Source organism: Onychostoma macrolepis, chromosome 18, assembly GCF_012432095.1.
Source record: "Onychostoma macrolepis isolate SWU-2019 chromosome 18, ASM1243209v1, whole genome shotgun sequence".
Lineage (NCBI taxonomy): Eukaryota > Metazoa > Chordata > Actinopteri > Cypriniformes > Cyprinidae > Onychostoma > Onychostoma macrolepis.
This window is the reverse complement of record NC_081172.1, coordinates 19,939,861-20,011,949: the sequence shown is the minus strand read 5'-3', so window position 1 is coordinate 20,011,949 and position 72,089 is coordinate 19,939,861. Positions and strand designations below refer to the sequence as shown.

The window sequence follows — 72,089 nt, the reverse complement described above, 5'->3', positions numbered from 1 at the left end:
CCAGCCAGTTCCTCAGCTCCATCTCCGCTGGTACCTATCAGTCCCTCAGCTCACTCTCAGTCAGCGCCAACTGGGCGCTCTGATCCGCTTCCGGTCGCCGTATTTGGGCTGGACTCTGGAGATGGTGCGGGCTCCATTTCGCCCACTTGGCATGAGGATCCTGCAATCCATAATGCAAAAGTCCAGTATTGTGCAAACTCCTCCTCATAGACCTCCAGACACCTGCCACCCTGAAAGATAAAAAGTACCTCCTCCAGAGAATTCATCCTCCATCCTGGGGCCCACATTAATGGAGGCTAACTTCATCCTTGATTTCCGGTCCAGTCTTCTGTCATGACACAGACGAAGAACACAGGTAAGTGATCAAACAGGGGTATTTATTGACTGATGAGCCAGGAAGCAGCATGCGCAGTCGAGAGGAGAGTATGACACTGTGAGACAGTTTCTGAATGGCTCATCTTGCGGTAACTTGATCCTTGTCTCGCCGTAGGAGGATCGTGGAGGAACAGGATCGGTGGAGCACAGGATCGGTGGAGCACAGGATCGGTGGAGCACAGGATCGGTGGAGCACAGGATCGGTGGAGCACAGGATCGGTGGAGCACAGGATCGGTGGAGCACAGGATCGGTGGAGCATCTGAGGTGAGTAAAAACAGGTAAGTACACGTAGAGCGTCTGGTTAGAGTTCAGGGATGTGAACGATAGACCGGACAGTGAGTGACTGAAAGGAACGTGCTCAAATAGGTGACTTGATTAAAGACAGCAGGTGCGGGTGATTAGAACTCCAGGTGATGGTGATCGTGACTGAGAACAGGTGTGAGCCGGGGACGATTCTGGGACATGCAGTCCAGAGCTGGGGACTGGTGACAGAGACTCCCTGACAATTATGGTTTTCTACTATTGTTATGTTTGTTGTACTTTTCTACATGTTCTTTTGTTTATATACTTCCACCCCCACACAATTCAATTCAATTCAATATTGCTTTATTTGCATGACTGTAAAAAATACAATATTGCCAAAGCTTGAAATACATGTGGAGAAATATAATAACAATGATATCAAAATAATAGAATAAAAATATTATAACAATATAAACTTAAATAAACAGTGTAACAAATAAGAACTTATTGTGTGAACATTTCATACCACAGTGTTTAACATATAAACACACAAGGCTGAGGGTCACTGTGGTAGACAGTAGGGAAACACACTGAGGTCAGACATAATACACAAATTACACACATTATGTACATTCACCTGCTGTCTCTCAGGCTGTGGCACGTCCACACGTATCTCACAGCCAGTGCTGCTGTCTGTCCCTCTCCTAGTATTATCTTTATTTTTTCTGTTTCACTAATGGCTGTAAAGTTCTTTATTACACTGAACAAAATTATAAACGCAACACTTTTGTTTTGTCCCCCATTTTTCATGAGCTGAACTCAAAAGATCTAAGACTTTTTCTATGCTGGTGCGCGCGGTAAATCACTTCCGCGAGAGGAAAACAGATCTACATGCGAGGAAACGGGAGCCCGCAAGCTAATTTCAAACACTCGCGCACGTCACTTGTTCTCTGCGCGCAATACAAGCCCTCGCGCGCACGTGATCATCCCCCACATCCTCGCGCTCGATCTTCTCTCACCTGCTCGCGTGAACACTTCTATTTTTGTCAGTCGTGGGGCGGGGCTTGCTGTTTTAATTGTTATCTCTAACGCCATTGGTTACTTCCCTTTTTCCGGAAGTCAGCTGTGATTGGACGCCTGTGAAAAGGCTATCCATAATTCACATGTGACCTGAGACATTATATTTTTTATAAATATAAGTAGGGTAAAGTGCATAACCCTCTTACAATGAAAGAATATATTACCATCAACGCCTAAAATTTGACATAGTAATACAAAATATATTAAAAAGTTTTTACAGCAACTCATATTATTTATATGAACAAATAATTTATTCATCCAAAGGTCCTTTGAACCAATTTGGGATTTACAGTCATGTACATGTACATTTAGTTATTAATGGCATAGATTTGACGCCATAGTGAAAGAGGAAGTGCGTCTCTGTCTCGATCTCTCCTGTCTCACAGTGAGTACACAGCCTTTGCTCTCTGGGTAACCATCTCTTTCTGTGTCTACCGGTCTCGATGGCTAGTCTCTGCTCACTGAGCCTGTACTTGGTCAGGATCTGTCTCTGCTTTGTGTCTCTGACACTCTGGAGATAATCTTCCAATTCATAATTTGATTTTATGGTCCGGTATAGTTACCGGACCATAAAAAAAGTAGTAATTTACTTTGTGTTTTAGTCTCTTGATCCCAATGTTTCAGATATGTATTTATAGATTGTTTGATAATTTGATTTATTTTGATGTTTTGGTGAGAAGCAGTGCTGGTCTGAGACTGGTTAGTGTTAGTAGAGTTAGTCAGGTTAGTAAGTCTCAGAACCAGCTGACTGAGTGGACTCTTTTCGGGGTTCAGTTCTTGGGTTTGTATTGCTTTAAAATGTAGCGATTCTGTGGGACTTGATTTTAGATGCATCCAGAATTTGAGGGATGTTTTTTGTATATTTATAATCGATGGGAATCGGCCTAATTCTGCCCTACATGCATTATTGGGTGTTCTCCTTTGTAATTTTAGAATAATTTTGCAGAATTCTGTGTGTAGGGCTTCTGTTGGATGCCTGTCCCATCTAGTGTAGCTCTGATCACTGAGTGGACCCCAAACCTCACTTCCATACAGCGCTATGGGCTGAATCACACTACCAAAGATTTTACACCAAATTTGAAGTGGTATTTCAATATTTTGGAATTTTTTTCTTGATTGCGTATAGAGCTCTTCGAGCTTTATCTTTGAGAGCATTCACTGCCATACTGAAACTCCCCGACGCAGTGATGATCAGGCCGAGGTAAGTGTACTGCATCGTGTGTTCTAGGGCGGTGCTGCCTAGACTGAACTGGTATCTGTGTTCCTGACATCTGGGCTTGTTCTGAAAGACCATAATGTTGGTCTTTTTGAGGTTTACTGCCAGGGCCCAGTTCTGGCAGTAGTTTTCCAGCAGGTCTAGGTGCTGCTGTAGTCCCTGTGGGGTGGATGACAGCAGCACCAGATCATCTGCGTACAGCAAAAGCTTGATGGTTTTGTCTTGTAGAGTGAGTCCAGGGGCTGTAGACTGTTCCAACTGCACGGCTAATTCATTAACACTTCATAATATCAAAATTGTCTTTTTGCTAGGTGGTTGAGGCTCTTAAAAATGTGCATTTCACTACAAAGATGGGAGATTACAGGGTTTTTTGTTTTATTTGATTGCTAACAAGCGTTTACCAATACTTAAAGTACTTTTTGTAACCTCTTAACACAGAAACACACCCATATCACACAATTAGCCAATTAGTAAATTTTCTGGCCAAAACCACATTTTGTTAAATAAATAAATAAACTCTACATTTCAAAATGCTGAATACCTTTTTCTACATATACTAACTCTATCAAAACACAGCAAACCCGATTCAAAATCAAGTCATTCGGTCAAAACATTGGCACTGGTTTTCTATCCAATAGGAACATATAGTCAATCATATACATAGACTGTCAAAATGATAACAATACAAAAACTGCATTACTTGTGATGTCTCAGTTCTACCTGCATATAGCAGACAATATAAAAATCCATCATTTTTTGTAATTTGTTTACCTTCATCTGAAAACCATTTTACATTTTGAACATTGTGTTTTTACATTTTTACATTGTTTTCATTCTTGGCAACATACTATAGAATCAGAAATTCTGAGCTACTGCATGAACATTCATCAAACATATAAGGTGCGAATTCTGGGTCTGGTCCCAATGATTGTAAAAAACTGTAATGCTTAAGATTTAGTAATTACCTTACAATATATATTTATACATATATTTCAAGGCTGCAATTTGGAAAAACTTTCAAGCTAATGCTGCTGAAATGGAGGTGAAGGGGACTGAAGAGGTGGCTCCAGCTGATCAAAAGGGATGACTTCAGGAGGCAGACACACTCTGTGAGTTTAAAGACCCATCTCTTTAACCTTCCATACACATGACACACTATCACATCTCTATAATTCAAATCTCTTAAAGCATCTTTATGCTGCACCAATTAGTGTAAGCAGCAACACTTCCCATAATATCTAATGTACTTGTTAATTTGTAAGAAGAATGACATCAATGCTTATTTTAGTCGCTTATATACTTCTCACCCTTATCCCTAGGTTACAGTAATCAGCTGATCCAGTCGGTATCCAGACCAGACGGTGGACCTGCACCCAGGAACGACCACAACACATCCCTGACTGTCAGCGGAGACCATGTCAACTAGATGACCTGATCCCCTGTGAAGACCTCACTGATGGCCCCAGCACAGATCCTCAGCAAAGACTACGAGAACCAGACAAGCCCTCTGCGCAGACCCTTTTTACCAGCTTCACCTGCTGGCGTGATATTACTTCATGCAGAAGAAGTTGGATGAAATATACTGAATGATATCAATCCTCAATCTGACTTGTGATGCAGCCTGGAATGGTTCATTCGTTTGGCCAGAGGAGAACTGGTTTCCTGACTGAGCCTGGTCTTGTTTGGGTTCCTTGTCACTGTTGCCTTTTGTCTTGCAAATTTATTAATTGTTTTGAATGAAAAGGTAAAACATGTCCCAGGCTGAGAACATAGAGATGGCACACCTGCTTGTCAAGATTCTAACGTCCCACTTCCAGGAACATGAAGATGGACTGGTTTTGCATGCAGACGTAAGTATTTAATTTTCTTCTTTCCACTTCACTAAATTATATTATGTATTCTTATTTGTGTATTGTGTGTTCTCTACAGGTTGCTGCATCTGATGCTGAGAAGACACTCAATCTACATGCCAGTCCTCGTTTGATGGGTTAGTGTGTCATTACATGTGATGAAGTAGAAACATTTAGGCCTACTAATGGTTGAGATATAAAATTGTTAACATTGCTATGGTATACGATTGTTAAAATGGAACTTTCTTGAAGGTAGTTCTTTGAAATGAGTTGTGAAAAAATGTGTTCATTGTTATTGTTTTTATTTTTATTTATTTTTTTATTTTAGGTATGGCAGAGCCGGCAAATGCTGTACGGTGGATGATAAGCCTAGAGGGCTGTGTTATTTGTGAGTGTGTCCAGTCAACATTTTTGATTGCAGTTGCAACAGTGTTTGCTGTGTACTACATCTTCAACCTGCAGTATCAAGAGGAGGCTTGTTGCACGTTAGAATTTCTTCAACGGTAAGTGTTTTCCTTTTTGCTTATGTTTTTTTCACTCTCTTAGAATCTATGGTAACCCTTTATACTACTGTACGTATACAGTAAAAAAAAAAAAAAGTAGTAAATAATTTGCAAACTAGTTAACTCCTAGCCTTTCTCCTGTGTTCTCCTTGAGTTCATCGTCTGAAACACTGTGGTGTTATTCACATACCAGACACTGGGAGAAAATAGGAGAAAGGCGTGTAGATCCACAATAAACCCAAACAAGGAGACAGTATCTGTATAGATAGTTTGCAAATGATTTATAAGTGCTTTGTTACTGTATACTTATTATAAAGTGTTACCAAAATTAATCTAAATTCTAAACCAAATTAATTCATCAGAATTTTGAAAAATGTTTATTGTATACTTTGGTAATTTTTAATGCAACTGTCCTTAGACGCTTCATTGGAATAAACCCAGAAAAAGGCTCAAAGACCTACAGAAGCAAGGTAGTCTCCAAGAAGATGGGGAAGGTGGTGAATAAGAAATCTGCTACAGTCAATCCAAAGTTTGCCTCTCTACTAAAAAATCTCATGGATTTCGAATGGGATTTCATCTAGGCAAGTGAAGTTGCACATACATTTTCATTAAATACAGTTCTTAATACAACATATTTTAAACACGTATACAATATTTCTTACATTTAAACTTGTTTAACAAGCATTTTAGAAGTAAAAAAATGTAACATTTAAAAGTAATCAGTCGAAAAAGACTGATGCAACTCGTTTAGGTGACTGACATCGTGTCCCTGTAGTTTGCTTTGCATAAAATAAAATAATTTACAGCAAAGAAACGGTTTTATAGATAAAATATACACAAACCTACAGTATATTTGACTAAATAAATGCAAGTCGTCGGCGGCACTGAGAACTACTCTGAAGAGGATGCAGTCCACGCTCATTACAACCCCTCTGTTGTTGGGACTGTCTGGTCCCAGGAGCTGGGTTACACAAAAACTACTCAAACACACACACACAAAAGAGATTTTATAATGATAATGATTTTATTAAAACCATGCACACTATAAAAGCAACTGATGCAAGCTGTTAATCAGTTAAGTTGGTCCACTAATGTTGCTCGAATGCTCCGTTACTTCTCCCTCCTCTAATCACTTGCCGGAAACCGGTCATCCCTCTTTGTTCTGGGACATCGCAATTTACAAATTAAGCACTGCTCATACTAGTGGTGTGAAAGAAACGGTTGTTATTTTAGTCGAAGCGTAAAAGCTAAATTTAAAAGGTAAAATAATACAAAATCATCAGTCGATTAAAAATATTGATATCGACTAATTATCAGCGTAGACGCAGTCGATTATATCAACCAATCGTGACAGGCCTATTTACAATAAATCTTGAACTGATAAGAAATTATACAATTAGCAATTAAAAAGAGAAAAGAAGCATTTTCCACTTCTATGAATGAATTTAAAAATTTATGTGAGTGCTCTGCACTGAAAAAAAAAAAGAAGTAAAATTTACTTGATAAAATCCTCATAACAATTTGCACAAGTAGATTACGTAAATTTTACTGCTCTAATATAAAGTACAACTCACCTGTCATGTTCTTTTGACATTCTTTTGATGTTATTTTAACTAACAAAGGAATGTTTTCAATGTTTATGTTTCAGACTACACCCGTCCCTGGCTACACTTGCATCAGAGTTGGTGACAGTTTTATGTTTCTGAAACGTTCTTGGACTGTTCTGCAAATCCTTGCCAGGTTTTGACTTTTATTACACCAAAATAAGATTGTTGTTCAGAAGTTGTTTGCCATTTCTGAAAGGCTGTTTTTAAGGGAACGTACACCCCATGCCCATGCCCATGCTATGTCATACTCGTAGCACACAAATACACCTTAAAAGGCAGCTTGTTTTGTGGTTATATAGTCAACTCAAATCAGTTTAAATATGTCTACAGACTTCTGCAGGGTTCTTTTTGCACATTGTCTGTTTTGTAATGCTATGGTTCATTTTTCTTCTATTCATCTTTCTCTAACATACACAAAGACTGATTCTTCCATTGGACTGCAAATTGATTCTTCCATTTTGATTGCTTTTTTGAGAAAGCATTTGAATTATTGCTTGGGCATGTAAATAAATACTGTGCTATAAGAAATATCCTCTTGGTCTTCTCTTTTCTGTGTATTTGCTGCCACTTTTTATATAAATGAAATTACAATGCCAGTTTGTAAATTTGTTCAAGTACAGATATTTATAATAAAGTTAATGATTGACAAAATTGCCAGTTCTACTGTTTTATTAAAGAAAAAAAAAACTATCTAGAATACAGTAATGAAACTGTAAAATTACAGAACACTGCTGGAAACCCTGCTGCCAGCATTTTACCGTTAAATTACAAAAAAGCTGTAATTCAGAATACGGTAAAGAAACTGTAAAATTACGGTACACTGCTGGAAACCCTGCTGCCAGTATTTTACCGTTAATTCACAAGGACATTTTTTACAGTGTATATTTAAGGTTTGGAAAATTAGGTCTTCAATTCTGAAATATTTGTAAATATAACTAAAAAGATCCATGATTTTGGTTTTGGTAGCTTGTATGAAAAGAAAATGTATGCATTTTAGAAACATGGCAATTGAATGCATATTGCGTGAAAACAACAAAAATTGTGCAAATGGTATGATAGAAACTAATAAAAACGTCCCATTGTCCCATTTAACACAGAGTTTTTCACACACATATCAAGAAAAAACATCTGAAAAACAAGTCAAGACGAGATAGCATTGTTAAAACAATTTAAAAACTAGTTAGAGTTTGACTAAGTTAAATAAAAAGAAGCAGAGGTGAACGTGTTCGTTCATCTAAAACAAACAAAGCATCTGACACGTTAGTTAAAACAATAGCATAACATTACAAGTTAAATAATATAGAGTTGACTTATCTTACCATCTTATAAAACAAAAAAAGCATCAGAAGCAAACCTTAAGTAAGATACTTTACAACATTCTAACATTACAAATTAAAGAAAATAGAGCTGACTTATCTTACCGTGGTGTAAAATAAAAAATATCAGGGGGCGTATCACAGAAAGATCCTAACTTTAAAATCTTATCTTATCTGTTTGGTAACCAAGGTAATTTCAGTTAGGACCACATTTAGGACAAAAGCTATTACAGAACAGCATTTCCTAAGTGCGTTATGCTATCTTAACTAAAGATAGGAAGGGGGTATTACAGAAACCTCCTAACTTGACAAAAAACCCTAAAAAGTGTCTTAACTTTAGGACAACCCCACAGTTGATATTTAAGGCTTAATGTTTTAAAATTTAAGATATTTTAAGAGTTTAAACTGCATTAATATTTTGCCAATCATTACATATTCGGGTCTTCAGCGACCCAGACTTATATCCAGCACAGATGGATCTCTAATTGCTGCAACAGCAGACTCTCCTGATATTTTAAGAACATAAAATAATAATAATAAAAAGGATAAAATAAGCATACTTCCTTACCTTTTGAAACTTAGAAGGGTTCGATTTGAGCAGATTTTACCATCACTGCCATCGTCAGAGCGCATTTCCCCAGTATACATTCAGCATCTGGCTCATATTCACGATCTCAATATATTCTCAAAACTATCGTTTTCAGCATCATAATGAGTGAAAAATCACATCATTATGTTTTAAACAGTGCCACTTTGTGGAATAAAGGTGAATTGCACTTATTGATTATGCAGACATGTAATTATTGTTGTTTAATGTTTAATCTTTCCTGCTGTTACGGAGTCCGGCGACATGCCAAAGAACGCTGATCCTGATTGGTCCTCTTGCTAGTATTCGAAGTGCTGATTGGCTGATTCGCAGATAGAACCTTATAGAACCAAGCTAGAGTTCGACTTTGTAGATAGAACCTTTTTGTTTTCTAAATAAAAAGTCCTAAAATGTACAAAACTTTAAAAAAAAAATCATCACATAATGTAAATAAGTTGTCACAGAATAAGAATATGTGAATAACTCAATTTTGACAAAACTGTCAGATAGAACCTTATAATTCCAAGGTGACGAAATATTTAACAGGAATGAAAGCAAATGTTTTTTTTCATATACCGCGTAATAAAATCAACACAGTATTCCTCTTTGATTTCTCTTCGTAACACTTGTGGTGTGTTATCTATCAGTTGAAATAGACGCACAACATCTAAACTTTTACAACATACTACGAAATGCAAATATCTCATCTCGTCTTCTGGTCCTGGTGAACTTTTTGCCTAAAGTTCAGTGATCAAAGGACATCCATGTTAACCATTTTATGGCATGCACCTGCAAAGTTCAGTGAGTGGTCAAACGATGTGTGGCCTTTTGAACCGGTTTACGACACATACTGTATCTGGTGATGTTAAAACAAGATGACGAAAAGCATGAAGTTAAGTTTTGTAGATTTTAGATCTTTCAAACTTAAAACCATGATGCTCTAAAGAAAGGATTAGAAGTCAAATGATCCTCTGATGAATGCAAAGCGTGTACAGGAAGTTTTCTTTATGAAGTAGACCTAAATTAGACTAAAAATTAGACGTCATAAGGTTAGTTGCAACAAAAGTACATCCTAAACAAGGTGCTACAAATGTCTCACAGAATCTTTACAGCAGATTAGACTTTCTTTCTCACTTTAAAAACAGTATTATTAACTGTGGGGGGTTTAAATGCAACTTTTTTTCACAGTATAATGTTTTATTTTATTAAAATAAAAACAGTTGTGTCTTTATAGGTTTATTTTACTAAGATTTGATCAAATAGTTGACAGAGGAAATAATTCAAATAGTTGCCTGATGTGTCTGACGGTTTGTGACAAATACTGTATCTTACCGATACAGACGTGTTAAGAGTTTAAGCATGTGTAAAACACGTGTAAAGTTCAATATTACTGTTAAATATAGTATAATAAAACAAACATACACACTAAAACAACGTCTATACAGTTAAACATTTAGACTTTTATGACGTCTCATACAAACCTTTTACAAATAAAAAACTGTTTAGAATCACACTGGATATCTACAAGATGATGAAAAGCAGTATGATTAAACAATGATATAACTTAAAGTTTTTAGATCTTTCAAACCTAAAACCGTGATGCTCTAAAGTGATGGCTAGAAGCAGTCAAACAATCCTCTGATGAATGCAAGACACTTACAGAGATTTTTCTTTATGAATTAGTTGTCACAAGGTTGTTTGCAACAAAAGTACTTGTTCAAGGCGCTACAAATGTCTCTCAGAATCTTTCGAACAGATTAGACTCTCACTTTTAAAAATGGTAAAAGTAAAAATGGTAAAAGTAAAACCATGCGGTTTACTTTTTTTTTTTTTAAATGTTTACACACAATTTTGAAAACCGGGTTCTTTTTTTCAAAATATAAATCACAATTATCCAAACACCACACTCAATTTGCATAATTCCTAGATTGTTTGCAAAATGACACATTTCAGTCAAAACATATACACATTTGTGAAAATGCTATTAGTTTTCATTTAACCAACACAGTCCTCAATGATCAGACACTATTGCAGCCAGTTTCACACTGCTGTGATAAAAAACACATTTGTAAAAAAACTAATTTTACGAAATAGCATGTGCTAGATTTTTGGCCAGACATTGTTATGTAAGGGATAATTTAGAAGAAAAAAAAAAAAAAAAAGTGGCAAACCCACAACATTCTTCATGATTAGTTTGAGATATAGGGGGAATGTACACAAATAGGCCTACTATAAACTTACCAAGCACTGCACAACACTGATGCTGCAGACTGAATATTTCAAGTATTTATTTCAATACTTACAGTATTTCTTACCATAATCAGTTACAATAATCAACCAACAATGAAACAAAATCTGTAGACAAATAAAAATTACTGCATGAAGTATACACTTTGACTCTGAAGAAAAACTACTGTAAAAGCAACAAGAATACTGTAACTATTCATCATCTCTCCGTCTGGCTGGATCAGGCCATAATATTTTATCCACATCACAGGCTATGTCTTCATTGGCAAGGCACCGTTGGAAGAATCGCCTCGTGTGACGAATCCACCCCTGCACAGAAGCTGCTTCGATATGATCACAGGCCTGCTCCATGGCCTGAATGAGGGGCAAACGGTCATAGGGCCGCAGGTCGTATACCTTCCACCGCCATGCTGAAAAAAAACTCTTCTATTGGATTCAGGAAGGGGGAGTATGGGGGAAGGTGTAAGACTTCAAATTCAGGGTGCTCATGGAACCAATTCTGGACCAGAGCAGCCCGATGGAATGAGACATTGTCCCAAATGACAAAATGTACCGCATCTGGTCCACTTGGTTTAATGCTGTGACAATCTCGTGCAATCTGTGAAGAAATGCAAGTATTAGATTTGCATTATAGGGTCCCAGATTTGCATGGTGGTGGAGGACCCCATTTTGTGTAATAGTAGCGCAAAGGGTGATGTTACCCCCTCGCTGCCCTGGCACATTGGTGATTGCCCTGTGTCCAATTACATTTCTCCCTCTTCTTGTTTTCGCAAGGTTAAATCCAGCCTCATCCACATATATAAATTCATGTTGAATTTCTGCAGCATCCATTTACAAGACTCTGAAACGACAATAGGATGCTATTCAATATCTATTGCACAGTATTTTTTGTGCCAGAACATTATGAGCAGTGCACAATACCACACCATAGTAAGATGAACAATACATACCTCCACATACTCATTGCGCAGATGTTTCACTCTCTCTGAATTTCTGTCAAATGGTACCCGATACAGTTGCTTCATGTATATTTGATTTTTCTTGAGGATTCGACCTAATGTTGACAGAGAGACTCGTTGGATGTTATTGAAAATATGGTCATTATTGATGATATTGGCTTGGATTTCTCGCAGCCTGATACAATTATTGGTCAAAATCATGTTCACAATGGCCGCCTCTTGTGAACATAGGACCCCTTCCACCTTGGTGTCCTCGACCCTCAATCCTATGTAAAAAAAAAGATACGGTAACACTATTTTGATGGTCCCTTTTGAACATTCTAAGTAATGTTGCAACTACATGTCAACAAACTCTCATAAGAGTATTAGTAGACTGTCTGCTTCATATCTACTAACTCCTTATTGTGTTGGTCTCCCAACAGATATTCTACTGACTAGAAGTAACTTTGCTAGAACGTGTCAACTTAATCTAACCCTAACCCTACCAGTCTACTAATACACTACTAACACTCTAATGAGAGTCAGTAGAAATGTAGGTGCAACATTACTTATAGTCAATAGAATGTGTTAAAGGGACCATCAAAATAAAGTGAAACCAAAAATACACATGCAGCCTACTGTCAAATGTCACAGTAAACAATACTGATGATAAGTACAGCAAGCTTCAGTTTCAATGTACTGTGTGGTTAGCTTACCTGTTTTCCCGATGAAATGTCCGAATTACTGAACAGTATTTCTGCTGAGATTTGGTTGAACTCTTTGTCCAGCTTCCATCAGTGTCAGTCCATGGTTGATAACATGGTCAATAAGTGTTGCACGGATTTCTTGAGTCAAATTTGGTCCTCGTCTTCTTTGTTCAGGTTCTATGTTCTATCAACTCTTCAAGTCCTTCTCTACCTCTTCCTCTACCTAGGCCTCTTCCTCTATCTCCTTCTCCTCTTCCTCTACCTGGGCCTCCTCCTCTACCTCCTTTATCTCCTCTTTGAGCTCCCCCTCTCATTCTCACTCTTCTTCTTCTTCTTCTTCTTCTAGCTCCTTCCATTTTTGTTGAAGACAGGTGAACTCACCTGCTGCCTTTTATAGCACACCTGAGTGCTGCGTTTTCAAATTAGCACATGTGTGCTTCCACACCTGGTGGATTTGATTATCCAGTTCGTTCATTAGTGTGGTCATTGGCAATCCGGGGCTTTGTAATGACAAGGAAGTAACCTCACAATCCTTATCTGTCTCTAAGGTGTGAAAATGTGTGTAGAGTTTTACAATGTTTCAGGTCAACGAACTACAATACCCAGCATACACCTCAGACTACAAACATGGCTGTCGGGGATACATATTCCAAAATGGTCATACGTGACCGATCTCTAAATCGTCGGACTACTGATTATATGCACGCTCAGATAACCTATATAAAAAGACTCGCATTTCCACACTTTTTGCGAAGTATACACTTCTTCCGCATTGTGATGTTACAAACCCTTTTTGTGTTCTCTGTTAGTGATGCGAAGCCCGATTCATTTCTGAGAATCAATTCTTTCCCACAGTCCAGTTCAACAAACCGGTTCAAAGAACCAATTCATCATCTCCTTAAGTCATCTCGCAGTTATGTCAGTATACACTTCTTTTCTAACAACTCGGCTCGTTTATATCAGTGAAACTTTCAAATAAAGTTAACAGTGTGACAAATGAAAATAGAATGCGTGAAAGACTTTTCTCTTTAAGATATTTGTAACGACAGACTAAAAGTTTTAGATTGATTAAAACTACTGAGTGTATGCATTTCTCTTGAATATGTATACAATAACCAGTGAGTACATGAACCAGTATAAATACATAACTTCATAAATTCAGTGTGATTCTATCATATTAATCAATAATAAAATAAAATAATAACAATTATTTATATACCATATCTGACTTTCTCTTCAAAACACAATAAACTTTCTTATGACTTTTAAATATATTGAACAATCGGTTTTGGAGGGAAAACCATATAGTGTTGTGTTTCTAAGTTAGGATGCTTATCACATCTTTAACCTAAAACATTTTTCATTCAAACTCTCTCGCGCATGCACTCTGCTTCCTCAGACACCCCAGAAATTGACAACAACATTCTTAAGTTTGTTTTATCATTCAGCTGTCGCTGAAACCCTATAATGGAGTTGTTATGTTTTGCATTATTACAACTATAGATGCTGAAAGCGGTCATTAACCTGTTTAACTCTAAAAATGTGAACAATATCACTTAAGACTAGTTTGACAAACAAGGGTACGATCATAAAACAAGCCTGGACCCGATTTGAAGCATTCTAACAACAAGTACAACCGTTGCAGAAAATGTATTCAATCGATCAATCAATCAATCAATCAATCAATCAAACTTTATTACAGACTCAAGGTCCAGATTTACACAATACACAACAAGATTAGACAATACACAACATATACAACCCATAGCATCTATCACAGACATAAAGAGTCACAAAATACAGCAATACAGGTGTCTCCACAACTTTGACTGATACCATGTAGTATTAACCCCTATATTTGATAAACCCACAATAATCTCATTTTTAGAAGCATTAAACCGACAGATAAAACTATACATAAGATACGTAACAGTGTTTTAAAAGTGATTACTCTTGCACACAAACATTTCACTTGCACTATGACATCTAGGCCTCCGTAGTAAGATTCTCATTGCATCATTATAAGCTACTTGCAGCTTCTGTAAACTAGATGCTCTGTAGTTACACCACAAATGAGTATAAAGTGTTGTACAGTATGGTTTGAAAAGTGACACCTTACCTAATCTGAACAGAAACTCTGGATGTGTGATTGACCAACTTATCAGATGTTCAACATATTATTACAAGTCCCTGCTTACCTAGTTTATGATCAAACTAGAAAATATAGGCGTGAGATAACGGGTGTTAAAAATACCAGTCACTTTCAATTAGATGAAGACATGCAGATGAAGCGAACACAACAAACTTGGGGGTCGTGAAGCAAACCGTCTAACACAACACACGTTCTCCAGAATAGTGCTGATGATGGGGTTCATAATTTCACGATGAAGACAGACTGAATATTCAGATAGCAGATGGGACTGACTGACTTTTTCTTAAAATTTGATTTCAAGTACACAAAACCGAATCCTAATTCTATTTCACAAAATAACGCAACGGGTGCTCCATTTCAACATTTACGCATCAAGTCTGTTTTACCATAAGTATATCGTATTCTTCTTATATATATATATATATATATATATATATATATATATATTTGTTTAGGCTAAATACGTTTTAACAATTCTTTTTGTTTTTGTTTTACAAAGATGTTAAATTGAACACGCGTAACTAATACCTCATTCAAATGTTGCGGCCTTTCAGGTCAACGAACTACAATACCCAGCATACACCTCAGACTACAAACATGGCTGTCGGGGATACATATTCCAAAATGGTCATACGTGACCGATCTCTAAATCGTCGGACTACTGATTATATGCACGCTCAGATAACCTATATAAAAAGACTCGCATTTCCACACTTTTTGCGAAGTATACACTTCTTCCGCATTGTGATGTTACAAACCCTTTTTGTGTTCTCTGTTAGTGATGCGAAGCCCGATTCATTTCTGAGAATCAATTCTTTCCCACAGTCCAGTTCAACAAACCGGTTCAAAGAACCAATTCATCATCTCCTTAAGTCATCTCGCAGTTATGTCAGTATACACTTCTTTTCTAACAACTCGGGCTCGTTTTATATCAGTGAAACTTTCAAATAAAGTTAACAGTGTGACAAATAAAGTTTAACCTGATGATGTTTGTGGTTGTGGTTTCATTCATTGATCCTTCATGTTGGATACGAGTCAGACCGACCAATATTGAGTAGCCTACACGTAAACACTGATATGTTCTACATGTCTGAAATATAAGTATGTAGAAAGAATAAACCAGTCTTATAAACTCATCGATTTGGCTGAACAACTTTAAACCGATATAGAGCTTTGTCGCCATTTCCTAGAATCTTGTATATGTGCTTAATTTGTACTAATAAATGGCTAATATTCTAGTAATATGCATGCTAATTAGCAACTAGTTAAGAGACCTTAAAATAAAGTGTTACTGAAAACTTTCTGTAACCGCTTTGCATTCATCAGAGGATCATTTGACTTCTAATCCTTGTTTTAGAGCATCACGGTTTTAGGTTTGAAAGATCTAAAATCGAAATTTTTTTTATTAATCAATACATAAATAAATCAAATTTTGACATAACGTATATTATGATCTCTCTCAGGTCCGAGGACTAGTTTGTCACGATCGATCAAAAAGACGCAAACTTCCACATTTCCATCCTTCCCCATCACAGGGAGTTCATGAGGTTTGCTTTGGGGGCAAAGCTTACCAATACCGGGTTCTTACTTTCGGCCTTGCACTCTCACCCCGCACTTTCATGAAGTGTGTGGATGCTGCTCTGGCTCCTCTGCGACTCCAGGGCATCCACATACTGAACTATATCGACGATTGGTTGATATTAGCTCAATCGGAGAAGGTGGTGGTTTGGCATCGAGATGTCGTTCTCGCCCGCATGAAAGAGCTTGGTTAAGACTAAATGCCAAGAAAAGTGTGCTTTCTCAACTAAAGATAACCACTTATCTGGGTGTGGTGTGGGATTCGACCACGATGCAGGCACAGCTGTCTCCTGCTCGGATCGAGTCGATCCTCACTGCAGTCACGAGAGTCAGAGAAGGCTTACTGTCAGATGCGTCCAACCTGATACCTTTTGGCCTGCTGTACATGAGACCCCTACAGTGGGGGCTCAAGACCAAGGGGTTTTCCCTGAGGGGAGTGATGCTTTCGTGCCTTAGACATGTGGAGGAAACCTTGGTTCTTGTCACAGGGCCCAGTGCTGGGAGCTCCTTGTTGTCGCGTAACATTAACGATGGACACGTCCCTCACCGGTTGGGGTGCGGTCATGAGTGGTCACCCTGCCTGCGGTCTGTGGAGCGGCAGCCATCTCAAGTGGCACATCTACTGCCTGGAGGTGCTGGTCATGTTTCTAGCATTGAAACACTTCCTCCCAGACCTAGTAGGCCACCGTGTGTTGGGTGCACTGACAACACAGCGCTGGTTTCTTATATCAACGACCAGGAAGGTCTGTATTCACGCCTCTTTACAGGCTGGCGCACCAGACCCTTGTGTGGGCCCTCCTTTCGGTCACTGTAAGTGTTGTTAGGTCTCCTCTCACTGCGGAGAGTTTTCGAGGCCTCAGCTCACCAAAGCTCCGCTTGGACAGCATTTGTGAGTGGTAGGCTCTAGGTAAACCTCCTTACAAGATGTCCGGTGTGTGGAGTGTAGTTAGGCCTCCTCTCGGTTTAGGGGGTTGTCATGCTGAGGCCACTCCAAGAGCTCGACCATTTCTGCGAGTGTCGTCAGGTCTCCTCTTGCTACAGAGAGTTATTGAGGCCTCCGCTCGCAGGAGCCCCTGGGGGATGGAGGATCCACCCAGAGGTGGTGGAGCTCATCTGGAAACAGACTTGACCGAGGCTTCGTCTGTACGCCTCCCCAGAACGCACAGCTCCCGGGAGTTCTGGAGAGAGTGTGCTGGATGGGTAGCCCTGGTCTGGCCGGGCCGATTACATTTCTCGGACCTGATTTCCCTTCTCGTTGGCTCTGTGGGAGATTTACATCAAGAGGGATCTCCTCTCTCAGGCGGGACCTTCCCACCGCCTGGAGTTTTGGAACTGTGGATGTGGCCCCTGAGAGGGCACAGCTCATAAGTTCCGGTCTCTCAACTGAGGTTGCTGAGACCATTCTCCAGTCCAGAGCTCCCTCCACGAGGAAACTGTACTCCTTGAAGTGAACCTTCACTTCTTGACGCGGCAACTGCCAGCTCGGCCCAGTTAACTTCCCAGTTGGTTCAGTGCTGGAGTTCTTTCAGGTACAGTTCTCCGCAGGTTTATCCAACTCCACCCTGAAGGTTTCCGTGGCGGCCCTAGCTGCTTTCCACGCCCCTCTCAGTGGTCGGTCTTTCGGGAAAGACCCACTAGTTACCTGTTTCCTCCACGGTGCACTGAGGCTGAGGCCTCTGGCCAGGAGAAGCTTATGCTAAGTGGTGAATCGGGATGCTATCTATAGCCTTGAGTCCTCTGATCTCCCCTCTCCCTTGGGGGTCAAGGCTCACTCCACCTGAAGCGTGGCAGCCTCCGGGTCTTCCAGTTGGGTGCCTCTATGCGGGACATTTGTAACGCTGCGGGTTGGTCCACACCACTCACGTTTGTGAGATTCTATGACCTCGATATTCATGCCACTCCCGGCTTCTCTGTTCTCTCCTTAGCTGTGCTTTTCCACACTAGGCAGGGATTTGAAAGTCTGGCGGCATCGGCATTCTCGTTCCCAAAATGTTCGACACAGCTCGAGTTCCTGAAGGGGAACACCTCAAGTTTACGAATGTAACCCTAGTTCCCAGAGGGAACGAGACACTGCGTCTCCTGCCATACTTCCGGCATCCCTGTGAGCGCTTCCCTCATTCTACCGGAAGCTGCTGCTGTATTCACCGCACGTGCTTTTAAGCTCTCTAATCTCTACGTCACCCCGCCCGTGACACCTCGCCCATCCATTGGTCTGATTACACTCATGCTTCAGAGCGTGGTCACACTGAAAGCGTTCCCAAAGCATTCGATGCAGCGTCTCGTTCCCTCTGGGAACTAGGGTTACATACGTAACCTTGAGGTGTTTTTCACACTAGCATGCTCTAATGTTTAACCAAGAAATTTGTTTTGAAATGCTTATATCTTGTAAAAACCAGCACAAAAGAACACTTTTTGCCTACTAAAAATAGTTTATAAATCTCTTGTTGTGCTATATTATCACAAAAAATGGGATTCAATCTTTTTGTCAACTAGGTTTTGTTCAATTAGGACTGGTTTTGTATTTAATTTTGATACCGATTGATTGTAGGCCTTATTGTTCTTAGCTTTATTTGTCAAAAATGACCATCCATTGAAAATGAATGGGGGAGATTGGAAATCTCTTGATGCCAAGTCAAGTCACTTTCATTTATATAGCGCTTTTTACAATACAGATTGTGTCAAAGCACTTAACAGTATCAAATTGGAAGATAGAGTGTCAGTAATATATAATGATAAGATTAAATACTCAATTTTCAGTTAAAGGCATTTCATTATTGAACTCAGAGATATCATTGTCTAGCTCAGTTTAGTTTAAATAGTATCTGTGCAATCAAATCGACGATAATCGCTAAAAATTAATTAAGTGTCCCCAACTGAGCAAGCCAGAGGCGACGGCAGCAAGGAACCAAAACTCTCTCTGTGACAGAATGGAGAAAAAAAAAAAAACTTGGGAGAAACCAGGCTCAGTCGGGGGGCCAGTTCTCCTCTGGCCAGATGAAACCTGCAGTTCAATTCCAACCGCAGCCATGTCAGATTGTGTAAAGGGCTTAATAATTTATTATTTAAAAAATAATTTAAAAAACCCTAAAAATAATGTATAAATGTATTATATTTCTATTTTCAATTTCTAACAATAATAGTATTATGTAGTTAGGTTTTTATTATATATATATATATATATATATATATATATATATATATATATATATATATATATGTATATAATTCATTTATTTATTATATTTTTTGTTATTTTGTTATATTTTTAGTTTTATTATATTTTAGTGATCATCAATGCCATTGTCATCTAAAAACTACACACTCTAGCCACTGAGGCCTAGCATTATCATGCACCAGGAGGAACCCAGGACCCACTGCACCAGCGTAAGGTCTGACTGTCAGGAGTCCGGGCCCTGGGTTTCTCACTCTCACCACCAGAGGTCACTATCTCCCGGATTCTATTCCCCAAACTCCACTCACCTCATTATTGATTCATTTGCCCCAGCTGTTTTCCTGATTGCCTTCCCTACTTAGGCTCCCTGTGTTTTCTGTTCGGGGCTCGTTTGTTTCACGTATGTACCAGTTTATGCCTGTGATCGCCATCTGCCCTGTTCATGTCCTGTTTTTAGTAGTTATGTTACTCTGGCTTTTTCCCCTTCGGGATTGTTTCATTTGTGTTTTAGTTGATTTTGTGATTTATAAATAAAAGAAATACCATTTGCCAGCATTTGAGTCTTCGTCTCTCCCGTCCCGTGACAGTACAAACGAGCCACTTGAAGACTCAGCGGAAATGGAAATTTTCTTGTACCCAGCTCCCTGTCGACAGAGGAACCAAGCCCCAGCCAGTGGGCCGCATCCCTGCCCACAAGACAGTCGCCCCTTCGGGCGGTATGCCGAAGACCTCTTCGAGGCAGGCCAGGGGCTAGGGATTGGAGGGAGCACCTTCATCCACCTGTTTCTAGCGGGCCTGGATGAGCCTGTCAACTGGGAGGAGCTGGGGGAGCTAGATACGTGGTCCTATTGGGAGATGGTCGACCACGTCATCTATTTGAAGGAGGTGGAGCTGCGGGAGGGTGCCCCCCTCCCTATCTGGGCTGTTGCTCCAGAAACTCCTCGGATCGTGCCGGCCACTTCCTGAATCTCAGGGTCTTTCTTTGGGTGCCCTGGGCTGAGACGCAGCGTGGAGGATCCTCCGCTGATGTCGGTGAGGGGAGCGGCGGTTCCCGCTCACGAAACTCCCGAAGCGGCGGCGCCCGCTCACAGGGCTCCCAAAGCGGTGGTTCCCGCTCACAAAGGGGGTGGGGCTCATCTCAGGCCTTTCCGAGGTGGTGGCAGTGTTCGCTCACGATCCTCCCAAGGCGGCGGTTCCTGCTCACAAAGCTCCCAAAGCGGCAGTGTCCGCTGAGTTTTTCTCCGAGGGGGCGGGGCTCATCTCAGGCCTTTCCGAGGCGGCGGTGCCCGCTCACAAGGCTCCCGAAGCGGCGGAGCCAGCCATTTCCCGTTCCAGGGTGGCAGCTCCACACACACCGCTGTGGTGGCCGCTGGTTCTGCCCTGGGTCCCCAACCCACCGGCACTGCCTCAGTACCCAGGTCCCCCTCCAGCACGCAGACCTTTTTTTTGAGTCTTCGTCTCTCCCGTCCCGTGACACTGACAGCGGTTCTGAGAATTTCATTTCATTCTCTACCTAACAGCAGCAATGGTACTGTGCAATCCTCCACAGATATTCCTCCCCAGACCATTACTGACCCACTGACCCAAACCAGTCATGCTGGATGATGTTGCATGCAACATTATGTTCCCTACGGCATCTCCAGACTCTTTTACATCTGTCGCATGCTCACTGTGAACCTGCTCTCATTACTGAAAAGAACAGGATGCCAATGACAAACCTACCAATTCTGATCTTCTCTGGCAAATGGAAATTGAGCTGCATGGTGCTGAGTTGTGAGTACAGGTCCCACTAAAGGGCATTGGGCCATTATGCCCACCCTAATAAAGTCTGATTCTGACAGTTTGGTCTGAAACATGCACACCTATAGCCTGCTGAAGGTCATTCTGTAGGGCTCTGGCAGTGCTCCTCCTATTCCTCCCCGTACAAGGTAGCAGATACCAGTCCTGCTGCAGCGTTGTTGCTCTTCTAAGTCCCTGTCCAGCTGTCCTCATGTAACAGCCTGTCAGATCAATGAGGCCTATGAGCAATCAGTTCCAAAAATAAACACAAAACACCAGTCCTAATTGAAATAAAACAAGCTGACAAAAAGACTGATACCAATATTAGGTGATAATATTGCATAACAAGAGATTTATAAGCCATTTTTTTGTGGGCTGGTCATTTTTGACCGGGAACACCACACGCGTTATAGGGATTTGAACACAACCTGAGGGTTAAATAGACAAAGGAGTACATATATCAAGTCTTTTGAATTCCCTGCAGTAGCACAAATAATATAATTTCTCATGCAATAAATAAATGTGAATAAATGTGAAAAACAAAACAAAGAATACCAAGGCATCATTTATTAGACACCATGTATCCAAATATAATTTGTAACTATTATAGTATTCACAGTATTATTTAATGTAATACCCTTTGATGGCTTTGATACAATCATAATCTATCATAATAGCTTGACTTTATTCCACCCCTGCATGACAGAACCCATGTCCTGCCCTATGAGGTCGTTGGCTGCATTCACAATCAATCATCCATAATAATTATGTGCATAAAAGTGCAAATAGCATATCAATCCATTTGCATTTGGCCACAGTTGAACTCATTCTTTCAGATGTCTATCTTTATTTGCACACTTCTGCTTTTCTTTCAACTTCATGTAAAGGCAGAAAAGCCTCTTTGTCTAATGATGGGAGACTCTAAGTACCCGCTGTTATCAAAGGATGGAGATGTAACTATTGGAGCACTTTTTCCAGTCCACAGCATAGAGACATTACCTTCATTTAAGTTTACGCAAAAGCCTCAGCTTTCATCATGCTCAAGGTTTGTTACTTGTTATAGAATATATATATTTTTTTAATTTATTTATTTAATTCTATTTGTTTAACCTTCTGTAGTGTGAGTCTACGGGATTTTCGAATGGCTCAAATTATGATCTTTGCCATTGAGGAGATTAACAGAAGTGAAAGTTTACTTCCAAATGTTTCTATTGGCTACCAAATTTATGATACCTGTGGCTCAATACTATCTTCAATGGGTGCAAATATGGCATTAATGAATGGTCAAGAATTGGCATCAGGGGACAGATGCAATGGACAGTCTCCTATACATGCTATCATTGGAGAAACAGAGTCTTCCAACACAGTGATTTTGTCCAGAACTACAGGACCTTTTAAAATTCCTGTGGTAAGGAGCAAAAACACTAAATGTTTGACATAGTTACCATAATGTTAACTGTTTCTGTTTGTTTGTTTTTTCCAGATAAGTCCCTCAGCCTCATGTGAATGTCTCAGTAATAGGAAAGATTACCCCTACTTCTTTAGGACAATTCCTAGTGATTACCACCAGAGCAGAGCACTTGCATACTTAATCAAGCACTTTGGCTGGTCTTGGGTGGGAGCTGTGAACAGTGACAATGACTATGGAAACTATGGAATGGCCATATTTCTGAATACAGTTGAGAAAGAGGGGATTTGTGTGGAGTACTCTGTGAAATTTCAGAGAAAAGAGCCTGAAAAACTCAAAAACGTTGTAGCCACAATAAAAAAAGGCACTGCAAAAGTAATTGTTGCATTTCTTACCAATTTTGAGATGAACAATCTACTTGATCAGATAATTATTCAGAACATTACAGGCCTTCAAGTAATAGGTGTGGAAGCATGGATAACAGCCGACAGTATGATCACTTCAAATAGTTTTCATGTGCTAGGAGGATCAATAGGGTTTGCGGTGAAAAAAAGTTATATTGAGGGTTTTGCAGATTTTGTTATAAAAGAATTCTGGGAAACAGCTTTTCCATGCTCCCAGACTAAGGGTAATTCTTCCCAATATGAATTAATTTGCAACGTATATCAGGATCTCCTTGTGCTGAAAAGCAACAATGAAGATGTACCAGAACAAAGATATGCTAGCAACGTCTACAAATCAGTTTTTGCTGTGGCTCATTCACTACACAATCTGCTAAAGTGCAAAGAAAAGGAGGGCTGTGAAACAGATCTGAAAATACAACCACAGCAGGTAATAAAATTACACACACACACACACACACACACACATTTGTTTTTTTTGTGAATTGTGGGGAATCTCCATGGGTGTATACTGTACAAGCCGCATTTTCTATCGCCCTACCCCTTACAGGAAACTTACAGTTTTACTTTTTTAAAAAAAATAATAATAATAATAATTCTGTATGATTTTTAAGACTTTTGAAATATGGGGACATGGGGAAATGTCCTCATAAGTCACCTTCTCCTTTTAATACCTATGTCATACCCATGTCATTGTACAAATTTGTGTCCTTATATGTCACAAACACACACACACACAGACAGTATATACAGTCAAACCAAAATTTATTCAGACACCTTCAACATTTCTCACATATCACAGTTTATTTATTATAGTATAGAAAATGGTAATATAATGTGACAAGAACTGTTAACCCTGTGTCAGAACAAATTCATCTTGATAATGTCAGATAACTTTGATAGAAAGATATGTAATGCAATACAATCAACCAAAAAATATTTAGCTGTTAAATTTAAGTACACAATTAGATAATACCAATTAAGGTCAACCAATTACCCAGCAATGTTTAATTTTGTTCAGTCCATGGTGTAAAATGTTCACATTAGCAATTAAAGGAAGAAAAAAAAAAGGCTTAAGCAAAACATGGTCAGGTCAAAGTGCCTGAATAATGTTTGGTCCCTTTTTTTTTTTTTTTTTAAATGTTTTATCAATTTTACTGGTCGTCCACTGTATGAATAATTTTAAGGTATAATACGTCAAAGTTCACTATCCTCACTTACATAAATGAACTATAGTGTCCTGAACCACCTAGTAAAAAAATATCAAAAATTATATCTGAATAATTTTTGGTTTGACTGTATATACACAGTGTATACAGTGACAGTGATAGGGAGTGATAGACAGAAAGGGAGCAAAATGATCTCTCATTTATTTTTCTCATTTCTTTCTGAAAATTCTTTCTGAAATCCTCAATAGGTGGTTGAGGCTCTGAAAAAGGTAAATTTTACCATAAAAATGGGAGATCATGTGTGGTTTGACAGCACTGGTGCAGTCGTAGCCCAATATGAAGTTGTGAACTGGCAACAAGACGCAAATGGATCAATCAAGTTTGAACCAGTGGGATACTATGATGCTTCACTGCCCCCTGACCAACGCTTTGTGCTGAACACTGAAAACATAATCTGGGCTGGAGGACAGCTCGAGGTAAAGTTCATCATACGATGTGTTGAAACTGGGGGAACAAACTATTAAAACACTTGCAATGGCCTACACAAATGACACACAACATTACACATGCAAAAACACATGTTTGTTTCTGTGGGGACTTTCCATAGGCTTCTATTACTTTTATACTGACCAAATTATATTTTTCTATCCCCTAACCCTAACCCTACCCCTTACAGAAAACCATTTGCATTGTTACACTTTCAGATAAACATCATTTACTATTTTAAATATATATATATATATATATGTGTGTGTGTGTGTGTGTGTGTGTGTGTATATATATATATATACAGTGAGGAAAATAAGTATTTGAACACCCTGCTATTTTGCAAGTTCTCCCACTTAGAAATAATGGAGGGGTCTGAAATTGTCATCGTAGGTGCATGTCCACTGTGAGAGACATAATCTAAAAAAAAAAATCCAGAAATCACAATGTATGATTTTTTAACTATTTATTTGTATGATACAGCTGCAAATAAGTATTTGAACACCTGAGAAAATCAATGTTAATATTTGGTACAGTAGCCTTTGTTTGCAATTACAGAGGTCAAACGTTTCCTGTAGTTTTTCACCAGGTTTGCACACACTGCATGAGGGATTTTGGCCCACTCCTCCACACAGATCTTCTCTAGATCAGTCAGGTTTCTGGCCTGTCGCTGAGAAACACGGAGTTTGAGCTCCCTCCAAAGATTCTCTATTGGGTTTAGGTCTGGAGACTGGCTAGGCCACGCCAGAACCTTGATATGCTTCTTACAGAGCCACTCCTTGGTTATCCTGACTGTGTGCTTCGGGTCATTGTCATGTTGGAAGACCCAGCCTCGACCCATCTTCAATGCTCTAACTGAGGGAAGGAGGTTGTTCCCCAAAATCTCGCAATACATGGCCCCAGTCATCCTCTCCTTAATACAGTGCAGTCGCCCTGTCCCATGTGCAGAAAAACACCCCCAAAGCATGATGCTACCACCCTAGCTTCACAGTAGGGATGGTGTTCTTGGGATGGTACTCATCATTCTTCTTCCTCCAAACACGTTTAGTGGAATTATGACCAAAAAGTTCTATTTTGGTCTCATCTGACCACATGACTTTCTCCCGTGACTCCTCTGGATCATCCAAATGGTCATTGGCAAACTTAAGTCGGGCCTGGACATGTGCTGGTTTAAGCAGGGGAACCTTCTGTGCCATGCATGATTTCAAACCATGACGTCTTAGTGTATTACCAACAGTAACCTTGGAAACGGTGGTCCCAGCTCTTTTCAGGTCATTGACCAGCTCCTCCCGTGTAGTTCTGGGCTGATTTCTCACCTTTCTTAGGATCATTGAGACCCCACGAGGTGAGATCTTGCATGGAGCCCCAGTCCGAGGGAGATTGACAGTCATGTTTACCTTCTTCCATTTTCTAATGATTGCTCCAACAGTGAACCTTTTTTCACCAAGCTGCTTGGCAATTTCCCCGTAGCCCTTTCCAGCCTTGTGGAGGTGTACAATTTTGTCTCTAGTGTCTTTGGACAGCTCTTTGGTCTTGGCCATGTTAGTAGTTGGATTCTTACTGATTGTATGGGGTGGACAGGTGTCTTTATGCAGCTAACGACCTCAAACAGGTGCATCTAATTTAGGATAATAAATGGAGTGGAGGTGGACATTTTAAAGGCAGACTAACAGGTCTTTGAGGGTCAGAATTCTAGCTGATAGACGGTGTTCAAATACTTTTTGCAGCTGTATCATACAAATAAATAGTTAAAAATCATACATTGTGATTTCTGGATTTTTTTTTAGATTATGTCTCTCACAGTGGACATGCACCTACGATGACAATTTCAGACCCTCCATGATTTCTAAGTGGGAGAACTTGCAAAATAGCAGGGTGTTCAAATACTTATTTTCCTCACTGTATATATACACACGCACACACACACACACATATATACATATATATATACACACACACAACACACACACATATATATACATACATATACAGTATATATATATAATTATTATTCTTTTTTTCTCGTGGGGACCTCAGGGTTTACTATCCTTGTGGGGACATTTGGTCCCCACAATATAGCATAAACACACACACACACACACATTATGTATATATATATATATATATATATATATATACACATACATGCGTGTGTGTCTATTTCTATCTATCTATCTATCTATCTATATATATATAGAGAGAGAGAGAGATACACACACACTCACACAAGTAGTTAAATTATATTTGTATACAATGTATTTGTATTGTTTACTGGCATTGGAAATTCAGAGCAAAAAGGCCAGGTGAAAATAATATTTGATTAAAGAGACAAACAGACAGAAGCCTATGCAGAGGGCTTTAGTGAGCAAAAGAACAACAAAAGCACATTACTATGGTAAGCAATGGTGCTGGATTGTCCATGAGCCCTTAATAGCTCCCACTTTACACTGTCATCATTCAGTCTTGAAACTATTAAATAATTGGTTCTCAGAAACAAAAACAACAACAACCAAACGATAAATATATTTATTCTGCATCTAATTATATGCAATGTATTTTTCAATGTAGAAACCAAGGTCTGTGTGTAGTGAGAGCTGTCCTCCAGGCACTAGGAAGGCTGCACAGAAAGGAAGGCCTGTCTGCTGTTATGACTGTATTCCATGTGCAGAAGGAGAAATCAGTAATGAGACAGGTAATCCTTAGCCTATCTCTTTTTCTCCTTCTTTTTGCAGTTTCTGCATGCAATGTTTTTAAAGAGTTCATAAATAAAATGATTTGTGTGTGTGTGTGTGTCTGTGTGTGTATAACTATAGTGATCACAACTTCCTTTCCAGATTCAAATAACTGCAAGCAGTGTCCAGAGGAATACTGGTCTAATGCTGAGAAAAATATATGTGTGTTAAAGGCTGTAGAGTTTCTGTCATTCACAGAGGTTATGGGTATAGTGTTAGTCTTTTTCTCACTCTTTGGAGTAGGAATAACTGTGCTTGTAGCGGTACTGTTTTACAGCAAAAAGGACACCCCCATTGTAAAGGCCAACAACTCAGAGCTGAGCTTCCTGCTGCTCTTATCATTGATTTTTTGTTTCCTTTGTTCTCTTACTTTCATCGGTCAGCCCACTGAGTGGTCCTGTATGTTGCGTCACACAGCATTTGGGATCACTTTTGTCCTCTGTATCTCCTGTGTTCTGGGGAAAACCATAGTGGTGATAATGGCCTTCAAGGCTACACTTCCAGGAAGTAATGTCATGAAATGGTTTGGGCCTGTACAGCAACGCCTCAGTGTTCTTGTCTTTACACTTATACAGATTTTTATCTGTGTACTTTGGCTAACAATATCTCCACCATTCCCTTACAAAAATATGAAATATTACAAAGAAAAGATTATACTCGAGTGCAGTCTGGGCTCTACTTTAGGTTTCTCTGCTGTTCTGGGTTACATTGGCCTACTGGCTGTCTTGTGCTTTATTATGGCTTTTCTGGCTCGCACGCTACCTGATAAATTCAATGAAGCAAAATTCATTACATTCAGTATGCTCATATTCTGTGCTGTATGGATCACATTTATCCCATCTTATGTTAGTTCCCCTGGAAAATTAACCGTAGCTGTGGAGATATTTGCTATTTTAGCTTCAAGCTTCGGTTTACTATTTTGCATATTTGCACCAAAATGTTATATAATCATGTGTAAGCCTGAACAAAATACAAAACAGCATATGATGGGGAAGATTTACAACAAATAAAGTGATATAAATATTTCACATCACAAAGAAAATAACAGGTGGTGACATCACTAAAAGTTTTGATATATTCAGAAATAATACTGGACATAAATGTACATGATTACATATGTTTCAGATATGCCCAGAATTACTCTAATGAACTCTAAAGAGAAGAGTAAAGGAGGACTTTGAATTCAGCATTAAAGCAAAAGAGAAACCTGTTTAACTGTAGTATGATCAGGAAAGCAGATGACAAAGGATATTTTCCCAAGATAGTGCAGACCCTGCTGGCAATGGATGGTGACCTTAGAACCTTTCAGAATTTAATCCTTGTATGTAAAATCTGTCAGTATGAAGACATTTAACCATCTCAATATTCGGTTAAAGAAAAAAAAAAAAATCTGTCAACTACATTTGTTAGTTCAATCACTATTGTATATGTTGCAGGTTTTATGTTACTAGTAAAACTAAATTAATAATTTGTATTAATTTAATAATTAATAATAATTGTGACAATTACATCATTGATAATTGTTTTAATTGCATTTTAATTGTGGTATGTGAACGATTGTAATGTGTAAAACAGAGCTGACATGAATGACATAATAAAAGTTAATCTGTCAATTTCACGGATTTTAAGTTAAAAGTAATTATTTTCTTTGGAAAAGACTGCAGCAGATGGTAGCTTATTTAAATTAAAAACCTGACAAATATTGCCTGTGTGTATCTCTTTTACCTATTCAAAAGTGCACAAACTTGATTTGTAGAGTAGTATTATATTAAGTCACACACACACACACACATTTCTTTCTGTGAATTGTGGGGACTTTTCATAGACTTCTATTACTTTTATACTGACCAAATTATATTTCCTATCCCCTAACCTCAAACCTAACCCTTAGAGAAAACCTGTTTGCATCATTACACTTTCAGATAAACATAATTTGCTATTTTTACTATTTTATTTTTCTCCTCGTGGATTTTCCCTCAGGCTGGTCCCCACAATGTCAAAAATTTCAGGTTTTACTATCCTTGTGGGGACATTGGGTCCCCACAATGTAGAATAAACAAGTACACACACACACGTTTTATGGGGACATTGCATAGACATGCTGATTGTTATATCGTACAGACTGTATTTTCTATCCCTTTACACTAAACCTACCCCTAAACCTATCCCTCACAAAAAACAAAAACAAAAAAAAAACTTTCTATAATTGCTTGGTCTGCAGTCAGCTAAAGCAATGTTCCTTTTCTGTCATTCACTTTCGACATTGTGTCAAGTGTACAGCACTATTTGTACGACACTACTATCTTTGAGAAAAAGCCAATGAAACTGGGTGTGCAGAATTTGCATAGCTGGCCACGCCCTGGACATCTGGGTATAAATAGGCCAGCGTAGCATCTGTTCATTCATTCTGTTTTTCAGATCCGAATGCGGCATCTCTCTGTGAGAAGTTGCAATTATTCACTTCTCGATTCCTTCATCGTTGGATCTACGACACGGGCAACAGTCTTTCCCTGCTCTGCCAAGCTGCAGGAACCCTGCCCGAGATACATCGAACATGGTTCATTTGAGACCACTGGCAAGGTATCTGGATGCTTGGATGAGCCTCTCCAATCCTTCCTGCTGGCTCCTCAGAACCATTCGGCTTGGCTATGCAATTCAGTTCACCAGACACCCGCCCAAGATCAGGGGCATTCTGTTTACCTCAGTTTGAGGTGAAAATTCTGCTGTTCTTCGGGCAGAGGTTGCAACTCTTCTGATGAAGGGGTGCGATCAAGCCTGTCCCTCCGAGTGAAATGAAGGAGTTTTACAGCCCTTACTTCATTGTACCCAGAAAGGGTTGGAGGCTCAGACCAATCCTGGATCTAAGGGTGCTGAACTGGGCCCTTCACAAGCTTCCATTCAGAATGTTCACAAGCTTCCTCTTCAAACTGTTTTCCTCTGAGAGCGCTGTACCAACATCAGATGTTCAACTACACTGATATTCTATGTTAAAACAAGCTCCTTTTCTACTGATTGTTTTTTTCTTCTTGAGAAGGTAGAGGTAGAAACACTTAAATAGCACACGTAAATATCAGGTATGATTTACAGAATCCGTTGCAGTAATGATTCAAAGTCTGTTCACGTCTCTGTGGTTAGATCAGTGTGCACAATAATGTGTCTTTGACCTTCATTATGTATGTTTTGATTATACTGTGTTGTAAATAAAATACAAATAATTTAAAAAACCCTTTTTTTCAATCTCCTCACATTCTCTCTTACCTGCCTCAAAGTCACAGTCACACTGATGGGCCATTAGGGGAGGGCCCTTTGTCTCTCAGGTGAAACTCACTTAATATTCATTGCCATTGCCACTCCCTCGCATATAGAGCCTCGATCACAAAACATGTCTTGAAAATTTTAAATCAATATATTGTTTTCTGTGAATGAGTAAGCAGAATGATTTTCACATAATTTTGAAGTAAATATTCTAGCCTACAAGACTGATTACTCAAAAGTCTTATTCACAACTATTTAGTGTGGGTTTTAAGGCCTTATTTCAGCTACATTTTTTCCCCAAAACTTACTAACCACACATAATATTTTTTTTCTAAAAAATGCAAACATGTACATCCATCTTGGTCACATATTATTGTAGCACAGTTTCTGCTGAATACAAAAAAATTACATGTTGGTCAATAGTATGTTTTAAGTAGCTGAAATAAGCACAAATATCAGGGCATGTCAAAACATCTCAAGGGCCCCAAAATGACCTCAGACCCCAGAGTGTTAACCCTCAAAGACATACTAACATTTGTCGGAGATCAAGTTTGGTTTGCTGCAATAGACCTGAAGGATGAGTACTTTCATGTCTTGATCATCCCATGGCACAGGCCATTTCTACAGTTTGCCTTCGAAGGGTGGGCATATCAATACAAGGTTCTTCCCTTCAGGCTGTCCCTGTCTCCTCACGTCTTTACAAAGGTTGTTGAGGCTGTCCTTGTCCCTCTCAGGGAAGTGGGCATTCACATTCTCAATTACCTCGACGACTGGCTAATTCTAGCTCTCTCAGAGAATTAGTTTAATTCTTTACATTTATATAGCGCTTTTCTAGGCACTCAAAGCGCTTTACATTGTGAGAGGGGGGGGGGGGTCTCCTCATCCACCACCAGTGTGCAGAATCCTGGATGATGCAACTGAATTTTTGACGGTTTGCGCTCACAGGGATATGGTCCTCGACCACCTAGCCCGGTTAGGACTTTGGGTCAACTGGGAAAAGAGCAAACTCTCCCCTTTGCAGAGTATCGCTTTTCTTGGTGTAAAACTGGACTATGTTATGATGATAGCGCACCTCTCGCAGGATCGTGCTGTGTTGTTGATGAAGTGCATGAGGGCTCTCAAGCACAAAATATTGGTCCCTCTCAAACACTTTCAGAGGCTCCTGGGGCATATGGTGACCACGGCACCGCTGGGACTGATGCATATGAAACCACTTCAGCATTGGCTTCATTCCCAAGTTCCGAGTTGGGCATGGTGCCATGGCATGCACTGTGTGAACATCACTCTGCTGTGTCGTCGTACTTTCAGCCCTTGGGAGGACATCTCTGTTCTATGGACAGGAGTGTCCTTGGAACAGGTGTCCAGGTGCATCGTTGTTACAACAGATACGTCCGAGACGTGCTGGGGTGCTGGGGTGCTGTGTGCAACGGGCATGCGCCTTCCGAGGTCTGGACAGGCCCTCGACTGCATTGGCATATCATTTGCCTGGAGATGCTGACTGTGCCTTTGGCCTTGAGGAGGTTTCGATCATCGATCCATGGCAAGCACATATTGGTCCGGACAGACAACACAGCAATGGTTGCGTACATCAACCATCAGGGTGGTTTTCGCTCCCGTTGCATGTCACAACTCGCCCACCATCTCTTACTTTGGAGCCAGCACTCAAGTCTCTGCATGCCACTCACATCCTGGGCGACCTCAATCGCATAGCGCATTTCCTCTCACGACAGGTCTCGAGGAGAGTGGAAGCTTCACCAGGCAGCTTTGGAGGCTGATTTGTAGTCTGTTCGGCCAGGTGCAGGTGGACCTGTTTGCTTCATTGGAATCGACTCACTGCCAGTTGTGGTACTCCTTGACCGAGGCTCCCCTCTGCATGGACGCACTGGCTCACAGCTGGCCCAGGGATCTCCACAACTATGCGTTTCCCCTAGTGAGCCTCATCGCATAGACGCTGTGCAAGGTCAGGGAGGATGGAGAACAGCTCCTGTTTGTGACCCCTCATTGGCCAAACAGGACTTGGTTCTCAGAGCTCATGCTCTTGGCATCAACTCATCCCTGGCGAATTCCGCTAAGGAAGGACCTCCTTTCTCAGAGGAGGGGCACAATCTGGCATCCACACCCGGATCTCTGGAACCTCCATATTTGGTCCCTGGATGTGACCAGGAGGAACTCAGAGACCTCTCACCAGCAGTGGTGAATACCATTATTCAGGCCAGAGCCCCCTCTACAAGGTGGTTGGACAACCTGAAATGGCACATTTTCGTGAATTGGTGTTCTTCCCAGGGGAAGGACCCTCAGAAATGTGGCATCGGATCTGAGCTGTCCTTCCTCCAAGAAGGCCTGGACAGGCACCTGTCTGCCTCTACACTTAAGGTGCACGTGACCGCGATTGTGGACACTGTGGAAGGCAGATCAGTTGGGAAGGACAGTCTGGTTATTAGATTTCTCTAAGGCACCTGGAGGTTGAACCCGCCGAGGCCAGGTCTCATCCCCTCTTAGGATGTCACTCTGGTCTTGCAGGCCTTACAGAGAGATCTGTTTGAGCCCCTTCAGTCAGTCGAGCTTAGTGCCCTCTCTATGAAGACGGCCCTCCTGACTGCGCTCATGTCGATCAAGAGGGTGGAGGATCTCCAAACCCTTTCCATTAACGAATCATGACTGGAGTTCAGGCTAGCAGATTCTCACATTGTCCTGAGACCTGGGCCTGGATATGTGCCCAAGGTTCCCACCACTCCTTTCAGAGATCAGGTGGTGACCTTGCAAGCTATTCCATCTCAGGAGGAGGACCCCGACCTGTATTTATTGTGCCCAGTGTGAGCCCTGCGCACATAGAGTTTCAGATGTTCTGAACAGCTCTTTATCTGCTATTGGGGGACAGCAGAAGGGGAATGCTGTGATCTCCCACTGGATTGTGGATGCAATTCAGATAGCCTATCTGGTCAGAGGTTTACCATGCTCACTGGGAGTGAGGGCTCACTCAACCAGGGGCATGGCTGCTTCAGCAGTCCTGGAAAACAGTGCCTCTCTAGCAGAAATCTGTAGAGCTGTGAGTTGGGCTACACCTAACACTCTATCTGTCACAAGGTTCTGGGTTTTGGTAGTTCTCTCCTTATGTGTAGCCCACCTCAGTTTTTCCCCTATGTGGTACTTTCTTTGTAAGTACATAGGTGAATCCTAACATGTTACCACCCCATCGGCCAGGATGTGATCTCCGTAGTGCCTTTTCCCCAGTGGGGAACAGTCACTCTCCCGACGTTACTACCAAGACTTTTCAGTCATAAATTCTGGTGAGTATTAACCCTCTGAGGCCTGAGGGTGTTTTTGGGCCCTGGAGAAGTTTTGACATGCCCTGACATTTGTGTTTTTTCTTTTCAGTATCTTAAAAACATATAAATGGCCAAAGTCTGAAAACACTGTATTCAGAACAAACTGGGCTACAATAATATGTGAGCAGCATGCATGTACATGTTTGAGTTGGCCATGAAACACATACAGAATATTTGTTCACAAGACTTTTGAGAACTGTATGTAGTAGACTAGTTTTTTTTTTGCTATAAAATGATGTGAAAATTATGCTGTTCACTCATTCACAGAAAACAATATATTGATATTAACTTTTGTAAGACATGATTTATGATAGAATACCCGTATGCGAGGGAGTGACAATGGCCATAAATATTTACAGATTCACACCTGAGAGACAAATATATCCCATAATGGGCCATCAAAATGAATGTAACTGAGACTCAGGTTGTTTTATTTACGTGTCTGTGAAGAGAGGTGACAGAGACAGAGACAGCAGAGAGCGCACCGTTTATTTTCTTTATTTTACAAAAGCACATTGTTTTGTTGTTATTATGACTATACACAAATAAAAGTAGACCCTTTGCAGTTTCAAACGATACCTTATTCTTATCTGTATGATCAAAAACCACAGAGTATTTTTAGTTTTTTTCATGGTCATCAAGAAAATACGAGACAGATCGCAATGGTGCGGGCTTCGACCCCAGAGGGTTAATATGGGACAGGCTCCGGCTGAGGCTATGGCGGCTCTCCCGGATGTTGGAGAACGATGTCTTAAGTCTTGGGCGTTGGAAGATTACGGGGAGGTGAGGTGCATTTGGTTGTGATACGCGGGCCTGTCAACATCTGTGCCCTTGCAGATTCGTGATGCAATTCAGCAGTTGTGGCGTTTGGTACTGTATAAGGACCCCGGTGTCATACACTCGACACAACATCTAAGTAAACAACAGAAAGGGAACGCCTCGGTTACGTATGGTAACCCTTGTTCCCTGATGGAGGGAACAGAGACGTTGTGTCCTTCATGCCACAACTCTGAACTGCCTCTGAGTGGGTTGAGACGCTTCTCGGCTCCTCAGAACAGAATGAGTGAGCAGATGCTATGCTGACCTATTTATACCCGGATGTCTGGGACGTGGCCAGCTATTCAAATTCTGCACACCCAGTTTCATGGACAACTCATCTCTGTTATTATTAATAAAAACCACTGAACAGACAACACACCTGTTGCTGCAGATAGATGGCTGCTGGTGTAGTCCTCACTGGCCCTGTCTGCCTGGCTCTGACCAGGTTCAGGGCTGCTAATTTGCTGGCCAACTTGGCCCTGCCTGGTGGATTGGCTCTGACCTGCACTGTAGGCTACTGCATCTACCTGTCTTTGACATGGTTTCTTCTTGAAGAAACCTTGAATGTATTGCTGCTGTAGCTCAAATAGTAGAGCATGGCGCTAGCAATGCCAAGATCATGGGTTCGATTCCCAGGGAAAGCAAGAGCTGATCAAATGTAAAAACTGTAACTTGAATGCAATGTAAGTCGCTTTGGATAAAAGCGTCTGCTAAATGCATAAATGTAAATGCTGTGCCTGACTTTGTCCCCTTTTTAATTTTTTTTATACAAAATTCTGTCTAAAAACAAAAAACAAAAAACTTAATCATCAATATTACACAAATAGTAAATTTAATAGCCATATTCTTATCTGATTAAAGACAAAATTATTTAAATGTGAAGCTGTTCTTGGACATTGCAAATGGAAAATATATATATATATACTGTATAAGACTACCACACAAAAACATTTGTTTATTCAATAAAAACAGGTGTTTACTAGCCTGACTTTGTCAGACTTCGTACTTCCGCTTAATTTCAGTTCACTTCTGGACTCAGTCTGATATAGCAAACCATCTCCCAGATTATCTCCGGCTCTGCAGCAGCCGGGCCAACCAACGAACAGAGGGCGGGCTGAGAGCCGTGACGTAGACGCTAAGCGCCAAATTTAAGATTGTAGTTTAGGTTAGGGAAATCTAAAACGACAGCGGACATGGAGACACGGGATGCTATTTGCTCTGTTGTGGAGAATATTCCCGGCATTTGCCAACTGAAGCCCGAACAAGAAGAGTGTTTGGTTCACATTTTGAATGGAGGTGATGTTGTGGCCCTACTCCCGACAGGTTACCGATCATCAGCGAGAAACTGGGGAGGCCAAAGTCCGGCAAGGCGATAATTGTGGATGTGTAGATTTACTTCACATAATCTGCAAAAGTCGTTCACAGCCATCTTCACTCTGGTATTTTGCTCGATGATTTTGTTTTCGCCGCATACCTGTGTTAACAGTGGAAGTTCGAGGCGGCTGAGCCGGCGCATAACATATGTCATAACCAAACGTTATGTGACTGGCTTACGGTACACCAATTATTTTAAACTTCAGACAAGCGCCCACTCTAATCCAATGGCGTCATAAATATATGGGAAATAACTGGCAGTGAACCAGAGAGTGAATAGACGTGTTCTACTTCAAGCGGCGCTACGCTGCCGATGATTAGCGTATGACATCAGTGGCAGCTCGTGAGATTTTAAATGCACCCTAATTGCTTCCTTGCCACAGATGTTATACTCTGATCAGTCAGAACGACTGTTGGGGGCTACTAGCATACTTTGAGGGGCCGGTGCCACCCCTTTTGACACGTATGTATGTTTTATTTATCCCCCTGCCTGCTTTGGAGTATCAGTGTTCCTGTGGAGCTTTGTCCTGTCTTGTCTCTTTCTGTTAGAGGTCCTGTCCTGACCTGTTCCTGTGGACCCTGCCACTGGTTCTCCATGCCTGGCACTTGGTCTGCTTCAGAGTCGGCAGTCAACAAGTATCTGAGCTCAGCTCTATGATGCCTTAATTGTTTGGTCCTCTCTATCTGGTTGGTCTTGCCGCTACTTTTGCTGTTATTGTAATCTGCCAGTTGCTGACCGAGACCGTTCCAGTGGTCTTCCCCGGCCGTCTCTGTTTACTGTGTTCTTGATGTTGTATCACATGTGCACCTCACTACCCTCTTGTATCAGTCTGTTTTGTCAATAAACCTTTGTCACTCACTCTGCAACTGTGTCCTCCTTCTAGATCCCTGACACGCCCCTGATCACATAAAGTCAATTTTCAAGTATTTTCTTTCAAATAATTTTGCTTGTGTGTAGAATTGTTTTAGCTATGCCGTTACAGAAAAATAATCAACACTTCAGAACATCTTTCAGCTTATCAAAATTAAGCATTCTAGAGTGCTATGGTATAAACTTCGCACTTTCCCTTTCAGATTGTATACCTACAACACGTTCTCACACCCAACTCGTCACATATTGAAGCTTACTCAGGACCACTTTTTGATGCTCAAGGTACCCCTTTAGCGTAATTTTTGGACTTGCAGGGTACTCCGTTGTTTTCAGTTGTTTGTCTTAGTTTAATGGTTTGCATGCATTTGTAAAAAATAGAAATAATTTTATATAAATTTATACTTTTATAAATCCCACCCCTACCCTAAACTGACCATAAACAAGCAGTATAAAAGCATTACAAACAAGTTGTGTTGCATTCCAAGTCTTCTGAAGCCATACAAATTCTTTATGAGAAGAAGAGAGCAAAACATAAGGTTTTAATTGCTGAAAAAGATCCCGCTCGGTTAATGTGCTGACATCTCATTCAAAAGCATACTCCCATCCCGCAGCATGACGCAATTGGTCACGAGACACACAAGAGCCAATAGCCTGTCAGAACAGCATAACACAATCGGTCACGAGACACACAAGAGCCAATTGCATTTCACAAACAAGGCTGACGTAAGGCTTCTTCTGGCAGCATTTTTTTTATTCTCACGCACAGAGACTGCAGCATACAGGATGAGCTTAACAGCGGACAGAGACGGCGATTGCATCTATTCCTCTCACAAATCAATCATTTTGCCTTGGAATATTTATATTTTTTGAATAAATTATGAGGGTAGTTGTATCTGCCTGTTATATCTTGTGTTTTATTGACAAATGGTAGGTTTAGGGGCAGGGGTTGGGTTATGTGCTCATAAATGTGTAAATAATGTAATATAAATAAAACTGTTGTGGCTGTTTACATTGAAAAATCACACCCCAACATATATGCAATAATGTCAGTGTTATTATCCAATATATAATTTAATTATGATGATAAAATTCCCAGTATGGTGTCGGCATATTGACGCTAAGGGTTTCCTATTTAAAGCAACGGAGTCAAAAAATGATGATAAAGGGGTACCTTGAGAGTCAAAAAGCGACGCCAGAAAACGAGAAAACGAAAACGAGTTGGTACTGAGATCATCAGAATTTGAGGATGCAGCCTTCCGTTTGAGAAGCACCATTCGCCTCCCTCATGCTCGATAAAAGCCGTAATTACGAGAGTTGTGAGATAAAAGATTATTTTTTATATATAAAAGATCTATTTCATTTTTATATTTACCCTTCCCCTCATGCTCGCAAAAAGTGATTAGAAGTCTGATTCGTTTCCAAAAAGTCCAAAAAAGTTTAATTCGGATAGTTTTAATGAACCTGTCATGGACGCTGCCGGAAGGAACATGGAGCCGTGGATAAACGGAGTAGACTTTTATTTCCAACACACAGGGTATATCCACACATGGAACAAGGGATGACACACGAACATAACTGGTAGACCCGACGAACACAAACTGAACAGACTAGGGCTTAAAAAGACAGGACAATCAAGGAACTAAGGAGACACACCTGGAATCAAATTAAACAATCAAAGGGAGACAGAAACTGGGTCACAGGGAACACATGGGAAGCAAAGACACAACACAACAGTCCAGGGGTGTGACATCACTCCCCCCTGCCGGAAGGTGCGTCCTCGCACCATGGAACAACAGAGGGGGGGGAAACGGGTGGGAACAAAGGCGGAGGGTCTGGAGGAGGACGGACAACCGGGAGGGGGCCGGCAGACAGAGACCAGGGAGGCGACGAAGGAGGGAGAAGCCAGGGAGGAGACAGGAGGGACCCGGAGCAGGAGGAGCCTGGCAGGACCCAGGCCACAGCCATAAAGATGGCCCACGGTGGAGCCGACGGAGGGAGGAGCCATGGAGGAGGAGTGGCCGCCGACTCCAGGGGGCCGACCAACAGCGGCGGAGCAGGTGGAGGAGCCCAAGGCTGAGACGGAGAGCCGCAGAGCAAGGGGACGACGGGGAGGATCCGGGGGTCCTAGGCGGAGCAGATGGTGCCGGCGACCGACGCGGAGGCGTGGATACGGGAGGCCGCGGTGGAGCCGGAGCGACAGAGGGGATGAAGGAGCCTGACGGAGCCAGAGGGACGAAGGGACGAGGCGAAGCCAGAGGAGTGGAGTCCCGAGGTGCAGGATGGTCGACGCCAGACCAAGGCGGAGCCGGAAGGACGAGGGAGTCTGGTGGAGCTAGTGGACTACCGGGCCACGGCGGAGAGAAGGGAGCTAGGAGCCATGGTGGAGCCAACGGGTCAACGGGCCGAGGCGGAGTCCGGGCCTCGGAGGCTGGGGGCAGAGTCGAGGGAAACTCCGACCATGGCAACGCTGGAGGATGGTAGTCCCGCCGAGCTCGCACCGCACAGATGGTGGGCTGAGGGCGAGCAGAGGGGCTGCCATACGACAGCGGTGGAGGAGGCAGGAGTGGGCGGGAGGGTGGGCATTTGAAAGCCTCCAGACTTCCAGGGCAGACTTCAGGACCAGGAGCCACCACTGGAGGGCGCTCTGGAGGCGCGGAGCTGGACGGGACCAGCGGAGACTCTTGGGGGCACTCTGGAAGCTCGGAGCAAGGAAGGCGCCTTCGTGGCGCAGGCACTGGGGGGCGCTCTGGAAGCGCGGAGCAAGGAAGGCGCCTTCGTGGTGCAGGCACTGGGGGGCGCTCTGGTAGCGCGGGCTCTGGGGAGCGCCTTCATGGTGCAGACACAGGGGGGCACTCTGGAGGACGCTTACGGGGAGCAGGCACAGGAGCCTTCCGACCCTCGCGGTGGCATAATCCACGCGCCATACTCAGCTCACTTTCAGCTGCGGTGCAGGGGGCGGAGCTCCTCTCCGCGCTCACACAGTCCGTGGCGATCTCTCCCAAGGCGGGCGTTGTTGCCGGCTCACGCACCTTGACTGACATCATTTGCAGCTCTGGTTCTGCGGCGATCCTCAGCTCTATCGCTCCGTGCGGTGATGGCTTGTCAGTCACGGCGGGCTCTGGCTCTCCGTCAGCGGTGGGCTCAGGCATGCGCTCCGCGCAGCGGGGAGGTGGTGGGCTGGGCACTGGGTCGAGAGTGGCACTGGCGAGATTCTCCTGGGAACAGGCGGGGAACTGAGATCGGTTTCTTACCAGTGTGCACTCCACAAAGGCGATAAAGTTCGCTCGAGGGCCATCCTCGGATAACGGCGATGTTCAAACTGGGTTAAACACGGAAACAAAACGGAGGGGAAAACACGGTGGTTACTGTAATTGGGTCGGGTCTTCTGTCACGGACGCTGTCGGAAGGAACACGGAGCCATGGATAAACGGAGTAGACTTTTATTTCCAACACACAGGGTATATCCACACATGGAACAAGGGATGACACACGAACGTAACTGGTAGACCCGACGAACACAAACTGAACAGACTAGGGCTTAAAAAGACAGGACAATCAAGGAACTAAGGAGACACACCTGGAATCAAATTAAACAATCAAAGGGAGACAGAAACTGGGTCACAGGGAACACATGGGAAGCAAAGACACAACACAACAGTCCAGGGGTGTGACAGAACCAGTTAAAAAAAATATATATATATTTAGGGGTTATTTTACGGTGGAACTGGCTTATGTTGTCCACAATTTTGAGCGCTGCACGATAGAATAGATCATGACGTGATTGAGGATCTTATTTCCATCTAAAATACTATTTTTTATTTCTATCAGCCAATGATAATTCTAAAAGAAAACGTCTCGAGCATAGATCAGTGACCGAGAGCGCATCTGATTGACAGATAAACCACGAGTGTTATTGTTAATGTTCTGGTTAATATGTTTCAATGTACAGTTTGTTAATTTTATCCAAAGCATACAGTCAAAGTAAACTTCATCATTCAGCTGAACTGTGCACATTTATTTTAGACACTTCATGTCTTGTTCAATTCATGCGATAAATGCATGTCCTTGCTGAGCAGTGAGCTATGACTAATTTCACGGGCAAAAGCAGACAAAATTACAATTTAAAAATCAATCATATAGCTATAGAAATGTATTGTCATTTTTACAAATAAAGCTTCATATTATGAGAAGGATACTTTCTACGACTCGATTCCAAAAATTTCTGAATCTTACAGCCCTAGTGAGAACGGGTTGATACCTAAAACCTTGATATAGCAAAACAAGGTTTGTATGTGTGTATTCTGCCAAATACCCATGTACATAGACTAGAAAATACGTTCATATTTGTGCTACGGTGTAGGACACAGTTTAGTGCTTAGGTTGTCTCTGAATGACAAAAATCCAAGGGCTACAATTCGTGACCAGTAGTAAGTGCTCACATAGTAGGTAGAGAGAATTGCGTCATGATTCTGTTCATGAGTTAGTATCCAATGCACTAAATATAATCAGAATGTACCTTTGTTTTTTTTACAGATGTATCTAAACGTATTTGAAAATGGCATACAATGCAAAAATAACTATTAAAAAAAAATGGGAGTACATAAAGCAACCTTGTTAAAACAAACCAACTGATGAAACGTGGAGTTAAAAAAAAAATTAAAACAAAATATTTAAGAAGTATCAAACTGGTCAGGTAATGCAAACATTTCATGAGATATTAGGTAATGCAAATATGATTGCACAGACAAAAGCGATTATTTCAATATTGTTTTACAGTTTACTACATTTGATTGTTTGAGAACATATATCCATCGTATTACATAGACTCCACTTAGTTCCACCCCACTTAACCTGCCTCATGTCCTGCCCTATAAGGTCATTGGCTACGTTTATAATCAATCATCCATATTAATTATGTCTATAAAAATGAAAATAATGTATTTGGTCAATTGTATTTGACATCTGCGGTTGAGCTCAATCCTTGTGATGCTTTTCTTTATTTTCACACTCCTGCTATTAATTCAACTTCATACAAAAGCAGGAAAGCCTTTTTGTCAAATGATGGGAAACCCTAATTACCCGCTGATATCCAAAGATGGAGATGTAACAATTGGAGCACTTTTTCCAATCCGGAGCATAGAGACATTGCCTTCATTTGAGTTTACACAAAAACCTCAGCTGCTATCATGCTCCAGGTTTCCTACATTTAACTAATTGAAAAAAAAAAAAAGAAAAATTTAAAAAAGAAACAGAGAAGATGATGCACTTAATATGATCATTTATTTGCTGCAATAAATACATTTATAAATACGTATACCATAACATCTGTAATGTCGTGATGTTTCACAAATGAACCAGATGTAAAATTTTACAATTTAGATGGCCTTTACTTTTTTTTTTTTGTGATACTAACCTAACCTAAATGTTTTCACAGTGTAAATCTAAGAGATTTCCGGATGGCTCAGACCATGATCTTTGCCATTGAGGAGATTAACAAAAGTAAACATTTACTCCCAAATGTTTATATTGGTTACCGAATTTATGATACCTGTGGTTCAAGACTGTCTTCTATGAGTGCAACTATGGCATTAATGAATGGACAAGAGTTTGCAGCAGAGGACACATGCAATGGGCATTATCCTATACATGCCATCATAGGAGAAACAGAATCATCAGCCACAGTGATTCTGTCCAGAACTACAGGACCTTTTAAAATTCCAGTGGTGAGGGTCTGCCTATACACTAAGTCTAATAATGGTCTCCATACTGATGTTGGTATCACTGTTTCCTGTTCTTTCTTTTTCAGATAAGTCACTCAGCCACATGTGAATGTCTCAGTAACAGGAAAAATTATCCCTCTTTCTTCAGAACTATTGCTAGTGATTACCACCAAAGCAGAGCACTTGCATATATAGTCAAGCACTTTGGCTGGTCTTGGGTGGGAGCTGTGAACAGTGACAATGACTATGGAAACAATGGAATGGCCATATTCCTGAATACAGCCCAGGAGGAGGGAATTTGTGTGGAGTACTCTGAGAAATTCTACCGAACAGAGCCTGAAAAACTTCGAAAAGTGGTTGAGACTATTAAAAAAAGCACCGCAAAAGTGATTGTTGCATTTCTTACCAGTTTAGAAATGGAAAATTTGCTTGAGCAACTAAGTATTGAGAATATTACAGGCCTCCAAATTATTGGGGTGGAGGCATGGATAACTGCTAAGAGTTTGATCACTCCAAACAGCTTTCATGTTCTTGGAGGGTCTCTGGGGTTTGCGGTGAGAAAAATCAATATTGAAGGTTTTTCAGACTATGTTATAAAATCATTCTGGGAAACAGCTTTTCCATGTTCACGGACAGAGATAAATTCTTCTCAATATGCATCAAGTTGCAACATATATCAGGATTTGCTTTTACTTAAAAACTACAATGAAGATGTGCCTGAACAAAGATATTCAAGCAATGTATACAAAGCAGTTTATGCTGTGGCTCATTCACTACACAATCTACTCAAGTGTAAAGAAAAGGAAGGTTGTGAGAATGACCTGAAAATACAACCACAGCAGGTAATAAAACAAAACAAAAAAAGTGAGTGACAGACCGCAAGGTTGAGAAAGATGGGTTTCTGTTTGAAAATGTTTGAAATACATTTTTCTCATAGGTTGTTGAAGCTCTGAGAAGAGTAAATTTCACTGTAAAAATGGGAGATCCTGTGTGGTTTGACAGCACTGGTGCCACAGTAGCCCAATATGAAGTTGTGAACTGGCAGAAGGACTCTGATGGCTCAATCCAATTTACACCAGTGGGATACTATGATGCTTCACTGCCTCCTGACCAGCGCTTTGTACTCAACACTGCAAACATAATCTGGACTGGAGGACAGCTGGAGGTAAATGGCAATAGCATGTTTATTTAAAACAATATGTCAGAATACTTGCACTGACCTATAGTATGTGCAAGAAATTAAGCAAAGTATAACACACAAACAAACAATAAATAAATAAATAAATAAACAGTGCCAGTTGTTAAAATTCAGGACCAAATCTGGATCCCATGCACAAAACAATTAATTTACTTTCAGTATTATATAATTTCAAGTGGGTTTAAAAAATCTTAATATGACATCTCTAAGAATTAACTGAACATATTGGAAAACAAACATTACTGTACATTTGCATGACAATAACTTTATAAAGCAGACAAATATAACAGCAGTGAGCATTACTGAACAGGTTCTGAGCAAAATGACAGTAATTAATATATGTACATATATTAAGTTTCCATATATGAAATATATTGTCATAAGAAGTAAAAACATGTATGAAACCTATATAGATATGATTAACATATTTACATGTGTGTTATAAACTTGTATCTTCATCTATCCACTGAATTTATGTGGATGATGTCAAAATTATATTTAGCCTTACAGGTAACATATTTGGCAATACCACTGTTGACAGAGGACAATATATGTCATACATTACATTAGATGCTATAGCAGCAAAATAGCATATTTTCTTAGCAATAGATGCTATTTACAATAAGTGCAAATAGCGATACATCCTGTTTACACTAAAACACTAGTAAAATAGCAGCATTTTCTTTGCAATAAGTGTAAATAGGGGAGATGGGCCACAACCTAACACTTTTTAACTTTCTCAGTTTGTGTAAATCCACATGTGGCATGTAACAAAATGTTATTTGATCTAATAAAAAAAATACAAACAAACAAACAAACAAAAACATATATATATATATATATATATATATATGTGTGTGTGACCCTGGACCACAAAACCAGTCTTAAGTCGCTGGGGTATATTTGTAGCAATAGCCAAAAATACATTGCATGGGTCAAAATTATCAATGTTTCTTATATGCCAAAAATCATTAGGATATTTAGTAAAGATCATGTTCCATGAAGATATTTTGTAAATTTCTTACCGTAAGTATATCAAAACTTCATTTTTGATTATTAATATACATTGCTAAGAACTTTATTTGGACATCTTTAAAGGCGATTTTCACAATATTTCGATTTTTTTGCACACTCAGATTCCAGATTTTCAAATAGTTGTATCTCGGCCAAATATTATCATATCCTAACAAATCATATATCAATGGAAAGCTTGTTTATTCAGCTTTTTTATTTCAGATTATGTATAAATAATTTGACATAAATTGGCACTTAAGACTAGTTTTGTGGTCCAGGGTCGCATATATATATATATATATATATATATATATATATATATATATATATGCAAGTCAATAAAATAACTTCACATACAATAATTGTCACACTCTCACGGGGAGCACGGGAACCAGGAACGAGGAGACGAGGAATTAGCAACACGGGAGTTTTAATAACCAAAAGGGACACAGATCACAGGCAGGGTTGACACTCAGGATGACTTTCAAAGACCGACAAACACTAACTGAAAGGACTGGGGTTTTAAAGACAGGACAATCAAGGAACTAAAGGAGACACACCTGGAATCAAATTAACCAATCAAGGGGAGACAGAAACTAGGTCACAGGGCACACATGGGGAGCAAAACACACACAAGACAGTCCAGGGACGTGACAATAATGATGTTTTAAAGAATTAAAAAATAAACTAATTTTGGAGATTGATAATGAAAACATTGCAAGCAGGGCCCTATAGATGAAGAAAAACGTTCAGACATAGACGAGCCAAAATGCTTTATATTTCTTGAAATAATACAAGAACGCATTGCGGTAATGCATTGCTGCCACACACATATATATATATATATATTATTATTTTTTATTTCCACTCAATGATGTCGTAATAACAATATGTAATGTACATCTGTGACATCTTTTCTCGTTAAAACATCTTTTCTTGTAAAAACAAGATATGTCATTAAAATCTTCAAAAATATTTTTGAATTCTGGCACACACACACACCTTTAGAATTTTCTATATTTCTGCATAAATATGACCCAAAACATCATCAGATTTTCAGTCCTGAAAGTAAACAAAGAGAATCGAATCAAACAAGTAAGAGAAAAAATATTGTCTTTGTCATTTATTTATTGAGAAAAATGATCCAGTGTTACCAACCTGGTCTCATAAAAATACGTACCTCTGCGCACTTTTTGTGCGACACCGTTTTACGTACCTTGCTGTACGTTTCGCCGCAGTTTCAAATAGAAATGTCCACAGAGTGGCGCTAAAACACAGGTTCAATACAGGTATGTGAACCCTGGCACGTTTTTATTACGTAGATATTGGTACGTATTGCTGTTTTTTTTATTACGTTGCTTCAGATACGTATTGTGGCGGTTCAGAGTTCAAATATCCGGGGACTGCCGCTAAAGGTTAATGCTCTATCGTGTTGGAAATATGCCCTAAACCAAATCCAGCCGTAAACCTACCCGATAGTGTTAACAAATGCAAAACTGATATAAAAGCGTATTAGCCGATACAACTGTGCTATTTGAACTTCCTTTTACGCATATTTTAACTGCTTTGTCGAACCGTAGTTACACGGGATTCGAACCGGTGCTTCTCATCTCCTAAATCCGTCTCCGTACTCTGTGAGCTACCGAACAAACTTATCATCTATGAAAACCCATAGATATGAAGCTGGATGTGTGCTATGTTTAACGTTCAAAAGCATCAGTTTTCAAATCTCCCAGCATATTAATATTGTTTTGAAGTCATAGCATGATATTCTTCAAGTAATTGTGTGAAAATTACGCTTTATTAATCGCAACTCTGTAAATATGTGTGAAAGTGTTCATTTATTTTGGAAACTGCAGTGATATGTACTTATTGGTATGTATTTCATGTCACGCTAAAAAGTGCACCCAAGTACGTAAATGCCATGAGACTAGGTAGAGTGTTACATATCTGTGTGTTGCAAAATAATGTGAATCTTTGCTTTCAGTATCTGGTGTGACCCCCTTTTGCTGCAGTAACTGAAAGTAAAGTTTCTTGTAAATGCTGATCAGTCCTGCACAATAACATGTAGGAGTTTTAGCCCATTCTTAGTGCAGAACCACTGAAACTCTGTGATGTTGGTAGGTTTCCTCCTATGAACTGCTTGTTTAGATCCTTCCACAACATTTTAATTGGATTAAGGTCTGGAGTTTGACTCAGCCATTCCAAAACATTAACTTTGTTCTTCTTTAACCATGCTTTGGTAGAATGACTTGTGTGCTTGGGGTTGTTGTCTTGCTGCATGACCCATGTTCTCTTGAGACTCTGTTCTTAAACAGATGTCCTGAAGTTTTCCTTTAGAATTTGCTGGTATTCAGAATTCCTCTGGCTTGTCCACATGATCTTTAGCAAGCAATTTTCTTTTTGGTGAACAGTGGCTTTCTTCTTGTAACTATGCCAAGCACACAATGGTTGCTCAGTGTTCTCCTAAAGTGGGCTCATGAACATTAACATTAGCCAATGTGAGAAAGGCCTTTAGTTGCTTAGAAGTTCTCTGGGAACATTTGCAACCTCGCAGACTATTACACGTTCTTCTTTGGAGTGATCTTTGTTGGTCGACCGTTGGTTGAAGGTAACAGTGGTCTTGAATTTCCTCCATTTGTACACAATCTGTCTGACTGTGTATTTGTAGAGTCCAAACTCTTTAGAGATGGTTTTGTAACCTTTTCTAGCAACATCAACTCTTTTTCCGAGGTCCTCAGTAATCTCCTATGTTCGTGACATGATTCACTTCCACAAAAACTGGTCACGTACTGACATTTGATAGTCATTGCACTGACTGAAAACACCTCTGCACAGATAGACTCTAATTTCACCTTTAAATTAACTGCTAATCCATGAGATTAGCAGTTACACATACTTTTGCTACTCACAGATATGCAATATTGGATCATTTTCCTGAATAAATAAATGACAAAGAAAATATTTTTGACTCATTTGTTTGATTGGGTTCTCTTTGTCTACTTTCAGGACTTCTGATTAAAATGAAAATCTGATTATGTTTTGGGTCATATTTATGCAGAAATATAGAAAATTCTAAAGGGTTCACAAACTTACCAGCAGCACTGTATATATATATATATATATATATATATATATACAGTTCTTTCTGATCCTTGAATATGAGAGTGCAATATTAGAGTGATATCAGAACTCCAACAGCCATTTCACAGTCTGTAATCAAATCACTCTGTTTGCTGTACTTCTTACAGCGAGTGTCATGGCACATGCCCAAATCTAGTATACTTTTTATAAATATTACTGTTTTTGTGTCACAGAATATAGTTTTTATAGGTTTTCAGGCGAGAATGTACTTGTTATAGTTCAAATATGCAGTTTGTTAATAAAGATAATGTCTATTCGAAAATTTGCGTCGACATTTTCGGACATGTGCCAGATCTTCTGGAATTTTCCACTGGCTCTGATTTGTCTGTAGTGGTTACACATGAGATATAATTCGCTATGGGTAAATCTAATGGCTTTCTTTGGTCTGATTAATCTATTATTTATTCCAGAGAAGATAGTCTTGGCAAAACTCATGTTTATGTAAATTCAATGATGTATATCAGAGCACTGCCTTTGTACTTTTGACTGAATTGCCTAGCAACTTTTATGATGGCTGTTGTTGTTTATTAAATATTATTATTCAATAAATAATATTTTATATAAATAATAGTATTTAATAAATAGTATTTAGTATTGAGAAACTGTGCGTGTTCGTGATGGTGATTTTAGTTGCACTGTCCCGCCATTAGATGGCGACATGAGACCGTTTTTAGTCAGCAGCAAAGACTTTTACATTGAAAAGTTATAAACACTAAAAACGGTTTTAGTTTCAACAACAGCTTGACGCAGCAAACAAATGCACTGAGCAGCAAAATCACCCTTAACAGATGAGAGGATATTAACATTACGACAAAGACAACGCTTTCCTCAGTAGATATTCTGACTAATGTTTACAAGACCGATCTGAAGAATGAATGCTGAATCAGATGCAGGTAATCACACTTGCCCAGTCCATCTTTCTCTCAAAATACTCTGCATAATAAAGCAAGCTTTTAATACAGTAATAAAATCAGAATCAAAATGAGCTTTATTGCCAGGTATGTTTACACATACGAGGAATTTGTTTTCGTGACAGAAGCTTCCACAGTGCAACAGAATGACAGTGACGGAACAAAAACACAGATAATAAAATAATAATAATAAAAAAATAGAACAAGTAAATAGGGAATAACAATATACAAATTGACAATTGTATGTACAGGTATATTATGTGCAAATTGAAATGTAGACTAAGTATCCGTGTTAGATAAATAAGTGTATAAATAGTGAGTGTTCCACAATTATTGTCAAGTGTTCATGAGATGGATTGCCTGAGGGAAGAAAGTGTTCCTTTGCCTGGCCGTTCTGGTGCTCAGAGTTCTGTAGCATCGACCAGATGGCAACAGTTCAAAGAGGGAGTGTGCTGGATGTGAGGGGTCCAGAGTGATTTTGCCAGCCCTTTTGCTCACTCTGGATAAGTACAGTTCTTGGAGAGTAGGGAGGGTTGTACCAATAATTCGCTCAGCAGTCCGGGCTACCCTCTGTAGTCTTCTGAGGTCAGATTTGGTAGCTGAGCTGAACCAGACAGTTATTGAAATGCAGAGGACGGATTCAGTGATGGCAGAGTAGAACTGTTTCAGCAGCTCCTGTGGCAGGTTGAACTTCCTCAGCTGGTGAAGGAAGTACAACCTCTGCTGGGCTTTTTTAAAAATGGAGTCAATGTGAGTGTCCCACTTCAGGTCCTGGGAGATGGTGGTGCCCAGGAACCTGAATGACTCCACTGTTGTTACAGTGCTGTTCATGATGGTGAGTGGGGGGAGAGCAGGGGGGTTTCTCCTGAAGTCCACGATCATCTCCACTGTTTTGAGCGTGTTGAGCTCCAGGTTGTTAAGACTGCACCAGACAGCCAGCTCCTTAACCTCCTGTCTGTAAGCAGACTCGTCACTGTCCTGAATGAGGCCGATCAGTGTGGTATCATCTGCAAACTTCATCAGCTTGACAGAGGGGTCTTTAGATGTGTAGTCGTTGGTGTAGAGGGAGAATAGCAGTGGGGAGAGAATGCAGCCCTGAGGAGCTCCAGTGCTGATCGTACGGGTGCTGGATGAGAATTTTCCCATCCTCACTAGCTGCTGCCTGTCTGTCAAGAAGCTGGTGATCCACTGACAGACGGAGGTGGGCATGGAGAGCTGAGTATGAGAATTTGGGTAGGAGGAGGTTTGGAATGACAGTGTTAAAGGCCAAGCTGAAGTCCACAAGCAGGATACTCACATAAGAGGTGGAGAGCTGTTCAGAGCTCTCCAGAGTGTTTTTTCAAACCTGCAGTAGAACTCATTCAGATAGTCTGCCAGTTGTTGTTTCTACACAGTGCTGGGGGATGGTGTCTTGTAGTTGGTAATCTCTTTCAGACCTTTCCACACTGATGCTGAGTCGCCGGAAGTGAACTGAATTCTTAGTTTTTCAAAATAATTCCTCTTTGCCACTCTGATCTCCTTTTCCAGTGTGTATTTGGCCTGTTTATACAAGACTTGTCTCCCTTCCTGTAAGCATCTTCTTTGGCCTGACAGAGCTGTCTGAGTTTTGCAGTGAATCACGTTTTGCCATTGTTGTAAGTTAGATGAGTCCTGGTAGGAATGCACGTATCTTCACAGAAACTGATATAAGATGTTACAGTCTCTGTGAGCTCGTCCAGATCATTGGCAGCAGCTTCAAAAACACTCCAATCAGTAAGGTCGAAACAGGCTTGTAAAACCTGCTCTGTTTCATTAGTCCATCTCTTTACAGTCCTTAATACAGGTTTAGCTGATTTCGGTTTCTGCCTTTAGGTCGATATAAGATGAACCAAACAGTGATCAGAGAGTCCTAAAGCTGCCTGTGGGACAGAGTGATATGCATCTTTTATTGCTGTGTAACAGTGACCCAATATATTACTGTCTCTGGTGGGACATGTAATATGCTGTCTGTATATATGCTGTATATACTTTGGGCAGTTCACGGGAGAGAATTGCTTCATTAAAGTCCCCGAGAATGATTAAAAGATGATCAACGATTTCCCTGTTGATTCTGCGTCGCGGTCCGCTCTGATCAACTGAAAGCCGGGCAGACTTAACTCGCTGTCCGGAATGGCGTCATTTAGCCAGGTTTCCATGAAACACAGAGCAGCAGAGTTTGAAAAATCCTTATTTGTCCGGAAGAGCAGAAAGAGTTAAATAAGGTGGTCAACCAAAGTGTACATTTACCGCCGCCACCGTGTCTGCAAAGTGCATTTGCAGCCTTTGACCACTGAGTGGCGCTTTAACCACAAGATATCAAGCAAACGCATCAAAACACATTTTCGAAAATAGCCATCAGCTTTGCCTAGCTGATGTGTTTCATTTGACGGCTGCAGTCGGCGGAAAATGAAAGAAAAACACTGTAGTTAAAATATTTAATATTCACATATGCAAATTTAGTACTGATGAAGTTATGTGAGTTTCAAGCAGGATAAATGTCAAGCCTATGAGCATGTGCTTATATTTACTCTAAGATATACAGTATTATACCCTATTTTAGATTTGAAATACTTAACATGTACACATGTTAAGTATTTCAAATCTAAAATATGGTGTAATACCACTTTTAATGCTACGATGCAAAATAAACCACCATTTCTTTCGGATAATATAACACATGATTCATATTATTTTACTTGGTTTACTTTGCATCGTAGCATTAAAAGTGGTAGCCTATTTCAGTAGGCTAGGCTATAGAATAAATATGGATTTATTTGCAAAATGTCAATATTCTCACATTACTTAATATTTGTCGCAAGTACATTTTTATTTTATATTTTAAAATTCCTTTAATAAAACAACATGCATTTTTGTCACGCACATTGTTTGGTTATTCGTTACCTGTCCTTTATTTTTTACAGAGAACATTGTTGCGTGTTTTATTAATTATTTCCTTTATTTTAGCAAAATGTGAGGCACTGTATAATTTCGCACCATGATTTAGCTAAATCATTGAAACTGAAAAGAAGGGACAGATTAATATAGCGTCCTCTAAACTCAAGTTCACAGTGCACACAATGTAAAAAAGAGCTTCAATTACTGACGACTTAAGTGATTTTAAAGGGAGCCTTCTTTACTCGCTTTCATATAATTTGAGTAAAACTAAAAAAAAATGAATAAATTGCAGCCACATTTAAATGCAGGATCGTATCCTATTTGTTAAAATTTCAGAGTGCAAGATTTGCACGGCGCATGATGCTGAGTGAGACTGCAATCTTATTCGCAGTCTATATCATTTTATAATATTTGTACAATAATATTTAACTTTACCTGCTTTGTATCTTTATTATTTCATGCAAAGGAGATTTATTAAAACAGGTTTATGAGAGTCATACATCCGTTTAATCGTGATCAAGAACAACTAATGATCAATGAATTGGAGCGGCATCGGCCATTAGATTATTTTAAAACATCAAATAGCCTTCAATTTACAGGTAATAACTGCATCTGTCTTGGATGTAGACTTATGAAGATTTACTTTAATGCGGATCCCATACTGTAACCTGAAATAAATGTGCTCTATAGCCTACTATTCATGTTTGCGCAGAAAATAATTAATGCGCATGCATGACAGGGAGGCGCCCGAGCTATCACTTGAATTTTTTCCTGATAATGAAATAACTGATAATTGGGGTGCCTCACATACATGAGAAATATATCTACAGAAAGCTTGAAATGTCTACGTTTACATGAACCAATTCAAAATAAAAGCAAATACTCCCTGATTATGTAATCTGTGAAGGTTACATTTATCTCTACCGGCGCAATCAATCTACTGTGGAGATGAGAGCCAGCACCGTGAATTTCATTTTGCAGCCAACAAGAAAACAGTTTATTAATAAATAATTAAAATGTCTCCTTTTTCATAATTATTATACTTCTGCCTGTGCTTTGTGGCAAACTTAATGCATTTGCTTGAGCACGGAATATATTAAGGCTCATTATGGATTAGACTTAATTTAATATAAATGTGCGATTAGTTGAATAATGACATAGTCGGTCATTTATGGCTGCATCCGAATACTACTAGAAATACTAGAAAAATATAAAAAACTGAATACTAGAAAAATATTATGCGGGGACAGCCCTAAATACCCTCTAGATATCTCTGTTAAAGTTTTTAAAGCATTTTGTAAGTTTGCATAGGCTAATCGGATAAATTCTGCTTTCAGAACGGTCACTTCCATAACGGAGAAATGTCACATCCATAATGCTTTTCCTCTGAAACACAAAAACAAAATTTTCAACCCTTCTCCGTTCTGCAGATATTGTTGCTTGTTTGTGCATTGTAAATCACAGAAAGTCTACAAAATCCTCCCAAAAAATGTCTCCCAAAACCTCTGTCTTTTTTTGTCATGTCCGTAACCCATAGATTTCCCAAATCTAAAATATAAAACACGTTCATAGACAGTTACTTTTGTGATGTCTGGACTTTATTTTCAGGGGTTTAGAAAAATATAAAGAGATAATTCAATATATGGTAATGAATACCTTCTGTGAGAATTTATATTTCAGGTTTTGACTGTGAATGTCAGGCCATAATGCTGGAATTACCCAGTAATGAAACTAAAAATGATTAGGCCTACATGAAGTCTCGGGACAGTTTCTTGTTACTGCAATATTTTTACATTTGTATTGCCAAAACGACTGCAGCGTTGCTTCATACAATTAAAATGGTGCAAAACTGAAAATAGTACAGCATATAAATTAAGAACAAAAGTTTTTGTCTCTCTGGCAGATGCACGTCTCTTTCGGCCAGTTTCTTTGTCTCTCTAGCAGAGGTGCCACGTCTCCTGAGGAAACAAACAAAGAAACAAAACAAAAAAACAAGCAACGCTGCATATTATATTGTATATAATACTCTGTATGCCATTGCATGTCAATTGCAAAAGCCAAACCAAACGAGGCATTTATCCTAAAACAGACACTTTGCCTAAACCTGCTCTGCAAGTTTGAAACGCTCAGACACTCTCCATATGAAGGAGCAAGCGATTCACACCTTTATGTCAACCCCCCACGACGAAGCAAACTACCCCCAAAACCCCAACCTCCTCCAGCTGGACTGAATTCAGTCACACTTGCTCAGTGTAAAATGGACATGCTGAAAGAAAAAAAAAATGGTAACATAAACCAGCTAACTGCAGAATGCACACATCTGCATTAATCATTTTATACATTATTTTTATTTATTAAAAAACAAAAAAAAATAAAAACAATCCGGGATTTTAACCTGTTGTTGCTGAAATCATGGTTACCATCCACCACTCGACTATGGATGGATTAACTTGATAAACCAACTTCCCTTTTCCATTGCGTGTTTTCGCACGCAAGACAAACGTGCTCTTCATTCATCTCACTTCGCAATAATAAAAATAACAGTGGCATCATGCAGATAATTCTTATGTTTATTATAGTGCAAAGAAGCATGTTCAAACGCCAGTCTCCCTTCTCTGCAGAATGCGATACATCCTCTCAGCCAATCACAGCGCACCATTCCACGCACTGTAGACAGCAATGGCGGCAATTGAATACACCCGGCATCCTAGTTTTCCTCATCTAAGCTACTTTGTACTTTGTGATCAACAAACAAACAAAAAAGGGCTGCACGATAAATCGCATGTGATTGTTGTGCACATCGTGTTAGGTTCTGTAATCAGCAGTAAATCTCCTTCACGTGCTTTTAGTAAATAAATGTGTGGCATTTAATACACAGAGCCGTCACTGAGAAGTTATATGCAATATCGCGTTCATAATCGCAGATGAATCGCATTCGATTATCGAATGCGATATTGTGAAGCTTGTCACTGTAAGTGTTTTCATTAATGCCATTAATGTTTTTGTTAATACAGCGTATAGCACTAGTCAACTAAATGAATGTAACATGGCAAAGATGAATGCATGTTTGGAATTTGAATGTAAAGGAAATGTCATTTTGGAATTTCGGTGGTCTGTGTGATATTGTTGTTCATGTTCTTGTTCATGATTTTCTTTTATTGTTGTAATTAATTTATAGCATTAACAAGATGACTCACTGAAATCATTTTGGGAGTGATGACTGATTGAATGTAGCCTACCTATTTTTAGTCCAGTGCCGGTATATTATAGACTATTGACCAAGTTCAGAGGCTGTCATATGTGGATCAACTTTGTTGTGTATTTTCAACAGTTTCAATATGAAAAATTACTTTTATATTGATTCAATGGATTTATTGCTTTTTGGAAAAAAAAAAAAAAAAAAAACCTCATGGATTTATTGCATTTTGGGGGAAAATAATCAGTTTTTATAATAAATCTTTGAAAATCAAAATCTTTTTTTGAATTTTTAATGATATTATAACCTAAAGATGCTATGTGAAAGAAAAAGAAAATAGTGGTTTTCGTCTTGCCACTTTCTTGGTAAAGAAAACACATTTTTACTCAAATTAATCAAAACGGATAGCGTTTTGGAACCAAACTCTTTATACAGTATATATATATATATTTCATAATGAACTGGACTGCCAATGATGCTGCTTTTGATAAATAGCCTACAGCAAAACTATAGCACCGATGATAAGTACCGTTTATTTGTCAGCCTCACATAAAATTATTAATAGAACACAGTTCTTAATTTGTACTGTGTTGTCTAATACGTTTTTTTAAATTTATTTATTTTTTTTTACATTTTATGGATTCCCCCAATCTCACGCATGCCAAAATACGAAATTATTATTATTTAAAATATGGTTTAATTATTATTTAAACACATTTTAAATACAAAGGAATGAATCCTAGAAAGTGATCAATTTCTTAATTCATGTCCATAATTTTCGGCATGTCATGGGCTCTGTATACTGGAATAAATGTGTTAAAAAAAGGCCAGATAACAAATAAGTATGTGTGACCTGCTGAAATACATCAGATAATTAATAAATGTAAGTTTCAAGCCTTTCATTGTGACATTAATTTGAGTGCCAAAATATGTGTTGGCCTAGCTAGCCTATAACGCTCAACAATAAGCCACCTTTTCAATCGTTTTATTTTTTATGCCATAGGCTAATGCACACCACGTAGGCCTAATCTAAACATTCCGAGTTAATATCCTACTTTTTGTAGTATTTCTAGGCGTTTTTCATGTCGCAGTTTTAGCCCATTAATCTTGATTTCTCACAGATTATTTTGTTCAAGTTTATTTATTTATTTATTTATTTATGTTTTGGTGTGAGTCAGAGTAAATTGCGACTCCAATAGTCTCATAAATGTGCAGCCAATGGCCAAGGGCAGGATTTTTAGTTCAAAAACTTTCATTAGCATGTAGATTGAAATGAAAGCTCCTTAATAATAATATTAATATAACATAAGGAAATTGTGTAAATTGAATGGTTTTCATAATTACTGTTTAATAAACATAAAATGCAAAGAGACTTTTTTTTTTTTTTTTGATGCATAGGCTGTAGTCTACAACGATCCCACGTTTTGAAATGAACCCTCACTGTAAATTTGAGGATGTTATAATGTTATATTTTAATGTTTTTGTTGTTTTATTTCGTTATTTGAACATCGCTACAAAACAAAATAATTTTGTTTTATTCTTCATATTTCGTAATTAGTCAGTTTGCAATCTGTCCCTTTGCGCCATTTGGTGGTAGTTTCGTAAACGACTTTAACATGCGACTGACTTGCAGTTAACGCCGTAACCCTGCGGCAGTAATAGGCATTTTGGTTGTCCACCTACTGTAAATAACAGAAAATCCTGCTATGTTAACATAGTGTAAATAGAATCTACAGTTATTTGCACTTTGTGTAAATAGCATCTAACTAAGATTAATAAATACTGTAGAAGTATTGTTTGTGCTTTGTTCATGTTAACTAATGTTAGCCTAACTAATGAAGTCTTTCCAAAATATTGTTCAAATTGTTACTGCCTTTTGTTATTATTTTGGAATAAATGTAAAATGCATAAAAACACTATGAAATGTATAATTATTATTCAAAAATATAAAATAAAAATAATGTTAATAAAATACAAAAACATTAAGTGTAAAAGGACATGAATTTATATATATATATATATATATATATATATATACTGTATATAACTGCCTCCTCATTTTAAAACACCACCGAACGCCACTGATATATAGTTTGTGTCCCCCGCTTACCCCTAGTAGGTGCTATTTATACTCGGTGTAAAAGCCTGCACCTTAGTACTGTAGTACATTATAAAACAGTTTGTAATAATAAAATATTGAGTGCAAAGTATCATATTTCTTAAAATTACTAAATGGATGCCACCTATTGGGACAATAAAGTCCTCCCTACACCTACCCCTAACTCCACCCAATTTTCCATGTCATCCATTTTGGGCGTTGGCCATTTTGAATTTTGTAGTAAAATGTTACTTTTTACGAACACATTGACGTATTGTTACAAACTTGGTATGTGTCATCAGCACGATGCCCTGAAGGAGCCAGCGCCACCTAGCGGTAAAACCAAATATTCTCATGCTTATAACTTTGGGTGTGGTCGACTTATTTTCACGGGGGTCACCTTTTTAGACTACTGAATCCTTGCCGAGTCCAGCAATATCAAGCATGCCAGGTTTTGCCTTATGTTTTGTGCAGCGTTGCACTTTAGCGTTTAAAAAACAGTTGCCAATATCTTAGAAACCGTTACTCCGATCGACACGAAACCTCCGTAGGAAATTCGTAAACTTCGCTAATGCCCAATTGCCAAAATTTTGATAGTAAGTGGCACAAAAATGTAAACAAAGTCAGCAATCAGTCATTTTTTCTCTTCTCATATATAAAAATGTCTATAACTCCAAAACAAAATGAGATATTTTCACCAAATTTGACATGCATATGTATGGGCACACTCTAAGGACACATAAAACATTTGGTGGGATTGTGCCTCTTGGTGGCGCTATAATTGAACAAAGCATGAAATTGCCATTGACTACAATAGAGTATTATGATATAAAATGCTATATTTTATGAATGCACTGGTGTACTATTATGAAACTTTGTATGTACCATCAAGACCATGACCTGAAAGTACTCAAAAAGTTTTGAGACAGTGCTACCTTGTGGTCAAAAGTTTCAAATAAATGCTAATAGCTTTCTGTGAATTTTACCTATTGTAATGAGACTGGTATTAATAGATTATTTGGGTCATGCTGAGAACAGTGACACCAATGTTGCCATAGTCAGCCAAACTTCCTGTCTGCCATTTTGATTTATGTTGAAAACCTACTTTTTCGAACTCCTCCTCAACCGTTTGTGACTCTGAGGCTATATCTCTGCAAAACTTTGACATAATGACAACAAACTTTGTGCGTGCCATTGTCACCTCACACAGAACACACCAAAATGATTGGATTGCAGTGCCACCTGTTAGTCAAAAGTGATCAGCCAATTAGTCATATTACTAGAGGTTGTACTTATGATTTTTCAGCCTTTTCAATTAAAATCATCCTAAAATTACTTTTAGTACTCATTGTTGCATTTGGTCTGATTCTCCATGCTATGCTTAGCTCCTCATTTTGCCGCTGGAGTGCTTGGCCCCGTAATTGCTGCTTGCAGCTATATTTATTATTATTATTATGTTTTGGTGATTTTTATTTTATTTACCTTTCTATACTTTTCTGGATATTTTTAAGAAAATATGAGCAAATAAGAAATTTGTTTACATTATTTCACCCAAAAAAAAAAAAAAAAATTATAATAAATAAATAAAATCAGTCCTTTTTTATTAAAAACCTACCGATCCACTTTGGATTGGGTCACAGAGTGTCTCTGATGCCAGCTATTGGAGAATAAATTACATAAAATTGCATTGTATGGTTAGTGCCACTAGAGGGGCCTATAGGATCCCTATGGAGATTCTTAACTGAACAAAAAAGGGAAACATGCAAATAGTTAAAAAAAAAAAAAAAAAAGTAATTCTCCAGCATTAACATCATTCATGTTATAATGTGTTTCTCTGTGAGTACGTCTACATGTGTGTGCTTGTGTGTGTGTGTGTGTGTGAGTGAGTGTTAGTCAGCTTTTCCTTTGGGTATGCGTCTTTGCTGCATTGTGTCAGATTTTGCATATACTACTACTACTACTACTACTAATAAATATCTTTTAAAAAAACACCTTTTTTCCGTAAATTCCATTCATTCCTATGTGAGTCAACCCACGAGGGACACTTACTTTTTTAGTTAATTACACCCACATAAACTCCTCGCATCCACTCTATTTATTTATTTGTGTGTGTGTGTGTTCCAAGTCACAAAGGCTTGTATCACTCTGATTAAAAATCTCTAAAAATCAGTTTCTCACTTTATTTACATTTTTCAAATATTTCCTTTATTTTCATTGAAAATACATGTCTTTCCGATCTGATATGTGATGGGAAAAGAGAAAAGAATGAATTCAGCAAAAGACAAATTCAAACTCAGGTTGATCACGTTAAAATATGCCATGACAACTCTTTACATCCTACGCCCTATCCTGTTGTCTGATTTGTGTCTTTTGTAGCCTCTGCCAGGAAAGTGTGCTATTTATACAAATAGGCACTCCGTTAAATAATTATGTACAATGTATATTTCTATGTAGAAGCCAAGGTCTGTGTGCAGTGAAAGCTGTCCTCCAGGCACTAGGAAGGCTGCACAGAAAGGAAGACCAGTCTGCTGTTATGATTGTATTCCATGTGCAGAAGGAGAAATCAGTAATGAGACAGGTAATCTTTATCTCATCTTGCAGATCCTTGTTTTTCCTCTACAATTACACTTTCTGCAAACAATGTCTTAGCAAAGGAGCTCATAAATAAAACCATTTTTCATTCATTTATAACTACAATGCTTAACTTCCTTTTCAGATTCAAATAACTGCAAGCAGTGTCCAGGGGAATACTGGACTAATGCTGAGAAAAATAATTGTGTGTTAAAGGCTGTAGAGTTTTTGTCATTCACAGAAGTTATGGGTATAGTTCTGGTCTTTTTCTCACTCTTTGGAGTAGGATTAACTGCACTGGTGACCATACTGTTTTACAGAAATAAGGACACCCCCATAGTAAAAGCCAACAACTCAGAGCTGAGCTTCCTGCTGCTCTTCTCATTGACTCTGTGTTTTCTTTGTTCACTTACTTTCATCGGCCGGCCCACTGAGTGGTCATGTATGTTGCGTCACACAGCATTTGGGATCACTTTTGTCCTCTGTATCTCCTGTGTTCTGGGGAAAACAATAGTGGTGTTAATGGCCTTCAAGGCTACACTTCCAGGAAGTAATGTCATGAAATGGTTTGGGCCTGTACAACAACGACTCAGTGTTGTTGCCATTACACTTATACAAGTTCTTATCTGTGTGCTTTGGCTGACAATATCTCCTCCATTTCCATACAAAAATATGAAATATTATAATGAAAAGATCATTCTTGAGTGCAGTCTGGGTTCTACAATAGGTTTCTCTGCTGTTCTGGGTTATATTGGCCTATTGGCTGTCCTGTGCTTCATTCTGGCTTTTCTGGCTCGCACACTGCCTGATAACTTCAACGAAGCCAAATTCATTACATTCAGTATGCTCATATTCTGTGCTGTATGGATCACATTTATACCATCTTATGTCAGTTCTCCTGGAAAATTTACTGTAGCTGTGGAGATATTTGCTATTTTAGCCTCAAGCTTTGGTTTACTATTCTGCATATTTGCACCTAAATGTTACATCATCCTGCTTAAGCCTGAACAAAATACAAAACAACATATGATGGGAAAGGTTCCATCCAAATCCTACTGATAGAGAAAATAACATTATTAACATCATAAATGTAATGGTATTTAATTGTTCAACAAACTGATGTAAATGCAAGTAATGTCATAGTACTTTCATACTTCATTTGTACATGATGTATCCAGATTGACCCTGAAAAAACTCAGGTATAAACAAACCTATAAGAAAAATAAAGGAGTTCCTCCTCTATGATGCTTTTTTATTGTTTCATTAAAACAAATAAGGAACAGAAAAATTACAGAGAAAGCAGCAAAGAATGTTTTTGCAATAAATTCTAAAAGGATGGTGATGCTAGGCCCTTTCATTAAAATAGCTTTTTAATGGGAGAAAAAAAGCTATATTTATTAGCTAATCAAGTTGAAGGGGATAACAATCCCTACAGATGCTATAAATGATCAAAGCCATAACATTAACAGTTTGAGAAGGTGCAAGGGTGAAATGTAGATCTTGTGCAGGAAACTTGTTGTCAGTCAAAAGACTCTCTTTGTGATTTTGAGAAGAAGTGTGAAAATGTTAAATGTTATTTCCAACAAATGGCACAAGTAAGTTCTAAGTATACTTTGATGGTGATATGACAATATTCATAAAAGACAAATATGTTGCTTGCATGGATAACATTGGGTAGTGGATAGTGGACTCTCTTCTTGTTGGTGAGAAGGCACATTCAGCCGTGCCCCCCTTGTTTGCATCATGATTCCTCTGGGAACTTCAGCACTGAAAGAGCAGTTTCCCTAAAAGAGCAAATTGTGGATGGCCTACGATTTTTAAAGATGCCACTCTGTCCATGTCCTCTTGGTTATGGCTGTTTCCTGTCCTCTGATGATGGCCAAGATTGCTGTCTTCTGTGTCTGGGCTTACAGCACACTGAAGATGCGTTTATGGATAGTTCATGCCTGGACTGCTAGCACATGACCATGACATTGCTGCAATCATGAGATGTAACAGTAAAAGTCAATAGAAAATAAGGATTATTATTATATTACAATTATGAAATTATTAAATTGGCTAGCTGTAGTTTACTTGATAAAATCACTGAAATATATAATTGTCAGTGTCATTAAAATCCGTACTGTTCAGTGTGACCACAGCCTCACTGTGCTGTTATATGTGAATGATGTTTTAGGCCGAAAATCTGAGTGAAGTATATCCAATATGTGGCGAATACAGAAACTTTTGGATTCATGCTGAAAGAGAAAGGGCTTCAGTTTCACTTTAAATTAATTAGATTTGACCTGACATTTATGAAGTCTGAATACTCTTAACTTTAGACAATATGAGTAGTGAGGGGAAATATAGTCTATAGCTGTATAAATAATTTCTAAAGCAAAACGTGACGTATGTGTGATCATTTTTTCTCCCAAAATTGCAGTTTTATAGTATCCAAGCATATTTTTTTACGCTTTGGATAAAAGCATCTGCTAAATGACTAAATATATGTTTTTTGTTTGTTTTTTTAACATTGCAGCAAACATTTTAATATAACTTGGGGGGGTACTTTAATATATGAAGAGTTTATTTGCAAAAACAGATAACTTTTTTTTTTATTATGTTATCATGTTTTTATTGTGTTTTATTTTGTTAGTTAGCTGTATTTTTTAGTTATTTTTAAACCAAATCAAAATAACCAAACTGCAGTTTAATTGAGATTAATTGGAATGCGCAATGAAAAAACATGATTTTTGAAAATTGTTAAAAACTGTTATCTGTCTTTGCAAATTAACTCTTCATATTTAAACCATTGACAGTTTTTGAGAGCCTGATTAAAATGAATTTTTTATTTTTCGTTGCTGAAAACTAATTAAAGGAAAAGGGAAGAAAACCTTTGGCCTAATGCCCATGTAAAGCCCAAACCTGCTTTAGTTTTGTTTTTGTTTTAGGTACTACATTATTGTTCTGTTCTGAATACGTTATATATATATATATATATATATATATATATATATATATATATATATATATATATATATAAATATAAATTTTATTTATTTATTTTTATTTTTGTTGTTGTTTTTGTTTTTTAAAGTGGAAATGTTGTTCTTTTATTCTGGAGAAGTTTGTTAAGTCAGTCTCTTATCAGCTTCCAGTCACGGGCTGCGGGTTAGGGAACATCCTCAGAACATTCTCTAACTTGTCTTAAAATGTTAGAACAAAACGTTACTAAAATAATGTTCTTGGAATGTTTTTAGAATGTTTTTAATGTTCTTGTAACCAGGGTTGGGAGGGTTACTTTTAAAATGTTATCCGTTACAGTTACAAATTACTTCATTAAAAAGTATTCAGTAACATAATCCAAGTACCACAATATAAAATAAATGCACTAAGTACATTTTATATACGTACTTATAAGTACTTTTATATAACTATGACTTTAAAATTAAAACTAATAAAAACTAGTAAAAACTATTTGAAACTATTAAAAATTGTGTCTTGTTTCACCATCTAGATATTACAGCCTGTATATATACATTTATATAAAAGGCTATGCAGACATCTAGAGGCAACACAGTTTAGTTACAGTTTTATTTAGATTAATTTTTTATGTCTTTAACATGTACATTACAAGTAAAAATAAATATAGTTTATACACAACATTAAAAAATTTACACCATATACATATTAGTCTATTTTAAAACAAGCCTACATGTCGAAAAGTATGTGAAATGCTATGATCTTTCTTTATTTCATTGATTGATCCGGGGTGTGGGGACTCTCATGTTAATTTCTACATTTTACAGCCCATTTTCCACTACACACAACTGCAGTAATGCGCACCATGGAATTTTAAATCACTAACAAACACTACATTTTAGCTAACATGATGATTTCCATGCTAGTCGTACCTGCAAATGTTCAAGTTGGTTGAGTAGCCTTTGTTAAAGCAAGAGTCTTCATGCATAGCTTACGCTGTACAACTATATTATTTCCTTTATCCTTTTTGAAGACAAAATAACTGTGAAATTTCCAGACATGAAAACGTTTTTCCCAGCAGAAAGCATCTTAATTAACTAACTGTAGCAGCATTTCATCCCGCGTTTGAGGAGAATAATTGTAGACGGGTGTTATTTGTGCACGCACTAGCAGGTGGTTCACGTGAGTCAACATGTGTCGGTTGTGGCTAGAAGGGATACAGCTCTGACCGGAAATGAACAATGAAATTAATTTTCTAAATTATGCTGTGTTGATGTGCGCATGCCCAGTAGCGCCATACGTATCCTTTCTAGCCTTAACCACGTGTGTCAACAGAAACAGGAACTACTGTATGATGAAGTAGCGCTAAATATTTACAGGTGCATCTCAATAAATTAGAATGTTGTGGAGAAGTTCATTTATTTCAGTAATTCAACTCAAATTGTGAAACTTGTGTATTAAATTAATGCAATGCACACAGACTGAAGTAGTTTAAGTCTTTGATTCTTTTAATTGTGATGATTTTGTATCACATTTAACAAAAACCCACCAATTCACTATCTCAACAAATTAGAATATGGTGACATGCCAATCAGCTAATCAACTCAAAACACCTGCAAAGGTTTCCTGAGCCTTCAAATTGGTCTCTCAGTTTGGTTCACTAGGCTACATGATTGTCATGGGGAAGACTGCTGATCTGACAGCTGTCCAGAAGACAATCATTGACACCCTTCACAAGGAGGGTAAGCAACAAAAATTCATTGCCAAGGAAGCTGACTGTTCACAGAGTGCTGTATCCAAGCATGTTAACAGAAAGTTGAGTGGAAGGAAAAAGAGAACCAACCAAGAGAACCGCAGCCTTATGAGGATTGTCAAGCAAAATCGATTCAAGAATTTGAGTGAACTTCACAAGGACTGAGGCTGGGGTAAAGGCATCAAGAGCCACCACACACAAACGTGTCAAGGAATTTGGCTACAGTTGTTGTATTCCTCTTGTTAAGCCACTCCTGAACCACAGATAACGTCAGAGGCGTCTTACCTGGGCTAAGGAGAAGAAGAACTGGACTGTTGCCAGTGGTCCAAAGTCCTCTTTTCAGATGAGTGCAAGTTTTGTATTTCATTTGGAAACCAAGGTCCTAGAGTCTGGAGGAAGGGTGGAGAAGCTCATAGCCCAAGTTGCTTGAAGTCCAGTGTTAAGTTTCCACAGTCTGTGATGATTTGGGGTCCAATGTCATCTGCTGGTGTTGGTCCATTGTGTTTTTTGAAAACCAAAGTCACTGCACCCATTTACCAAGAAATTTTGGAGCACTTCATGCTTCCTTCTGCTGACCAGCTTTTTAAAGATGCTGATTTCATTTTCCAGCAGGATTTGGCACCTGCCCGCACTGCCAAAAGCACCAAAAGTTGGTTAAATGATCATGGTGTTGGTGTGCTTGACTGGCCAGCAAACTCAGCAGACCTGAAAAAACATAGAAAACATTCTTAGAACAACATTCTCAGAATGTCCTTATATTAGGGCCCGAGCACTGATGGTGCGAGCACCCTATTGGAATTCCCCTCAGTTTCTTCTTCTTCTCCAAAACGAATCACATTTTTTAGGGCCTAAATATGCTTGAACTCATGAAACAATATACCAATATACTGGCCAATAATCATAGTGCCACCTGTTGGCAACATGATATGTCATGTTTTACACTAACTCAAACATACCTTTTTCAATCTGTACCAAACTTCATATGTTTGATCAAAGTCCTGGCTTGAAGACACTGACATGCCAATATTCAGTTATAATCATAGCGCCACCAGCTGGCAGCAGGAACCTTGGCACATATAAATGACTTTGACATATTTCTCCTATATTTACCACTTTAAATGCATATTTCTGACCGTTCGCTGTGTTCCTAAAGTCACCGGGTCGCGGTAAGTCCAGGTGTGAGGTTGCTGGTTGCAGGTTTCATAATGTTATTAATTCTGCATGTTGTCATAATGTTATCAACATTCTGGGAACATCATTTATGGAACATCCTTATGTTATACTTGAATGATGAACATTCTCATAATATTGAGAGAAACATTCATGACATTTGTTAAGTTCTTCATTAACGTAATATGAGTTGATAAAAAGCTGGGGACCTGACAAAAAGTTATGATTAAAAATATAATTTAAAGCGTAGAGAGAAAATATTGAGATCTGACTTCACCCTTATGGTTTTATGTACTGTTCTTTTTGCATCAGGGAGTGTTTAAAGAGCAGTATTGTTCTCTCTTACAATCAGAAAAATGTTCCTTTTAATAGGAAAAGTGGACTTAAATACATTGAGACCTAACATAATATATGAACACAGAAAGGGTGTGAAACATTGACAAGGAGTAAGCAAAAAGAAAATGAATATACTTCTTACTTATTATGTCTTAATTTAATATGATATAATATTGAAATTACTACTATTACTACTAATATTTATTAAAAATTTTACAACAACAATAATAATGATAAAAATAATAAGGTGTATATTCAAATTGTGTTCATTTGATCACCATTTGTGAATGGTCATGCTCACAAAATCAACCAAATCCTCGACCTGACCGCACACGTCATAAGAAATGGTAAGTGTGAGTGGTTTATTTTCTTACATGACATGTTAGATTTATTTATGTTTACATTGTTTATATTTTGTCAGCTAATTGTATCACTGTTTATTTTAGCTAGAGGATTTTCATTAAAGGTAAAACTGGGCAAAACACAGTTAAAATCTATTTGAATTAAGGCTCAGTTTTCACCAAGAAGAAATTGCTCTGATGCAACCAAACAAATGTTGTTTTAACCTAAGATTATCTTTAAACAATAAGTAAATATTTTATTGATATTGTTAGAAACAATTTCATTTTTTCATGTTTCCAATATAAAAAAAGTGAAATATTTAAACATTTTTCACAAATACAAATTGTACAGTTCACAGTGAAACCAAAAATCCCATAACACCTGCATGATTAGGCTACAGCTAGCTACTCTGATTTCCAATAGCAGAGCAGATATATAAATTGCAGTTTATTTGCTATGCTCTTCTTATACCTTATGAAGGTTTAAAACTGTGCATCTGGCAGTGACTGAAATAAGACCCAAAGCAATTGTTGCTTAACCTAACATTACATGAGAATGGACGTACTGCACAAAATTACAACAAAAAAAAAAAAAAACAATAAAATAAAATAAAACATTCTTACAAAACAATAAACAACAGTTAAGGTATAAATTTGTGCCACACCTAAATTATATTTACCCTTTTAAAAAAATAAATAAATAAAACAAATAATAATGATAATCCACTCCACACGCATGTCCAGGATAAACCTTTAAAACCAAACATCTCAAAAGCCAAAAACCTGTTGCCATTTTGTGAGGGTTTGCGGTGGTTCGATTACTTAATGGTAAGTCCAGTTGGTTTTGGAAATATCTTTGATTACATCGATGACTTTTGTCTCTGGATACCAATCTACATGTATGGCATATTAGATGAAAGTTATCTGCAATGTGCCATGAAATTAAGATTGGTATTCTGAATTTTCATATGATGTTAATTTATCAGGACTCGTCTTAGCGCCATTTCATAAGGCACATGCAGAGATTAGCCGTGTAGCTAAACGATAACTTGTCAACGGCATTGAGGCGCAGCATCTCGTTCCCGCTTTTTCGGGGAACAGGGTTACAGTCAAGTAACCCGGGACGTTCCCCTATCAAAAGCTACTCTCGAGGCTGCGCTGAAAGCGCTATGGGAACGAGAATACCCACGCCGCCGCACTGGAAGTGTTTGGACCCCCAACGTTGTGTAGTGTGTGCGCACAAACATGAAAGAGGTCTCAGACATGACTCTGGGATGTCGACTCAAGGACATGCGAGCCCGGAGTAACATGAACATCCAAACTATAGAATCTAACAAATGTGTGCGGAGAGGACCAACCTGCCGCATCACAAACTTGCTGCAAGGGGACACCTCTTGCCAAAGCCATTGAAGATGCAATCCCCCTGGTTGAATGGGCCCTTACACCTAGAGGCGAAGCTTGACCACGCGCCTCATAGGCTAGGGCAATAGCATCCCTCACCCAATGGGACATAGTCTGTCGAGTGGCAGCCGCCCCCCGGTTGCGGCCTCGAAAACATACGAAAAGCTGCTCCGACTTACGCCACTGGCTAGTGCGGTGGATGTAAATCTGGAGAGCACGTACTGGGCACAGTAAGTGAAGTTTCTCCTGCTCCGGTGTCATGAATGGCGGAGGGCAGAAGGCTTCGAGAAAGACCGGATTTATGGTCGAGAATGGAACCTTCGGAAGATAACTAGGGTGAGGATGCAAAATAGCTTTGACGAGCCCAGGGGCAAAATCAAGGCAGGATGGCGAGACTGACAGAGCCTGCAAATCCCCAATTCTCTTCAGAGAAGTAATAGCTGTTAGAAAAACCATCTTTAGGGTCAGAAACCTGACAGGTGCTGACTCTAGTGGTCTGAAAGGGGTGTCCACTAAGCCCTCAAGCACTATAGCTAGATCCCATGAAGGAACTGTCGCTCTAGCTGGCGGCCTCAACCGCTTAGCTCCTCGAATGAAGCGGGCAACTAGAGTTTCCCCACCGAAACCCCATCAATCAGAGCATGGCAAGCCGAGATGGCGGCCACGTAAGTTCTGAGAGTATTAGGACATGTTCCTGAGGACAGTTTCTCTTGCAGAAACTCCAGTACTGAAACAATCTGGCAGTGAGCTGGATCTGCATGGTGTGTCGTACACCAACTTTCGAAAACGCGCCATTTACTGGCATAAGTTCTTCTAGTGGAGGGAGCCCTAGCGCTTAGAATAGTCTCTATTACATCGGCTGGAAGGCCAGTATGTCTCAGTTGGTCCCCCTCAGGGGCCAGACATGAAGGTTCCAGAGCCTGAGAGAGAAGGTCCCTCCTCACCGGAATCGCCCACGGCGAGCCGTCGAGGAGAGATATTAGATCTGAGAACCATATTCTGGTCGGCCAACAGGGCGCTATCAGTAAGAGGCGAGACCCCTTTTGACGGACCTTGGCCAGGACTCCTGGGAGCAGAGCGACCGGGGGAAATGCGTAAAGACGCAGTCTGGGCCACACATGGGCCATCGCGTCCAGACCCAGGGGAGCTGGATGAGTCAGAGAGAAGTAGAGGGGACATTGTGCTGTCTCCTGTGAAGCAAAGAGGTCCACCTCTGCTTCGTAAAATCTTTCCCAGATTTGACTGATTACTTCCCAAAGCAGAATCTGGTGCGCTAGCTCGTTCAAGCAGCGCGAGCGCAGTTCACCCTGACGATTTATGTTAGAGACTACCGCCATGTTGTCCACCCGCACTAGGACATGGTAGCCTCTTAACTGCTGGAGGAAGTATTTCAGGGCCAGAAATACAGCCTTCATTTCGAGGCAATTGATGTGCCATTCGAGAAGATGACCTCTCCAGATCCCTTGGGCTGGACGGCCATCTAAGACCGCTCCCCAGCCCGTGAGGGATGCGACTGTCGTTAGCATCTTGCGACGACAACACGGACCTAGAGTGGGACCCAAAGTCAGAAAATGGGGTCTGAACCACATAGAAAGGGTACGAAGCCCCTGGCGCGTAACCTTTATTTGCCTCTGGGGATTGGCCCTTGGATGAAATCCCCTGGCTCTGAGCCACAACTGAAACGATCTCATGTACAGGAGACCCAAGGGTATCACCGTGGATGCAGCTGCCATGAGACCTAGAACCCTCTGAAGGTAATGAACAGTAATCTTCTGGCCTAACTTGATGTTCTTTAGGGCGTTTAGAATGGATTTGACGCATGCAGGAGACAGCTGTGCCCGCATCGTGATCGAATCCCATACGACCCCCAAATACGTTGTCCTCTGAACAGGAGATAGAAGCTTTTCTTGGCGTTGAGTCTCAACCCCAGAGATTCGAGATGAGCTAGGACGACATCCCGATGTCGAAGCGCTAGCTCCTGAGACTGAGCCAGAATCAGCCAGTCGTCTATGTAGTTTAAAATGCGGATGCCCTGGAGTCGTAGAGGAGCCAGAGCTGCATCCATGCATTTGGTATAAGGGTGACAAGGCTAGGCCGAACGGAAGAACCCGATACTGGTAGGCTTCGTCCCAGAAAGCGAACCTCAGGAACTTCCTGTGTTGTGGCAAAATTTCTATATGAAAATAAGCGTCCTTTAGATCGATTGTCACAAACCAATCCTCCGATTGGATGTGAGAAACAATCATCTTGATTGTCAGCATTTTGAACTTGTATGTTCTGAGGTAGCGGTTCAACCCGCGAAGATCTAAAATCGGACGCAACCCCCCATCTTTCTTGGGAACAAGAAAATACCGGCTGTAATAGCCTGACTGTCTGTCTGGCAGGGGAACACGTTCTATGGCCCCTTTGACCAGCAGAGTTTGCAACTCCTGTGTCAACAAATGCGCTCGTTCCGGTTTCACGGAAGTGGAGACCACGCTGCCAGCTTCTCTGAAAGGGGCACTAATTTTGACACTTCGCTTTGATGGGGGGATGTTAGATGTCTGGTGTCCTGAAACATGGCAGGAGGCAACCGAACACCTAACATTTCGCTGGAGACCGCCAGTCCCTGAAACACCAGTGGCGGCGGAGATTGTACAGCGGCCCCCTGAGGGTGCCAGGAAGGAGCCTCTACTCTCTGTTGGAATTGTACGCGCCCCTCCCTGGGGGGACACACCCCCACGGTCCTGGGCGCACCAGCCTCAGGACTTCTTCTTGGCGGAGATGATGCTCCGCAGGTCCGGTCTCTTCGAGGCGGATTGAGAAGTGCGGCGAGCCGCTCCCCAGTCTCCTTCTGGGCTTCTCGCCTCAGAAGAACCGGACCTGGTCAGGACTGGGTGGCCAACAGTCCCGACGCTTGAGCACGGCGGGGGAGGAACCTCACAAACGCTTCTTCGTAGCGCTTCGCCTCCCGAAACCTAGTGGCGACCGTGTTGACAGCCTCGCCAAATAAGCCAGAAGTTGAAACGGGGGCATCAAGAAGGAAAGATCGATCCCTCTCCTTGATGCCCGTGAGGTTAAGCCACAGATGTCTCTCCGTGGAAACCATGGCAGCCATAGAACGGCCGATGGCACGGGCCGTCTGCTTGGTCGCACGGAGAGACAGATCTGTGGCCCGGCGAAGCTCTGAAAATGCCTCCTCATCGATGGTGCCGCCTGTGCTCAAGTCTTTGAGCAGGTCAGCCTGGTACGCCTACAGAACCGCCATGGTGTGCAGGGCAGCACCAGCCTTACCCGCTGCCTGAAAAGCTTTCCCCACCAGCGAGGATGTCATTCTACAAGGCTTGGTGGGGAGCATAGGCTTTTTCAGGGAGGATGAAGTCCCAGGGTAGAGATAGCCCGCAAGCGTCTCTTCCACCTGGGGCATCATGCTGTAGCCCCGTGCCTTTGCATCCATGATAGTCGAATAAATCGACGTCGATGGTACGAAGACACGGGACGAATAGGGCTTACTCCATGAACGAACCAGCTCGTCATGGAGATTGCCAAAGAAGCCGTCGCTGAGGCCCCTCCCCCCGACCACCTGACAGAAACCTGTCATCTAATTTTGAGCGTTTGGGGTTCTCCTGCTCCTGTGGCCAGTCTAGTTGTAGACGATCGACTGCTCGAGTTACCACCTCGAGTAACTCCTCATACGCTTTATCATCGTGGGAGGAGCGCTCTGAGGTGGCACTCTCCATCTCCACAGAAGCATGAGATGAAGAATCCTCGGCCCGTTCAGAAGAAGCGCCGAAGCGCGCTTCAGAAACGGACGCGAGGACCTCGTGATCCGGCGAGAGCGCGAGAGAAAGGGGCGGACCCATCTCACGCGCCTCAGCCAGATCAACACGCGACCCCCAGGATTTTCCCGAGGGAGCGGCAGCTCGCTCCTCTTTGAAAAAAAGCGAGCCGCGCGCGAAGCACTTTGATAGACAGAACATCGCAGTTCTCGCATTCTCCCTCGAGCCCGAGGGCAGCGTGCTCATCCCCCAAACACTCAAAACAGAATCTGTGAGGATCGTCCTCCGAGATGAGCCTCTGACACGGAGGCACACATCTCTTATCCGACTCTGCCATTTTACTAATATATATATCTTATATAAATATATATCCTTTTTTTTCTCTCTCTTTTTTCTTTCTCTCACACAACACA

The 72,089-nt window shown here is 39.8% G+C and overlaps 2 protein-coding genes across 2 annotated transcripts; both read left to right on the top strand.

Moving 5' to 3' along the window:
* Positions 1 to 22,092: 22,092 nt before the first annotated feature.
* Positions 22,093 to 28,556, top strand: LOC131524418 (extracellular calcium-sensing receptor-like). Its single transcript, XM_058751538.1, has 6 exons — positions 22,093 to 22,395; positions 22,470 to 22,758; positions 22,834 to 23,589; positions 24,577 to 24,804; positions 27,383 to 27,506; positions 27,649 to 28,556. The coding sequence occupies exons 1-6, from the start codon at positions 22,118 to 22,120 to the stop codon at positions 28,554 to 28,556; spliced, it is 2,583 nt and encodes an 860-aa protein (XP_058607521.1). The 5' UTR covers positions 22,093 to 22,117.
* A 13,606-nt stretch (positions 28,557 to 42,162) lies between these two features.
* On the top strand, positions 42,163 to 61,015 carry LOC131524898 (extracellular calcium-sensing receptor-like). Its single transcript, XM_058752285.1, has 6 exons — positions 42,163 to 42,386; positions 42,626 to 42,914; positions 42,998 to 43,753; positions 43,849 to 44,076; positions 59,840 to 59,963; positions 60,102 to 61,015. Exons 1-6 carry the CDS (start codon positions 42,178 to 42,180, stop codon positions 61,013 to 61,015), a joined length of 2,520 nt encoding a protein of 839 aa, XP_058608268.1. The 5' UTR covers positions 42,163 to 42,177.
* Positions 61,016 to 72,089: the final 11,074 nt, after the last annotated feature.

What these genes read in the sequence shown, in the direction of transcription:
- LOC131524418 (XM_058751538.1), top strand. Translation starts at nt 22,118, where the DNA reads ATGTGCATAAAAGTGCAAATAGCATATCAATCCATTTGCATTTGGCCA. An exon ending in CAGCTTTCATCATGCTCAAG is followed by an intron (nt 22,396 to 22,469) that starts GTTTGTTACTTG and finishes AACCTTCTGTAG; the next exon opens with TGTGAGTCTACGGGATTTTC. An exon ending in GGGCTGGAGGACAGCTCGAG is followed by an intron (nt 24,805 to 27,382) that starts GTAAAGTTCATC and finishes TTTTCAATGTAG; the next exon opens with AAACCAAGGTCTGTGTGTAG.
- LOC131524898 (XM_058752285.1), top strand. Translation starts at nt 42,178, where the DNA reads ATGCTTTTCTTTATTTTCACACTCCTGCTATTAATTCAACTTCATACA. An exon ending in CAGCTGCTATCATGCTCCAG is followed by an intron (nt 42,387 to 42,625) that starts GTTTCCTACATT and finishes ATGTTTTCACAG; the next exon opens with TGTAAATCTAAGAGATTTCC. An exon ending in AGAAATCAGTAATGAGACAG is followed by an intron (nt 59,964 to 60,101) that starts GTAATCTTTATC and finishes CTTCCTTTTCAG; the next exon opens with ATTCAAATAACTGCAAGCAG.